Source organism: Lactuca serriola, chromosome 4 (assembly GCF_051521515.1).
Source record: "Lactuca serriola cultivar US96UC23 chromosome 4, Lser_US96UC23_V15, whole genome shotgun sequence".
Lineage (NCBI taxonomy): Eukaryota > Viridiplantae > Streptophyta > Magnoliopsida > Asterales > Asteraceae > Lactuca > Lactuca serriola.
Window position 1 is genome coordinate 366,041,353 of NC_136411.1, and position 60,575 is coordinate 366,101,927.

At 34.2% G+C, this 60,575-nt stretch overlaps 6 protein-coding genes, 1 long non-coding RNA gene and 1 pseudogene across 9 annotated transcripts; 6 read left to right on the forward strand and 2 right to left on the reverse strand.

The window, feature by feature from the left end:
* The first annotated feature begins 14,414 nt into the window (after positions 1–14,414).
* On the forward strand, positions 14,415–16,124 carry LOC145100757 (uncharacterized). The gene is made up of 5 exons (XR_013705238.1): positions 14,415–14,705; positions 14,793–14,842; positions 14,955–15,098; positions 15,525–15,596; positions 15,672–16,124. It is a non-coding gene; the product is annotated as an uncharacterized LOC145100757 (long non-coding RNA).
* Positions 16,125–17,296: 1,172 nt separating this feature from the next.
* Positions 17,297–18,714, forward strand: LOC145097679 (small ribosomal subunit protein eS19x-like). The gene is made up of 4 exons (XM_079035302.1): positions 17,297–17,455; positions 17,725–17,815; positions 17,903–18,086; positions 18,430–18,714. The coding sequence occupies exons 1-4, from the start codon at positions 17,372–17,374 to the stop codon at positions 18,503–18,505; spliced, it is 435 nt and encodes a 144-aa protein (XP_078891428.1). The 5' UTR covers positions 17,297–17,371; the 3' UTR covers positions 18,506–18,714.
* Positions 18,715–25,172: 6,458 nt separating this feature from the next.
* Positions 25,173–26,641, forward strand: LOC145097680 (small ribosomal subunit protein eS19x-like). Its single transcript, XM_079035303.1, has 4 exons — positions 25,173–25,330; positions 25,600–25,690; positions 25,775–25,958; positions 26,482–26,641. Exons 1-4 carry the CDS (start codon positions 25,247–25,249, stop codon positions 26,555–26,557), a joined length of 435 nt encoding a protein of 144 aa, XP_078891429.1. The 5' UTR covers positions 25,173–25,246; the 3' UTR covers positions 26,558–26,641.
* A 3,853-nt stretch (positions 26,642–30,494) lies between these two features.
* Positions 30,495–31,556, forward strand: LOC145100758 (small ribosomal subunit protein eS19x-like). Its single transcript, XM_079037902.1, has 4 exons — positions 30,495–30,608; positions 30,970–31,060; positions 31,148–31,329; positions 31,447–31,556. The coding sequence occupies exons 1-4, from the start codon at positions 30,525–30,527 to the stop codon at positions 31,522–31,524; spliced, it is 435 nt and encodes a 144-aa protein (XP_078894028.1). The 5' UTR covers positions 30,495–30,524; the 3' UTR covers positions 31,525–31,556.
* A 167-nt stretch (positions 31,557–31,723) lies between these two features.
* Positions 31,724–33,732, reverse strand: LOC145100759 (uncharacterized). The gene is made up of 5 exons (XM_079037903.1): positions 33,605–33,732; positions 33,470–33,521; positions 33,196–33,269; positions 32,865–32,954; positions 31,724–31,915 (listed from the first exon to the last, which is right to left on the reverse strand). The coding sequence occupies exons 1-5, from the start codon at positions 33,718–33,720 to the stop codon at positions 31,867–31,869; spliced, it is 381 nt and encodes a 126-aa protein (XP_078894029.1). The 5' UTR covers positions 33,721–33,732; the 3' UTR covers positions 31,724–31,866.
* Positions 33,733–39,032: 5,300 nt separating this feature from the next.
* LOC145097681 (small ribosomal subunit protein eS19x-like) lies at positions 39,033–40,630 on the forward strand. The gene is made up of 4 exons (XM_079035304.1): positions 39,033–39,191; positions 39,461–39,551; positions 39,639–39,822; positions 40,346–40,630. Exons 1-4 carry the CDS (start codon positions 39,108–39,110, stop codon positions 40,419–40,421), a joined length of 435 nt encoding a protein of 144 aa, XP_078891430.1. The 5' UTR covers positions 39,033–39,107; the 3' UTR covers positions 40,422–40,630.
* Positions 40,631–43,587: 2,957 nt separating this feature from the next.
* Positions 43,588–44,652, forward strand: LOC145100760 (small ribosomal subunit protein eS19x-like; annotated as a pseudogene). The gene is made up of 4 exons (XR_013705239.1): positions 43,588–43,689; positions 44,051–44,140; positions 44,225–44,408; positions 44,533–44,652. The product of XR_013705239.1 is annotated as a small ribosomal subunit protein eS19x-like (transcript).
* Positions 44,653–45,796: 1,144 nt separating this feature from the next.
* On the reverse strand, positions 45,797–52,517 carry LOC145097682 (uncharacterized). 2 transcript variants are annotated; one of them, XM_079035305.1, is made up of 9 exons: positions 52,321–52,517; positions 50,813–50,864; positions 48,171–48,244; positions 47,883–47,984; positions 47,601–47,732; positions 47,439–47,490; positions 47,165–47,238; positions 46,834–46,923; positions 45,797–46,032 (listed from the first exon to the last, which is right to left on the reverse strand). In XM_079035305.1, the coding sequence occupies exons 1-9, from the start codon at positions 52,449–52,451 to the stop codon at positions 45,984–45,986; spliced, it is 756 nt and encodes a 251-aa protein (XP_078891431.1). In that variant the 5' UTR covers positions 52,452–52,517; the 3' UTR covers positions 45,797–45,983. The 2 variants fall into 2 exon arrangements, with proteins under 2 accessions (XP_078891431.1, XP_078891432.1); XM_079035306.1 differs by lacking the exons at positions 48,171–48,244; positions 50,813–50,864.
* Positions 52,518–60,575: the final 8,058 nt, after the last annotated feature.

Sequence of the window (60,575 nt, forward strand, 5' to 3'; positions counted from 1 at the left end):
GCAGGACAGGTATGTGGCGATTAGGAATGCCGGGAGTGGATACGGGGTTATGAGCCGGAGAGGACTTCAAGGAAGAAGTCTAGTTTAAGTGGGGGAGAGTTGTAACACCCCGAATTTAGAAGGTCAAGAATGGAAAGGAAAAACCCCAAGTCAAGGAGGTCTACTCGTCGAGTTCAGGGAGGAACTCGACGAGTAGGAGCGAGTTCCGTGTCGTGGATTAAGTGGCCAACTCGGTGAGTCAGGGGACTGACTCGACGAGTCTTTCCTGGGTTAGGAAACCCTAATTTCGGGACTTGGTGCCCTATTTAAGCATCATATTCTCATTCCCTCAGCCTCATCTTCAACCTCCAAACCCCAAACCCCCACCCACGAAACCCTAGTGCACCTTGTGAGTGTTTGAGCCACCTTTGTGTGATTTGTGTACTCTTGAAGAGGAAAAAGGAGAATAAGGAAGTCGGAGGTTCAAGAAGGAGGAAGTAGATCCAGAAGATACACTCCAGTGGCTGCATTTCTTGGTAATCAAGTCTTCATCTTGGCTTTTGATTTAATAGATCTCTTTGTTGTCCCTTTTATGAAGATTTTGGTCCATGAATGGGTGCTTGTGGGATTTGGACGTCCCCAAGCAAGATCCTTTCAAATCTGAGAGTATTGTGGATAGTTAAGGCATAAAGGTGGAAGCTTTATGCCATTAGAACTCCCTATGCAAAGTATAAGAGGTTGTTATGGTCTTTTGAGCAAAAAGGGCCATGCATGGATGTAAAGGCAGTAGCTTTCCATGTTATTCCGACCCTAGAAGGTTAGATTTGGGTCCTGGACACTTTGTGCTCGACTGAAATCGTCTGAATAGATGTGGGCATAGAGTGACTCGGCGAGTCACTCATAGGACTTGGCGAGTCAGGCCGTTTCCTTGCCCAAAACCCTTCTGCTAGCAGGTATGAGTTGGGTTAGTAAGGGACTCAGTCAGTCTGGGTTCATAGTGGACCTGAAGATCATCGTACTTGATGAGTTCATGGAGGAACTCGCGCGAGTCCAAGGCAATATCCTTAATTTATGAAGGTGGAGTCGACGAGTTCAAAGGAGAACTCGACGAGTCAAATGAAGAAAGGTCCCAAAGTGTTGAAGGCGTACTCGACGAGTTCAAGAAGAACTCGACGAGTAGGATCGAAGTCCAGAAGTAACCTGTGAATTGTGGGACTGGACGAGTTGATGAGTCAAGTCGGCGAGTTGAAGTCAACTCGGAGTGTTGACTTTAACCATTAACTTTGACCAAGCTTGAACCGGTTTTACTTTTGAGGGTATTGTGGTCTAAGTGTTATTTTAGGTATTAATAGTTCGGGGAGCCGAAGGATCAACAGTTTAGGAGTCGCCTGATATCAGTCATAAGTGTTCAGCTAGTCTTCAGCAGTGCAAGGTGAGTCTCCTCACTGTTTGTATGGGTCTAAGGCACCAATGCCAACCCAATATGTTTATGTTTATGTATAGTAGGAAGACCTGGGGGTTAGCCCTAGGCACTCATTGTTTAGGTTTCGGGTTTCGACCTGATGTCGGGTGAGGCCCGAGGAAGGTTAGAATGCTAGAGGTCTTTGTGATTCTTGCATGAGTAGGTATGATAGGTTTAGGACCGGGGGTCCGATGTCAGGGTAATCCCGTAGTATGTTAGATGATAGTATGTCTCCAGGACGGGGGTCCGATGTTGGGGCAATCCCGAGGAAGATTCTTATGTTGTAGGTTAGATTATACATGTTGTCTCTGTTATATTTGTTTGTGCCTGGTAGGGAGGTGAGTGTGGGCGAGGTTTTGTATCTCATCACTAGCTGAGTATATATGGGGTTCCATATCTCACATTAGCAGAGTAGGGACGAGGCCCGTGATAGGAAGGGAGTGACTGTGGGCGGGGGCCCGTATCTCACTATTAACAGGAGTATGGATGGGGTTCCACAACTTCAGTAGCAGGACAGGGGTGAGGCCTTAATTAGGCGAGGCCTTAGATCAGGGAGCAGTTAAAGAGTGTCTATTTATTAGTATGCTATTTGATTGTATGCATGTGTGTAGCGGGCGAGGCCCGGAGGCAGGCGGGGCCTAAGGGAGACAGATCTATTTACCGAGCGGGGCTCGATGCCAGGTGGGACCTGATGCCAGGCGGGGCCTGATGCTGGGCGGGGACCGATGTCGGGCAAGGCCCGATGCAGCAGGCGGGGGCCCAGTACGTGGTTATGTGTTCTTGGTTATGCGTGTGGTATGTGGTAGGTTGGGGAACTCACTAAGCTTCATGCTTACGGTTTTCAGTTTTGGTTTCAGGTACTTCCGGCAGTGGAGGGAATAGCTCAGGGTGATCGCATGGCACACACACAAAAGGAGTTTTAGCCTGGGATGTTTACTCTGATAAAACGAACAAGTGTTTTGAAATGATACCCTGTTGTGATATATAATCCTTTAGTTGTGGTTGAAATGACTTAATATTGATGGTTTTATTAATGTTTTAAAAAAAAATTGGTCATGATTTTTGGGATGTTACAGTGATCAGGTTGGCCACGTGAAGGCCAACTATCCGTTGCTCGTCGCCAAGCCGGCGCAGGCTCCCACGCCAGCTACACTGAGGATCTCTGACGGGAGCCGGGGTAGAGTAGAGCCCCCGAGGGCTCGGGGACGTGCATTCCAGCTCACGACCGAGGAGGCAGGACAACACCAGATGTGGTGGCAGGTATGTTTTGATCCTTTATCTTGTTGATTATGTTTATTTTATGCTCATACATAGGTACATTCTTAGTGGACTCTTTGCCTGCTCTGGTATTGTTTGACTCGGGGGCGAGTCGATCATTTGTCTCTCGATCGTTTAGTATGGGGTTCGATTTGCCCTTAGGAGATCTAGAGTGTTTGTTGCGAGTCTCCATCGCCAACGAACATGGGATTTCTGCTTCTTGAGTCTATTAGGGTTGCGTTATGGAGATCTCCGGGGTATCCTTCCCGATCGACTTGATTCCGATTCCCATGGGGGACATTTGTGTGATAGTAGGTATGAACTGGCTGAGTCGTTTCGAAGCCATGATCGACTACGAGGGTCAGCATGTGGTAGTTCGAACCACAAGTGGGGGAGAACTGGTTGTCTACAACGAGGGCACCAAGTTGGGTTTAGGGTTCTTTTCAGCCGCCAGGGCTCGACAGTATATTCAGCACATGTATGCGGGTTGTTTGGCATATGTGGTGGATACGCGGGTCAGGGATCAGGTCTCGGTTTTAGAGGTTCCATTCGTCAGAGAGTTTGTTGATGTGTTTTCGGAGGAGTTGCTCATAGTGCCTCCGGAGAGGCAGGTCGAGTTCAGGATCGACCTTGTGCCAGGTGTGACCCCTATCGCCAAGGCATCATACCGATTGGCACCACCTGAGATGAAGGAGCTGTCATCTCAGCTATAGAAGCTGCTAGGCAATCAATTTATTCGTCCGAGCAGTTCTCCGTGGGGAGCCCCGATTCTCTTTGTCAAGATAAAGGATGGTTCACACTGGATGTGCATCGATTACCGGGAGTTGAGCAAATTAACGGTAAAGAACCATTATCCACTTCCCCATATTCATGATCTCTTTGATCAGCTACAGGGAGCATCTTGGTTCTCCAAGATAGACTTGAGGTCCGGGTAGCATCAGGTTAGGGTAAGGGAGGAGGACGCGAAGAAGACCGTGTTCCGGACTTGTTATGGACATTACGATTTCGTGGTGATGCCATTTAGGCTAACCAACGCGCCAGCTGTATTTATAGACCAGATGTGACATCTCCAAATTCACGGTCAGAAAAGACCGATTTAATTTATGTTTTTAAAATAATTTTCAGAGTAATCCTTTGATTTAAAAAAGTTGCGGAATTTGTTCCCAAAACAAAATATGATAAATAAAATTTATCAAAGCATTCCTTAAAGAAATGTATTTTTATATATAACAAAACTCAGGATGTCATGTTCCGATACAGACCAAAAGCATAAACGTCACATTATAAGCCTTACAACAGTTATATACAACTACTAGCGTATAAACAAAATATCTTCACAAGTTGTCCAACTTATGCTCTCGCGCCACTACCTGTAATACAAAGAAACTGAGTGGGTCAAGCTTGGGAGCCTGGTGAGCATATAGGGTTTTCGACTCGACAACTCTATTTCTCGAGATCTTCAGGGCTTCGGGACTTGCTTTGGGTGTCGGGGTTGATACCGGAGTTTCGGGGGTATTTATCGCATAGTAGAAGAAAGAAAAGGGGGGGGGTGAAGAAGTGGAAATTAGCAAAAAGATCGGTAGACCTCGAGTTTTATTTATAGGGAGTGAACCCCCGATTTACGTTGGGCGTAACTTCAGGGTACGCGGGGCGTACTCCTTCGTCGACGTGTATGCGGGGCATACGCCTAGTACGCCGGGTGTACTGAGTGGATTGGATCGGATGCGTCACGACTTTGGACCCGAGACACTTGAGTGGTGGAGTAGGGCGACGTGCCCCAACCCACACCATGAACCATGAGTACGCTGGGCGTACTCTACATTTCCAAACTTCTAAAATCCGTATCTTTCACATACGAGCTCCGTTTTTGACGTTATTTGTATGCACACGTAGGTGAGATTATGCTCTACAACTCTCGTTTAGACTTCGTCGGCTAATTTTGACTTTAACTTTTATTATATTATTTTTAGTAGGCCGGGACAGGAAAACTCCGTTAGAAATTCATAACTCCTTCATTCAACGTCCGTTTTCGTATGTATTTTTACCATTGCATTAATATCGACGAGATATTCGATTTTCGTTTAGATTGTTTCGACTAGAAATCACTTGATCTCATATTCGAACTTTGGGCTGCATACTGCTAAGTCAAAACTTCGAAAAATCATAACTTCCTCATACGAAGTCAGATTTAGACGTTCTTCTTATGCACGCTCTCAGTTTAACATATTCTACGACTTTCGTTTAGATCACTAAGGCTAAATATCGTTCTATCGTAAACTCACTATTTACGTCATGCAGTGTCGTACCGGTTCTGTCGCAAAACTTCGACAGGTCATAACTTCTTCGTTATAACTCGGATTTCGACATTCTTTATATATCCGGAACCCTTGTCACGACCACTACAACTTCCTTCATAGATATTGGGCTTATCTAATATTTTATTATTACGCTTATATTTTTTTATTCTCAATTCATTTAAGCCACAAAATTAATCATAAAACACATAATATTCAAATAATACATTTCTATTATTTCGCAACGGCTTACAAAGGTTAACCTAGACTATTACATCATCATTAATGCCTAGCCTAGGAACACGAGCGTTACACCTGATGAATCTGGTATGCAGACTGATGCTCAATCACTCAGTCATTGTGTTTATAGACGACATCTTGGTGTATTCCAAGACAAGAAAGCGGCATGAGGAGCATCTCCATGAACTACTGGGAGTCTTGAGGCAAGAACGGATATATGCCAAGTTCTCAAAATGTGAGTTTTGGTTGCAAGAGGTTCAGTTCCCTCGACATCTCATTAACCAGGAGGGGATTTTGGTCGATCCGGCCAAGATCGAGGCGGTTATGCAGTGGGAGGTTCCAAAAATCTCCATCGGATATCAGGAGCTTCTTGGGATTGGCAAGGTACTACCGGAGATTCATACTGAATTTCTCCAAGATTTCAGCACACCTCACTTGTCTGACGAGGAATGGGGTGGATTTCTGGTGGGGCCCTGAGCAGCAGACTGCATTTAAGACTCTGCGACAGCGACTCTGCGAGGCGCCAATTTTGACACTCCTTGAGGGAGTTGAGGATTTCGTGGTATTTTGTGATACATCGATCACCAGATTGGGAGCAGTCCTCATGCAAAGAGGATAGGTGATAGTTTATGCTTCGCGACAGTTGAAGCCGCATGAGACGAGATATTCCACACACGATCTGGAGTTGGGAGCATTGGTATTCGCTCTCAAGATTTAGAGACATTATCTCTACGGGGTCCGTTGTACCATATACACAGACCACAAAGAGTTTGAGACATACCATGGATCAGCCGAACCTGAACATGAGGCAGTGTAGGTGGCTTAACATAGTTAGGGATTATGATTGCGAGATCCTTTACCATGCGGGTAAAGCGAATGTTGTGGCGGACGCCCTGAGCTGCAAGTCGACTGGATCTTCTGTTCCAGCGACATGTATGAGGATATAAGTAGATTCTACACTTGTGAGCTTGATCAGGGAAGCTCAGGCCGAGGGTGTACGATAGGAGAGCTGGAAGCTGGAGAGGTAGGGCAAGATCACCAAATTCATGCAGGATAGTCGGGGATTGTTGATCTGTTGTGGTCGGGTATTGGTTCTGATGTCTGGTGGGGTCAGACAGATAGTACCGGAGGAGTCTCATAAGTCTTATTTCTCTATTCACTCGGGGGCCACCATGATGTACCGAGATCTGAGACTGAGTTACTGGTGGCCGTGTATGAAGAGAGAGATCGCCTGGTACGTCGAGAGTTGCTTGACCGACAGGATGGCAACCCAAAAAGATTATGCTACCATCAATTTAAGAGTATACCAATTATAGTTATGGGCTTAGACACCTAATCCAACAGTCTCCCACTTGGATAAGTCTAATAACTATAGTTGGCAGTATAACTTCTAAAACTGATTAGCAAATTGTAGCTCTTAAAAGCCGATGTCAAACTCTGACCCACTCAGTTACGTGTCCTAAGATACGTGATCAAATATTCATCCGTTCTACAAGATATCATACATACATGAAACATGGATTATAATCAATCTCATTGTCCAAGTTTTGTTTCCCGATTTCTGATTTATGATGACTGAAATCAGACTGCCAATTGAACACATCAATTTAGTCCAGGCTTGGCTAAGCACTTTAGATGTCATCATCAAATCATCGAGGGACCCAAAGATATCGCTTTTCCCGTTAGGGAAAAAGGAACAGATAAACTTCGACTTATATTATTGCATTATTTACTCATCAAATCACTCACAACAATATGTTTTATAACACCATGTTACCGATGTGTTTACGTACTATCAATGCACAACTGACTTGTAAACAACAACTCATATATCTTCGTTTCAAGAATATAAGATACTATCATCTTATAATTACTCGTGATAAAATCCATGAAGTAATTCTATGAGCGTGGGTTTATCCAACACTTAAAATCCCCATTTTCTAAGTATTCATGAACATTGCAGCAAAAAAATTGCTATGTAAAAAACTCTTCAAACAATCTATAATCCAGTTCATGACAATCTTAATTCGCTACTTACTTCCAAAAGTACGAGCAACTGTGGAATTTAGAATAATCAAAATGAGACATCCCTAAATTTCACAGCCAGAAAAGACTGGTTTGTTTATGCTTTATTTTAAAATCAGAGTAATCGTTTAAAGAAAACGGTTGCGGAATTTGTTCCCAAAACAAGATATGATAAAAACTTATCAAAACATTTCTCAAAGAGAATGTATTTTCATTAAATAATAAAACCTTGGGATGTCATGTTCCGATACAAACACAAAAACATAAACAGAACATACATTCATTTACTCTAGTGATTTACATCTCCTTTAATCTCTCAGTGCAAAGCAGCTTCGTATCGATACATGTGATACAATTAAACTGAGTGGGTCAGGCTTGGGAGCCTGGTGAGCATATAGGGTTTTCAACCCACAATAATATAATTATTATATTTAATTATCAAATAATCAATCCAATTACCCACCCCCCCCCCCCTTTATCTCCATTTATTTCTTAAATATTTATCCTAAGAACCGATTACCCTTCTCCCATTCATTCCTAAGGATCGCCCTAAGGAATTGGCACAAAGTCTAGTGTTGACATGGTTCTTGGATCACCTCTAGTGAACACACAATTCACAATAATTAAAGGACACCTAGTTTAAGAACACCTAAAGAACATTTAGTTCCAATATTACCCAATGAACCTAATTATCTAAGGAACATAGAGTATGAAAGCTCTTAATTCAAACAACGTGACAATAAAGTATATCTCGATCCTGCAAAACCACTGATATTATTAACACATATTATATTTCGAAAACAACATATCCCATCCCGTCGATCCCCACATACTGACCCTATACAATGATCTTACGAGATCTAGCCTAAGGATTCGATATGAATAACAACTGACGAAGCTGCTTCGGAAATTCCCTAGCAGCAAACGAGGATCAATAAAGACATCAAATGAGGGGAATAGAACAAGTTTCACCACGAACCTTCGTTCGTAAAAGAAAGAACCACAAGACATTTTAAGTCAGGGGTAGTTATCTAGATAACAATGCCTAGGCGTGGTCTGATTATCATGAGGTATTATACCCCCAGACTCTACCTATCCCAGCAATATAACACCAGACATACCTAGCAGTTGTCTATTACCAACACACTTTATTAGGTAGTCTACGAAGTTCCCTTAATTACTTCGTGAAAGAAAACGCTGACATATGAAGCTCGGTCGATCACTTCATAAAAGAAATGTTGACTTCAAAGCTCTCTCAAAATAAAAGTATGGGGAAATACTAATAGAGTATTCCTGTATGCTCCCGTAACCGACACACAAAATTGTCGAAAGACTTTGTACAAGATAGTACTTCTTGCACATTATAGTACTCTGGTATGCGAAAGAATCATACCTGAGAACATAATAGTACCCTGGCACAAGCAGCACCCAAGACACAGAGCTTTGAAAAATACTTCGTGCATAAAATGTACTTTTTTACGTAGGACGTACTCCACCGATCATCAATCTCACCCCACACGTACTCTTAATAAGAGACTACCCAAATCCCAATCCTATTTGAACTAAACATCCCATTTAAGTCTTAACCCATCACCAGGCAAACCTACAATGTTTATAATCAATTTTTGATACTATCTTCATTTAGGAAACGCTAACTAGTGTATACTTAACACAAGGTTTTTAAGTAATAGTATCATATATACACATCTTAACACATATTGAACCATATCTGATTCGCACGTTGTATATTATCAAATATATCTAACACGTATTTCGGACAATGACAAATACTTCACATACATATGTATATTTCATATTATAATCAATACTCGTATTTAAAATCACGATTCCTAAAAGGGACTATACACATGATACCTCATCGAATGAATATGTAGTTCTAAAATACATAATCCGTACTCCCGGATCTTAAATTTTCCTCATTACCTAATCCATATTCCTGGACCTAAAACTAACCTCTTGATCTGATCCATACCCTTGGATCTAAAACTAACCTCCTGCTCTGATCCATACCCTTGGATCTAAAACTAGTTTATCTCTTTATCCTTTTATCTCATGGTCCAACCCACATTTTATCACCTACCAACAACCTCATCTACTCATGTTCTACCCAACATATTTTTAGATACAAAATACATATATAGTTTAACTCATTAAAACTTATATAATTCTCCATTCCACAGTCATCTCAAATAAACAACAATATATTATACACATAGCACGTATTTCATAACAAATACTTAATATTTATGTGTTAGAAGAAAGTGACCACACACTCACTTGATCAGAAGATGATCGGGCAGCACTACGGCTTGTAGAAATAGTATCCTTTCGGTGAAACTATGATCACTTCACACACCGGACTTCTCGCGGGTAGAGCTTCAGCTCGGAAACTCTTTTCTTCTCGGGATCTTCGGTGCTTCAGGACTTGCTTCGGGTCTCGGGGTTGATACCGGGCCTTCGGGATATATATATATTGCACGCAAATCGAGGTAAAACGGGAGAGAGAGAAGAGAAACTAGCAACCCTAAACGGCTGGCCCTTAAAATCTATTTATAGGGCAAAATTGACCCTTGCCACGTCGTGACAACATTTTTCCACGTCGTGGGCTTGGTCTTCACTGCATGCGTCATCGCAAGTTGCATCTGGGGGACTCCCGGAGGTGTCAGAGGACTTGCCACATCGTGGTCTCTGACAGTTTTGGGGTTTCGCGCCCCGAACTTCAGAAATTCATAACTTTCGCATACGAACTCCGTTTTCGACGTTCTTTATATTGACGCGAAGGTGAGATTATGCTCTACAACTCTCGTTTAGAATCCATTGGCTAATTTTGACTTTATTTTTAATATATTATAAATATATTACTTATATATTATCTTTAGTAGGCCGGGACAAGAAAACTCCGTTCGAAATTCATAACTCCTTCATCTGAACTCCGTTTCGTTCGTCTTTCCGTCGTTGCACTAATATCGATGAGATCTTCAATTCTCATTTAGATCACTAAGGATATATATCTATCTACCTTAAATTCACTATTTACGTCGCGCTGGGTCGTGCCGGTTCTGTCGCGAAACTTCGACAGGTCATAACTTCTTCGTTATAACTCGGATTTTGGCGTACTTTATATGCACGGAAAGCTTGTGACATATACTACAACTTTTTTAAGATTAATCCTTCTAAATAATCTTCCATCAAAAAGTCATTTTTTATGCTTATCGTCTCTAAAATGACTAGCCCAGATCTACGGGCGTTACACAAAATATTCTAGAAGTAAAACATGTAAAGTGAAACATAATAATAACCTAATTAACTATGATCTCAAACTATTGAATATAAATAAAACCCTTATTATTTAATCACTATATTAATTAAGACTTTATTCATTGTATAATGTTTCGAGTAATCAACTAAACACTTGAATCAAACATCAGTCATGCCATGTTATAAACATGCATATTACGTCTCTCTATGGTCATTCCTTTGTGAACAGGTCGACTGAACACTATTCCAATGATGCTTATTTCACAATTACAAATTCTTGTCACTACTAGAACGCGTTAGAGTTCAACCTTAATGCAATTATCTTCTGTAATGTCGAGGCTTCAAAGTTACAGAGACTTAGCCAACAATATTATAGAATGTTCTATTGGAACTATGTTACTAAAAACAATTCCATGGTAATAAAGTCTCAAATTTAAGGTACACTCCTTAAACACATTACTTGCATTAAAGTTTTAGACATCAGAGCTCATTCAACAAATTAGGCATAGACTCCAAACAACTCAGAGTCGGTAGAAAAGCTATGCCGACAAACGTTGATCCGAGTTGGAGTTCCAGGTTGGCAACATGGTTTTGTTGAAGGTATCACCCTGGAAGGGTGTAATACGCTTCCGAAAGAGGGGCAAGTTGGAGCATCGATATATTAGGCCATTTTTGGTAATTTCCAGGGTTGGAAGGGTGGCATACAAACTGGATTTGCTTGGGGAGCTCACTCAGATCCACAGCACCTTCCTTGTTTCGCAGCTTTGGAAGTGTGTGGATGATGACTCGGCGGTTGTCCCTTTGGAGGATGTTAAGGTTAATGATCGCTTGAATTATGTCACGAGACTAGTGGCGATATTGGATTGGAAGACGAAGAACTTGCGCAACAAGGTGGTGTCTTTGGTCAATGTTCAGTGGCAACATCGGAAGGGTTCCGAATGGATGTGGGAACTCGAGTCGGAGATGAGGGAGCATTACCCTGAGTTGTTTGTAGCAGCGAACTTCGAGGACGAAGTCTAGTTCAAGTGGGGGAGAATTGTAACATGTCGATGTTGAGGTATTACTAATTTCAACCCTAAGTATGAAGATTATTTGTATTTTAGCCCTTTTGTATATGGAAAGTGTTTCAAAGTGGCCCATAGTGGCATTTTTGTAATTATTAGGCGGAACACACGTACATTGGCTGTACGTGCCAGAACCTCAAACCCTAATTTTTAGGGTTTGGACCATATATAAGCATGATTAATTCACTAAGAATCATTCCCTCTCCAACCTCCAATCCTCATTTTGTCCATTGCAACCCTAATATCTTGTGTGTGTTCCTTTGAGCTTGAAAGTGTGTGTTTTGGTGTCTTTGAAGCAAAACGGAGAGTGAAGAACCAGCTTGGAAGATCAAGACCAATTACATCCAGAAACACCTCACCTCCAAGCTTCATTTTGAGGTATAAAGTTCTGAACTTGATGATCATACCTCTAGATCTTGTTAATGTTAATTAGCCCCATATTCTTGGTCCTTTTGGGTATTAGCTACCCTAGACAAAATGAGTTGTCATTTTGGACGCTTTAGGGTAGTTTGAGTGATAAAAATGTGATATTGGACCTTTTTTTCACTCCATGCAAGTGTTGAGGTGTGTTAATGGGTAAAGAAGTTAGGATTTTAGCTTTTGGGCACTTGCTAGCCATGTAACACCATAAAGTTGGAAACTTTATGGTGAAGGACATTAGTTTGGGGTCAAATCTAAGAATTATACGAAAGAGCTTAAAAGGAGTAAGCTCTTATTAGAAGGATTAAAGAAGGACTACGTAAGTTGGGCGTAGGGATTGATACACTAAGCGTACTAGCCCAACTTCATGTTTTTGGTCAAGGGCTGAGTATGCCCCACGTACAGGCTGAGTACGCCCAACGTACTCAGTTGTGTTGACCAAGTTTGACTTTTTGGATGTTGACCAAGTTTGACCTAAGGGTATTTTGGGTATTTTGAGTGATATTTGAGATTGGTCATTATTTGATGAATATGTGACCGGTTGAGCTGACATTCGGAGTTGTGTTTTGTTCAGAGATATTTTTCAGACTGAGATGTGAGTTTTCTCACTATACTTGTAAATCGAAGGCACCAATACCGACCCATTAGATTATGTATCCTGGTTGAGGATGTTGCTATGTTGGATTGAAATGTTAGAATTAAGTCCTGATATATAGGATATTGCTATGCAGTAGTGATATGCTATCTATTATATATATATATATATATATATATATATATATATATATATATATATATATATATGTCGACATGTTATGGTTTTGGGCTTGAGGCTTTACTTCTTTGTGTGTGAGCCAATATACCAAGGGGTATTCCGGTCCGATGACTGAGTGGACCCGAGGGTATTCTAGTCCGATGACTGAGTGGACTCGTTGTATATTGGCATTCCAGTCCGATGACTGATTGGGCCAGGGGTACTCAAGTCTGATGACTGACTGGACCCAACATGAAATGTTATATATGTTATGTTGTGTGGTGGTACTCTGGGGGAACTCACTAAGCTTTGGCTTACAATTTTAGTTTATTGCTTCAGATACTTTAGATGATCGCAGGAAAGCGAATGCTTAGTCGTGCACATTTTCCTATTTTTATGATATTGGATCTTGGGAAAACTCTGATTATGATTATACTTTAGAAACATTGGTTTTGTAAACACTTTATGCTTAAAATGTGTTGTTTTCGAAAACTTTAAATTACTATGATTTTTCGGATGTTACAGTTTCGTTGTGGAGCATGCAACTAATATTATTAATGAATATAATGATGGAATATATATACACACACACAAAATAGAGACCGTCCATTATACCTCTTCATGTTCGGGTGGGGAACTGGTTGGGGAATTGGACAGATACCGTCCACTATACCTCTTTATGTTCGGTTAGGCTATATAGAATGGAAGACAACACGATTCCCGCGAAGGTGCGCCACATCACCCAAAAAATCAAGTCACTTGCTTCTTACTAGGTATAGGAAATGGTATTCAATGGTCAAGTTGCTTGTGTGTGTGTGTGAGAGAGAGAGAGAGAAAGAAAGAAAGAAAGAAAGAAAGAAAAGGTTTTCCTCTCTCACTTTTGAAGGATCGTAGCCATAGTCACGAGAGGTCACACTTATCAAGATTGGGGGTGGTGTTTGGAGCCAACTTACACATGACTTGGCAAGCAAGTCACGTTACACGTCTTTTGTTATGCATTCCGTACAACCTAATGTTTCTATCCCTGTAACTAGTCCCCATCTCGAACCACTAGCATACCCTGAACCACCAGGCCTCTTTAGTCTTCCATGCTTATAGCTAAGGATGAGCATAGGTAGATACCCACCCCATTTCGTCGGAACCGAAACCGGTCTAGGCAATTATTAAATTTTTGGAACCAGCCCCGGAACCGGATAACCCAATTATGTCATTTTTGTAGTATCATTAATACAAAATAATTCTTATCCATTGAGGCAAAAAAGTAATTCATTTTAAAAGATAATCAAAGTTGTTAAATATAAATCATAAACCAAAGTTCATATTTTGACTATCAACATGTTAATATTATTTAAAATCAAATATTTTCAAAAGATATATCATCACTTATGTTCAAATTGTTTTACAATCATGTATTCACATTCACATTCACATCATATTATTTTTTTTTTGAAAAAAAACTACAAATATGATTTATTAGCATGTTACCTCCAAGAAGAAATTAGATAGTTCAACAAATGTCTTAGTCATCAAAGTTGTTATGACCAAATCATTTAAATATTAAGTATTTTTTAATTTTAATATTTCGGAACCTGGCATTGATCATTAAAGTTGCAAAACCTCTTCTTTCTTCACCGATATCCCCTTTCTCTCTACATGATCTGATGATAATGATGATAACGAGGGAGACTTAACTTCTTCTCCACGCAATGCCCAATTATTTATGGAAATGATTCATATTTTTATTTTTTTTTCGATTCCTTATATGATTTCACAGTTTATGTTTTTGATTTTGATAGTCGGTTAACAATTTTTGGTACCCTTGTCAATTTCTAATCTATTTGTCCTATTATTCTTATTCTATTTTCAGTTTCAAATGGAGGAGCTTTGTTTGGGGATTAAGTGCGTCTAATTTTTCCTCAAATGCACCTGAAGTACGTACTCAATATCTTTAAGGTTTTATGGTTTTGCTTCAATATTTAGGTATTTTTTAAATCAATTGATAATTTTTATGTATTAAGATAAACAAGAATGAGGAAACTGAACTCTAACGTCAACTCGGTTGAACAGGGTAATGATTTCGAATTTTTGCTCTTAAACCTTTGATCTTTAAGCCCTAAATAGATTTGTAATTCTATTTCGTTAGCCTGTAATCATGTGAAGAATGAAGTTTTTTTTACTAGGAACCATTTATAAATCTCAAAAAATCAGCAAAAATCGGATATGATAACATGAATGGAGGAGCTGGTGGCGAATTGTAGATGACGACGTTGGCTACGGGGTTATGGAAAACAATTCCTATGAATATGACATGTCTCCATCAAAAGGTTGAGTGGAGCAATGATTTCATTTGAAAGATCTTATTTATTTATTTCAATGTAATTTTCCATGTTTGTCTTATAAAACATCGATCATGCTATAATTCTCTCATTAAGTTTCTTTCTATTGATGGTTAAGTAGATAAGCTTATATAACTAAACATTTGTATCCTTTGAAGCGATTTATCATTCATAATTCTTTAATCCAATTTTAGTTTTATAATTCTTAAAAGGGCTTTTGCAAATTTTACATCAGGGCAAAAACTCAGAATTTTTGTAAAACTTGATAACCATGATAAGGGATTTCAAAATTTTTTCTGTGCTTTAATCCAAGGATGCACCATTAGCATATTATCTGATCAGGAGGTATTTTTTTATGTTTTCATTATTGGGGATTTCAAATTTTTGTAATTAAACTAACATGTGGATTTATAGGGAGGAGATCCGAAGGATCAATGCAAATGATTCAAATAGAAGATGTAAAATAAATTTTCAATCAGTGCTTAGGTAAAATTAGACATTTTACCTATATCACATTATTCTAATTGTTGAAATGTGACTAATGAATCAAATTCTAAGCAGAGAGAAGTTTTTCTTGATCAATGTGTATGCAAAAGACAAATCTATTATGCCTCCGAGGAGGTTCTCTGCTCCCACCAACTCAATGGCAAGCCATGTTTCTAAATTGACAGCAACATAACTCCAATTACAAGAAGACGCATTCCGCCACTTTTTGGCGACTTTCACTTTCAACCCGATTCACCGCCTACATGCCCTTTACGCCCAGTCATTCCGAAGAACACTTACCCCCCCGTCTTACCGCGGCTGCTGGCACGGAGTTAGCCGGGGCTTCTTCCTCGAGTCTTGTCATGATCGCGTACTCGACGAAAGAGCTTTACAAGCGGCATTGCCCTTCTTCACTCATGCGATATTGCTGGATCGGGCTTTCGCCCATTGTCCAAGATTCCCCACTGCTGCCCCCCGCGGGAGTCCGGGCAGTTTGAGATGTAAATCATTAAGCCAAAAGAAAATTCAAATATGGTAAGCTTTGTATTTATTTCCCTAACATAATAACCTACTTGAATTTTGTATTTACTTTTTTTTCTATAGACGGAGTGTAGGCAAGAAATAACAACATAATTTTCTTTATTTTTCTAATATATCACTGCTTTCATATTTTATTCTTACACCATTGTACTTCCACCTGATTATAGCATTTTACATTCAATATTTTTTTTTGAAATATTGTATACTTGTGTGTATCTATGTATTTATGGATATTTAAGTTTTATTTATGTGCATCAATGTTTGTATTTATGTGTATTTGTATGTATTGAGGCATAAATTTGATTATATGTTAATAATATATTTTTTAATTTCACAAGTTATGCCTTTGCATCATAATATTTTAATATAAGTTTTATGTTCCGTTGGCAGTTCTTTCCTTATAATGATTTTACAAAAATGTTGAGGCATAACTTATTATATATTTATTAATGTCTTCATTGGTGCAGGAAGATAGCGAGAAGAAAGGGAATGCAAATCAGTTTGGATTTAAGGAAAAACTTTTGACAAAGGTTTATGAAAGTGAAAACCAAATCAGGAGCTTCCAATGTCTAATTCGTCCAACCAAAGCTATCAAAGTGAACGAAAATGAAGAATAAGAGTAATTCAGGATTATATATATATATATATATATATATATATATATATATATATATATATATATATATATATATATATATATATATATATATATATATATATATATATATATAACAAAAAGATATTTTATCACCCAAACGATGACCTTTATATTTTTAGCCAAAAATAATAAACCAAAATGGGGTTATATTTTTATGCAAAACAATAACGTACTTATAGTATTGAATCAAATACCAACGTTCTTTAGTTATTCTCCCAAAAATTATCATATTTTTATTTTTATTTTAAAAAATAACTAATATAATTTGTTTTTTTAACCCAAAACATATAACTATTTTTAAAATATTTTTGCAAATCTACCACTAATATTACAATTTTTAAAATTTCAATTTTATTTACTGTAACACCATGCCTATTTTGTGTTTATATGGACATCAAAACATTTAACGGCTTATGGATGGGCCCAATACTTGTCTAAAGAGCTGCTGGTTCGACCACATACCCAATATGTCAAGATGGGCCAAAATGGACACACATAAATATTGATGATATAACTATGGAAGAAAACCTAGCCAATTGCTCTTCGTGCAGGTCTAAATCGCCTCAACGCAGCTACAATGGCGACAGCGAGAACTGTGAAGGATGTTTCCCCGCATGAATTCGTTAAGGGTTACGCCGCTCATCTCAAACGATCCGGCAAGGTAAAATCGACCACACTACTGATTTTAGGGTTTGTTGATCTAGAGTAACGGAGTGGCTTTTTATTTCCCCCACAAATGCATCAATCTCGAATTTTGTATGCTTAAAAATGAACTGAACTTTTGTATTTGGTGAACTTCGGCTCTAATTCTAGTGTTTTTTTAACTGTAATTGAATTTTGATTCTGTGTTTGGTGAAACATTACCCCTAATTTCTCTACTCTAATCTTTTCATGTACAATTGATCATCTTGGTAATTCTAATTTTCATAGATGGAGCTTCCAGAATGGACTGATATCGTGAAGACTGCGACTTTCAAGGAACTTGCTCCCTATGATCCAGATTGGTATTACATCAGAGCTGGTAAGTTCTTTCTATTTCTATTTTCACACAATTATCAGAGTGAAGAAACAGTTAAACAAACCCATATTTTACAATTCCAATTTGCAGCTTCAATTGCCAGGAAAATATACTTGAGAGGTGGTCTTGGTGTTGGAGCATTACAGAGGATCTATGGCGGACGTAAGAGAAATGGAAGCGCTCCACCACATTTCTGCAAAAGCAGTGGTGGAATTGCTCGCCATATCCTTCAACAATTGGAAACCATGAAAATCATCGATATGGATCCCAAGGGGTGAGTTTCAATTTTCTTTTATCTTTTAATCAATGCATTTTCTTGTTTCAAGAATCCATTTGTTGCTCTTGAATCTTGATCATATAAAGGCTTCATATATACATGTTGTTACTTAATTGTTACTTACTTAAGGGACTGTTTTTTAGACCTGTTAAGGTTAATGTGTTAAGCATCTGATCTGAACATAATGACTTAATGGATTAAGCACTTGTTACTTAATAACCCTTTACCTATTTGCATTTTTTTCTATTTCCTCCCAGCTTCAATACTGTGAAATTTGTTTTTTTGAAATGTAAGGGTAAAATGGTAAAATTGTTTGTTTATTTTTTTGGTTGTGTCACAGAGGAAGAAGGATCACATCTAATGGCCGAAGAGACCTTGATCAAGTTGCAGGGCGGATTGTGGTTGTTGCACCTTGAAGAATTCAAATCATTTTTGATGTTATGTAGCTTTATTATGAATCTTAACTTTAAAAAAATTTAAATCAAATTTTGTTTGAAGAAATCTTGTTTTCATTTTTGAGTTGTTTGTGTTTTGGTGGTATTTCTGAGAATTTGTGGATTTGGAACATGAGTACATGTAATCAATCACTTAACTACTTAAGCTCTAATCCTGATACTTGAATTAATACACTCCAATGAGAAATGATTTTGTAGGATTATTTGAAGAGTATGGAATTGAATACTCCTGATTTTTATATACATGTACCATGGTAGATGCCTTAATAGTCTTGTTCCACTCACTTAAAATGCATGAAATATTTATATATGTTTTTGTTTGGTGTTGCCATGTTATTTGTGTAGATGATCCAATAAGAAGAGATAAGATCAAAGTCATTGAAGATTATCCTTCTTAAAATGAAGGGTTTTTTTTGACATATGTCGATCTCTCATGATTTTTGACATTTGTTATTTTATTATATTTTTAGAATAAATAATATAACATGTCAATTTATAGATTTTTCAAATTTTAAATTAAAAAGTCACATAATATTTATATATTTATATACGTAAAGTATTTAATGTAATTAATAGTTTCTTCATTCCTTATTTTAAATTTTATTTAAAAAATACTTAACGTTTATATTTTAGTATTTAATATTTTGTTTAATCAACCTGTGTAATACACGGGTTTTGTACCTAGTTTGTAATATTTGTTACTAGCATCTTGCAATCCATAGATGATATATTGTATGTTGACTATAAACAAGTTAATCTTTATAAGTTGCTTGTTCTCCATTTCTTGCATCAATACGGGATTAATTGGGCACTTTGAGATTCATCGTAATGTTCTTCACCCTATTAGAATCCTTTTAAGGTTGCTTGTTTGTCTTCTCACAACGCCCTAATGAGGGTAATCTTTATAAGTTGCTTGTTCTCCATTTCTTGCATCAATACGGGATTAATTGGGCACTTTGAGATTCATCGTAATGTTCTTCACCCTATTAGAATCCTTTTAAGGTTGCTTGTTTGTCTTCTCACAACGCCCTAATGAGGGTAACCATGATATTTGACGATATCTAACGACAACATATGCTTAGAATAAAAAAATAGATGAAGAAAAAAAAAAGATTCTATATGATATGCCTCACAACGCCCTAATGAGAGTAACCGTAATATTTGACGATATTTAACGATAACATATGTTTACAATAAAAAATAGATGAAAGAAAAAAAAAAGATTCCATATGATATGTCTCACAACGCCCTAATAAGAGTAACAGTGATATTTGATGAAATTTAACGACAACATATGTTTAGAATAAAAAAATAGATGAAAAAAAAAATTCTATATAACATGTCTCACAACGCCCTAATGAGAGTAACCATGATATTTGACGATATTTTACGACAACATATGCTTAGAATAAAAAAATAGATGAAAGAAAAAAAAAAGATTTCATATGATATGTCTCAAAACGCCCTAATAAGAGTAACCGTGATATTTGACGATATTTAACGACAACATATGCTTAGAATAAAAAAAATAGATGAAAGAAAAAAAAAAGATTCTATATAATATGTCTCACAATGCCCTAATGAGAGTAACCGTGATATTTGACGATATTTAACGACAACATATGCGTTAGAATAAAGAAATAGATGAAAGAAAAAAAGATTCTATATATATATATATATATATATATGATATGTCCATGCAAAAGTTATCTATGATATAAATAGTGGGGTACAAAAGAAAACCACAACCACAAAGCGAGTGCCATATTATGAGGCAACACTTAATGTAAAATCTATAGATAGGCTTCTAATGAATGTGACTACCAACTTGTGAGATCATTTGAGTCTATTTATAGACATGATTGATAGATGATTATGACAAACTCATATTCTATGTGTGATTTCTCAACAACAAATATATCACTAACTCCACTACATATATTAACAAAGTAAACAAACAATTTAAAAAGCTCCCAAAAAAACAAGGATAGTATGTTAAGAGATATGAAGTTTTAATAAGCCGATAATCACACTTCCCCGATATGAATATATATTCTTGAGACAACAACTTAAAACGATTCTAAAAAGAGCTAGAATAACATATTGAGGGATATGAAAGTGTTAAATAACACGATACACATACTCTCCCTATAATGAAGATAACCTGATAACCAAAACACACATTCTTGAATGGGATCGTCTACAATAATACAATTGTAAGAGTGTGGTATCTTAGTAAGTATTTTAGGCATTATGGTTGTTCAGTATAAGATGATGAAGGTCCCGATAGTATCAATCTTATCATTTTTTAAAAATTTATATAGTAGTTAGTTAGATGTGAATAGACCCGTATCCTCACTTTCCATTGTTTCTACAGATCGTAACAATGTATATTTTCGATTATAGTATTATTAAACTGCTAGTTGGTTGATTTTATGTAATGTTATACAACAACTTGTTATATAGCAATGTATAGTAATTTATGTAAGACGTTTATTATTATAGTAGTTTATAACTCGTGGGAACCACGGTTATAAAATTAATTAGACTTTTATAGTAAAAAAATCAAAACTATTAATCATTTATTTTAAATAAATTACTAATTAAGAGATATTTTTATTAGTTATGTAAAATTATAATCGTTAATTCAAAAAAATATGTAAAATTAATTTTTATTATATATTAGACATTTTTTATTTGTGAATTAATGAAAACAATAATATAAAATTTAAAAATTTAAAATAGAGAATAAATTTATTGACAAATAGCATCACATCAATGAGGAGGTCTAATAAATTTTAAATGGAAAACTAATAGATTGACAAGTGGCAACACATTAATTAAGAGATCTAATATGGTGACACATGGCAAAATAGCTACTCTTTTATTAGTATAGGGAGATAAGACACTTGTGTATTGCTAAATAATGGACCGAAAATGTACATTCTAAGGAACAAGAAATTAAATTAGGAAGATTATTGTTGATTGATAAATAATGAACGAACAATACTAATACTATAAAACACCAAATTTGTTGAAGATATCTTCGCTGCCTAATTGGCATTCTTTACAATATTGTGGTTTTTCCTTATTTCATTGGAGGTATTCTTTTCCCTTTTATGCTAATAACCGACGACTCTTATGACCATTTTTTTGCAATGGATTAAAACCTAATGATGCTTAATGTGTATTCTTTGCACCATTAAGGCTTTTCTTATCCGAGCTTCTCTTTCTTCATGGTCGGAGATCATTATGAGTTGCTTGTTTGTATTTTTCTACGTTGATGTTCATATTAAGCGCATAGAGTAATGGGGAAAAGGATGACAAAACACCAATAATTAGAATCGATCAACCGACTTAAGGGAATGACATATTTATGTGTTGTAGGAAACATAATCAAATAGAGATCATAACGATTAACTTACAATTTAAAGGTTCCTAATAAAGACAATACAAAAACTAGACACAAACCTAAAGATATGATCTCCAAATATTTAAACATATATAGTCCCTAACGAGGCTTTACCGAGAAGAAATTATGGCTCCAATATGCATGTTTGAAGTTTACGTAGGAAACGAGCCAAACATCAATACTCACGAAGAAACAAGTTTCTTGAGAACAAGTATTGAGCCTTGTTTTGTGGGGTCGATGACAATTTTATTAATATAGTTCAAAGAAGAAATTTTAACGGCAAAAGTTTAGCGGAATTTGCTTTACTTCAGAATCAACATACATGCGAGTTTACTATTGCATTTCTTAATCAAATTCTCATGTAGATTATGGCAATATGGGCTTGGGTCTAATTCTTAAAAATTCTTGTGTTTTAGTTTGATGGTTATTTATTTTTAAATTATGGTCATTTATAATTTTAAAAACACTAGTAGTTACGACCTAGACTTCAAGATGTTTTCACTTTAGCAAAAGGGTATTTTGAACAATTAACTACATTTATAAAAGGAAAATTTCAGATTTTTAGGGATGATTAATTCTCATAATTTAAAAAAATCTGAATTTTTTAATTAATTCAATTTCAATTTTTACCGATTTTATTTTGTCAGAATATTTTTTGTTAGAATGATACTCTTTCAAAATTTTATTCTAATAGAATATTATTGAAGAAAAACAAAATTTTGAACCAAATGTTGAAAATTAACAAACATTCTGATATATTCGTATACATCCGAACTTAAATACAAATTCATACATATTCTTACAGACTAAAAGTCTCATACATTTTAATATAGTTATAAAATATTCTAAAAGAATACCAACAAAAATTAATAATATTCTTAGAAAATAACAATATTCTGCTAGAATACTCTCGTTCTCCATGTTTTCTTCATTTTTCACATCAATGACAGCCCCTTCAAAACCTAAATAAAAAAAACATAATCAACTTTATACTCCATTTGAGTACCAGACATACATACCGGTGATTAACAACATAAACTACAAACTTTCATATATCCAAAAGCATCCATTCACCAGCAAAAGCTTACAAAAAAAAAAGCAAAACACATCATTATAAAATTACAGAAGACAAAGGGAAGAACAAAGACAAAGAAGACGCCTTAGAAAGTGATAGTCAGCAAACAGAAATCAACAGAAATCGTGATGGACCCGAGTAATTACCTACATCCAAAATCGAAAGAGTAACTTTGAAGTCATCAGAGTCAAATTGTAGAGAGAAACACAAACCGACCTAAGCAGGGCAGGCGGTGGTGGAGAGCGATACCGTATAGGGTTGTGGTGGAGAGCGACGATGCATTAGGCGGTGGTGTAGAAGGGAGAAAGAGTAAAACAAAGAAGATGAAAGGTAATCGGTTTGGTGTAGAAAGTGGAACAATCGAGAATATAGAAGGAAGATTAAAGTAACCCCGATTGTAGAAGCTAACCTGATAAACAGTACCCGAGTTAGCTACTCTGCATAAGAGTCTTGTGCTGAATGTAAAATGGGTGAAAGGATTGACGACAATTGTAATTTTCAAGCGTAGGGTTTTTTGGGTTTGACTTTGATATCCCATATTTAAAGGGATGATAAATATATTAGTTATCTACCATATTTAAATATGTCAAGATTACTATAATACCCTTAAATGATTTATTTAATGATTTATTATTTCCTAAATTCTCATTGGTGCACACATGTACACAATAATTATCAAAAACATTTGAACCTCTCTCTCTCTCTCTTTTTCTCTCTATATATATACACACACACATACATACATATATATATATACATATATATATATATATATACATACATACACACACATACATATATATATATATATATATATATATATATATATATATATACATACATACATACACACACACACAAAATAAAGACCGTCCACTATACCTCTTCATGTTCGGTTGGGAAATTGGACAAACACCATCCACTATACCTCTTCATGTTCGGTTAGGCTATATAGAATGGAAGACAACACGATTTTCGTGAAGGTGCGCCACATCACCGAAAAAATCAAGTCATTTGCTTTTTACTAGGTATAGGAAATGGTATTCAATCGTCAAGTTGCTATGGAGTTAGAGAGAGATATGGTTTTCCTCTCTCGCTTCTGAAGGATCGTAGCCATAGTCACGAGAGGTCACACTTATCAAGGTTGGGGGTAGTGTTTGGAGCCACCTTACACATAACTTGGCAAGCAAGTCACGTTACACGTATTTTTGTTATGCATTCCGTACAACCTAATGTTTCTATCCGTGTAGCCGACCCCCATCTCGAACCATTAGCATACCCTGAACCCCAGGCCTCTTTAGTCTTCCATGCTTATAGCTAAGGATGAGCATAGGCAAGTACCCACCCAATTTCGTCAGAACCGAAATTGATCTAGACAATTATTAAATTTTTGGAACCAGCTCCGAAAACCTGGTAACCCAATTATGTCATTTTTGTAGTATCATTAATACAAAATAATTATTAGCCATTGAAGCAAAAAAGTAATTTATTTTAAAAGATAACCGAAGTTTTTAAATATAAATCATAAACCAAAGTTCATATTTTGACTATCAACATGTTGATGTTATTTAAAATCAAATATTTTCAAAAGAAATTATCATCACTTATGTTCAAATGGTTTTATAGTTATCTATTCACATTTACGTCAGACCATTTTTTTTGAAAAAAAATACAAATATGATTTATTAGCATGTTACCTCCAAGATACAATTAGATAGTTCCAACATATGTCTTAGCCATCAAAAAGTTGTTACGACCAATTCATTTAAGTATTAAGTATTTTTAAATTTTAATATTTTGGAACCTGTTATGGCTGTTACCCAATGTTATGGCTGTTACCCAATGGGTAACGGTTCCTAACAAATGAAAGCCAGTATCGGAACCGGTCGTCGGTGGTTCCAATTTTTAAGAACAAGAATCGAAACCAGTGACCTCGGTTTCAGTTCCAAAACCACCGATTTCTGAGCGGTTATGATTCCAAATACAGATACCTACTCTCTTGCTCAACCTTAATTATAGTTGAAGCCTTATATATTATAGAAAAGGTTATGGATGGGCCCAATACTTGTCTAAAGAGCTGCTGGTTCGACGACCACATACCCAATATGTCCAGATGGCCCAAAATCGACACAGATAAATATTGATGATATAACTATGGAAGAAAACCTAGCCAATTGCTCTTCGTGCAGGTCTAAATCGCCTCAACGCAGCTACAATGGCGACAGCGAGAACTGTGAAGGATGTTTCCCCGCATGAATTCGTTAAGGGTTACGCCGCTCATCTCAAACGATCCGGCAAGGTAAAATCGACCACACTACTGATTTTAGGGTTTGTTGATTTAGAGTAACGGAGTGGCTTTTTATTTCCCCCACAAATGCATCAATCTCGAATTTTGTATGCTTAAAAATGAACTGAACTTTTGTATTTGGTGAGCTTCGGCTCTAATTTTAGTGTTTTTTTAACTGTAATTGAATTTTGATTCTGTGTTTGGTGAAACATTACCCCTAATTTCTCTACTCTAATCTTTTCATGTACAATTGATCATCTTGATAATTCTAATTTTCATAGATGGAGCTTCCTGAATGGACTGATATCGTGAAGACTGCGACCTTCAAGGAACTTGCACCCTATGATCCAGATTGGTATTACATCAGAGCTGGTAAGTTCTTTCTATTTCCATTTTCCCACAATTATCAGAGTGAAGAGAAGAAACAAACCCATATTTTGTAATTCCAATTTGCAGCTTCAATTGCTAGGAAAATATACTTGAGAGGTGGTCTTGGTGTTGGAGCGTTGCAGAGGATCTATGGTGGACGTAAGAGAAATGGAAGCGCTCCACCACATTTCTGCAAAAGCAGTGGTGGAATTGCTCGCCATATCCTTCAACAATTGGAAACCATGAAAATCATCGATATGGATCCCAAGGGGTGAGTTTCAATTTTCTTTTATCTTTTAATCAATGCATTTTCTTGTTTCAAGAATCCATTTGTTGCTCTTGAATCTTGATCATATAAAGGCTTCATATATACATGTTGTTACTTGTTACTTACTTAAGGGACTGTTTTTTAGACCTGTTAAGGTTAATGTGTTAAGCACCTGATCTGAACATAATGACTTAATGGATTAAGCACTTGTTACTTAATAACCCTTTACCTATTTGCATTTCTTTCTATTTTCTCCCAACTTCAATATTGTGAAATTTGTATTTTGAAATGTAAGGGTAAAATGGTAATTTTAGTCTATTTCAGAGGCCAATGCAGTCTCAAAAAAGAGTTAGACATTATCTATGCAGCCATTTTAAATAAACAACCCTTAAGTCATATCTAAATAAAACTAAGTTCTTGTATTTTCTATTAAGTGATATCTAGATAGGATAAAATGTTTTCTAGATATGTAATGTTTGTGACAAATGATCAAAATTGTTTGTTTATTTTTTTGGTTGTGTCACAGAGGAAGAAGGATCACATCTAATGGCCGAAGAGACCTTGATCAAGTTGCAGGGCGGATTGTGGTTGTTGCACCTTGAAGAATTCAAATCATTTTTGATGTTATGTAGCTTTATTATGAATCTTAACTTAAAAAAATTTAAATCAAATTTTGTTTGAAGAAATCTTGTTTTCAATTTTGAGCTGTTTGTGTTTTGGTGGTATTTTTGAGAATTTGTGGATTTGGAACATGAGTACATGTAATCAATCACTTAACTACTTAAGCTCTAATCCTGATGCTTGAATTAATACACTCCAATGAGGAATGATTTTGTAGGATTATGTGAAGAGTATGGAATTGAATACTCCTGATTTTTATATACATGACCATGGTAGATGCCTTAATAGTTAATAGTCTTGTTCCACTCACTTAAAATGCATGAAATGTTTATATATGTTTTGGTTTGGTGTTGCCATGTTATTTGTTACTAGCATCTTGCAATTCATAGTTGATATATTGTATGTTGACAAAAACAAGTTAATCTTTATAAGTTGCTTGTTCTCCTTTTCTTGCACCAATATGGATTAATTGGACACTTGAGATTCATCGTAATGTTCTTCACCCTATTAGAAACAAACAACAACTTATCTAAGATATAAAAATAGTAGGGTACAAAAGAAAACCACAAAGTGAGTGCGATATTATGAGGCTCGCCAACCAAATCAAATTTGTCTCGCCTGCTTAACGTGATATTCTATAGGTTGTGATAATGTTATTTTTACGACAATACTTTATGTAAAATATATAGATAGGCTTCTAAGGCCAACTCCAATGGTAAAATATTAAAATGGTGAGTTTTAAACACTAAAATGTTGTAACCAATCCAACCACACACTAAAATGGTGTATTTTAGAGGCCAAACATTTTCTCCTTCATATTTGGTGTTTGAGTGTATCCCACACACTAAAATGATGTATTTTAGAGGTTGATTGGAGTGATAAAAAGAAAAACTAACACTAAAATGGTGTTTTTTAATGTTCCATTGGAGTTGGTTTAATGAATGTGACTATCAACTTGTGAGGTCATTTGAGTCTATTTACACACACATGATTGATAGAAGATTATGACAAACTCATATTCTATGTGTGATTTCTCAACAACATATATATATATATATATATATATATATATATATATATATATATATATATATATATATATATATATTAAGAAAGTAAACAACCAATTTGAAAAGCTCCCAAAAAAAGCAAGGATAACATCTTTGAGAGATATGGAGTTTTAATAAGCCGATAATCACACTTCCCCGATATAAATATATATTCTTTAGACAACAACTTAAAATGATTCCAAAAAGAACTAGAATAACATATTGAGGGATATGAAAGTGTTCAACAACACGATACACATACTCTCCCTATAATGAAGATAACCCGATAACCAAAACACACATTCTTGAATGGGATCATCTACAGTAATACCGTTGTAACAATCATCTGGAAGGCATTATGGGTGTTTAATATAAGATGATGAAGGTCCCGATAGTATCAATGTCGTATCATTTTTTAAAATTTGTATAGTAGTTAGTTAGATGTGGAGAGGCCCGTATCCTCACTTTCCCTCGTTTCTATAGATTGTACCAATGTATATTTTCAATTATAGTATTATTAAACTGCTACTTGGCCGATTTTATGTAATGTTATACAACATTTTGTTATATAGCAATGTATAGTAATTTATGTAAGACATTTATTATTATATAAGACACTTGTTTATTGCTAAATAATGGACCGAAAATGTACATACCAAGGAACAAGAAAATTACATTAGGAAGATTATTGTTGATTGATAAGTAATGAACGAACAATACTAATACTATAAAACACCAAATTTGCTGAAGATATCTTCGCTGCCTAATAGGCATTCTTTACAATATTGTGGTTTTTCCTTATTTCATTAGAGGTATTCTTTCCCTTTTATGCTAATAACCGATGACTCTTATGACCATTTTTTGCAATGGATTAAAACCTAATGATGCTTAATGTGTATTCTTTGCAGCATTAAGGCTTTTCTTATCCGAGCTTCTCTTTCTTCATGGTCGAAGATCATTATGAGTTGCTTGTTTGTATTTTTCTATGTTGACGTTCATATTAAGCGCATAGAGTAATGGGGAAAAGGGTGACAAAACACTAATAATCAGAATCGATCAATCAACTTAAGGGAATGATATATTTATGTGTTGTAGGAAACATAATCAAATAGAAATCATAACGATTAACCTACAATTTAAAGGTTCCTAATAAAGACAATACAAAAACTAGACACAAACTAAAGATATGATCTCCAAATATTTAAATAGATAGAGTCCCTAACGAGGCTTTACCGAGAAGAAATTATGGCTCCAATATGTATGTCTGAAGTTTACGTAGGGAACGAGCCAAACATCAATACTCACAAAGAAACAAGTTTCTTGAGAACAAGTATTGAGCCTTGTTTTGTGGGGTCGATGACAGTTTTATTAATATAGCTCGAAGAAGAAAATTTTAACCGCAAAAATTTAGCGGAATTTGCTTTATTTCAGAATCAACATACATGCGAGTTTACTATTGCGTTTCTTAATCAAATTCTCATGTAGATTATGGCAATATGGGCTTGGTCTAATTCTTAAAAATTCTTGTGTTTTAGTTTGATGGTTATTTATTTTTAAATTATGGTCATTTATAATTTTAAAAACACTGGTAGTTACGACCTAGACTTTCAAGATGTTTTCACTTTTTAACCCTCAAAATATGCTTTGAATGCCATTGAAATGTGTTTAATCTTCTTGAATAATCTATAACCTTGGTGTATGCCATCTCAAACTTAGCTTTATGGCATTCTCCCCAATCTTAGCTCATGACATTCTCATCGCGTATAACGTTTATTACCAATATGACTAAATATTTTTCGTAACTTGCATTTTTGGACATACTTCGGTTTGATTTGTTGTTTGAATGAGATCTCCTTGTGCCTAGATGCTCTCCAATTGTGTCTTTCTATTTCCCACCATTAGGAGAGCTTGTATCATTGGTATGTAGGTCCCTCAAGGACTTCCACATATATCTCCTAATTCGTGAAGCCCATCTCATTATCTCAACTCCAAATTAGTGAAGCCCATCTAATTATCTCAAGTTGGCCATTACATAACACAACATGGGCCGACCGTGCATGTGTCAAACCAATCACAAAACGTAGGTTCGGCTTCAAAAAACAACTCAGTAGGGGTGACAAACCATGCTATCGTTTTGTGTTTCTGTCTGACACGACACAACACGACAAATTTTTATGTAACACGAACACGATACGACACGATGTCGTGTTTTTTCTAACTAACAAGAAAACGAACGAATTAAAAAACGACAAACACGACACGACATGAAAAATATAACATATACTAAAAACTATTTTATTTAATGAATAATTTATCAAATATAACACGAAAAACACGATAAACACGAAAAAACGATAAAGAACTGCTAAATCGTGTCAATTTCATGTCGAATTTTGAAAACGAACACGACACGGCACGACATCGTGTTTTTTATAGTTAACACGAACACGACACGAGTACGAATTCAAATTTCAATTTCGTCCCAATTTCGTTTCGTTTCATGTATTTTTGTCGTATTGTGTCATAAATTGTCACCCCAAGTTTCAAAAGATTTTTTTTCATCTCTAAAATTGTGAACCTCCAACTAAATGGCTTATGGGCTGGCCCAATACTTGTCTAAACTCTAAATGCTCAATAAATCCACATGAGTATTGAATATAGAAGTATAGAACTTATCAGAACTACTGAAGAAAACCTAGGGGGTGTTTGGCTTAGTTTTTCACAGCCAAAAGTCCTTTTTGTAAAAGAAAAAAAACAAAAAGATGATTGGCAAACTAATAATTTTTGGAGTTTTAATACAAGAAAAAACAACTTTTGTTTGTAACTTTTTGGAAAAGTTCTTTTGAGCTTTTCCAAACACCCCCCTAGCGTAGGACTAAAACTCTTCAACGCAGCTACAATGGCGACGGCGAAAACTGTGAAGGATGTTTCTCCTCATGAATTCGTTAAGGGTTACGCCGCTCATCTCAAACGATCTGGCAAGGTAAAACATCGATCACATTGCTTGTTTTAGGGTTTGTTTATTTAGAGTCATGGAGCAGGATTCCTTTCAATTTCATCAATCTAGAACCTAACATGATAAAGCGTATTAACTTACTTCAGTTCTTTGATAAAGAATTGATCTTTTCCTCGGTAAACTCCGAGTCTAATTCCCATCATTTACTAGTTAGAGTGATTGTTCTATTCAGAGTTTCAAAGAAAGCTTGCACAATCACTCTTTTAAGCTTGATAAGGACTCTTGATTTTGTGTTTGATGAACTCTACCCCTAATTGCCAATTTTCGTTCATTCAAAGGTTAGGCCTTTTTAGTTAGTTTTTTGTTTTCACAACGTCTTATTTTATAGATGGAGCTTCCTGAATGGACTGATATAGTTAAGACTACGACCTTCAAGGAACTTGCACCCTATGATCCAGATTGGAATTACATCAGAGCTGGTAAGTTCTTTCTATTTCCATTTTCACACAGTTATCATAGTGAAGAAACAATTAAACAAACCCATATTTTATAATTCCAATTTGTAGCTTCAATTGCTAGGAAAATATACTTGAGAGGTGGTCTTGGTGTTGGAGCATTACAGAGGATCTATGGCGAACGTAAGAGAAATGGAAGCGCTCCACCACATTTCTGCAAAAGCAGTGGCGGAATTGCTCGCCACATTCTTCATCAATTGGAAACCATGAAAATCATTGATTTGGATCCCAAGGGGTGAGTTAACAATCAACATTGTTAATTTGTTATACTGGTTTTCTCTATTAAGTTGTTCTTTATGTATTAAGTTGTTTATATGTTAATTTATTGTTTTTGTTTTTGGTTGTGTTACGGAGGGAGAAGGATCACGTCTAATGGCAGACGAGACCTTGACCAAGTTGCTGGGCGGATTGTGGTTGTTGCTCCTTGAAGAATTTAAATCATTTTTGATGTTATGTAATTTTTTTTTAATCATTTTGGCAAAAAAAAAAAATTGATGTTAGTTTGTTTGTGGTTTGTGGATTTTACTTGGTTTTAAAAAATCTTAAGCTACAAAGCATCCAACATGTCAAAAGAAAGATAGGGAGGTGTTTTTTTTTTTTTTTTTTTTTTATTTTTATTTTTTTTCCTCCTTAGTTGGGTATGAAGGGGGCATTAATGGTTCAAAGGATAAAATTGACCAAACTGAAGTAACAAAAGTGTAAAAGTGTCCCATAATAGTGAAACCATAAAAGATACATTTAGAAGAAAGCAAATTCTTGCAATAATGTACTTATGCATTGGTATTAGCCATCAATAGTGGATCGCTTGTGAGCAAGTTTCATTAAAATATAAAAGATATCAAGAAACATAAAAAAAAAGATTTTAGCAAAAAACGAATAACAAATAATGTAATAATAAGATTGGCTTATCCAATAGGGAAAATGTCTTAAGAGACCATCCAAGTTTAAATTCGTTTGAAAAAAACCATTCAAGTATTAAATGTTCAAAAAATATCATCAAACTAAGACATATGTTCAAAAAACACCAACGACGTTCTGTTCAAAAAAACACCATCTCTATGGTTTGGGGTAACTTACATATTTAGTCCTTAACTTTTTTTTTTTAACTCGGACGGTCCCTTTAGTTTAAATTTGCTTCGACTTCGGACCCTGATCAAATTAAAAGACTAATATACCCTTATTACTTTCATTTAACATTATTTTTATTATATATTAACTATTTATACAATTTATGTTATTATTTTTTATAAATATATCAATTCCCTTTAGTTTAAATTTGCTTCGACTTCGAACCCTGGTCGAATTAAAAGACTAATATACCCTTACTACTTTCATTTAAAATTATTTTTATTATATATTAATTATTTATACAATTTATGTTATTATTTATTATAAATATATCAATTGTATAAATAATTAACAAGTAATAAAAATAAATGTTAAATGAAACCAAGAAGGGTATATTAGTCTTTTAACTCGATCATGGTCCGAAGGAAAAAAAATATAAATGCTAGGGATTGTCCGAGTAAGAAAAAAAAGTTAGGGGCTAAACATGTAAGTTACCCCAAACCATAAAGATGGTGTTTTTTGAACAGAATATGTACTTCGTTGGTGTTATTTTGTACATATATCTTAGTTTGATGATGTTTTTTGAACATGTAATACTTGAATGGTGTTTTTTGAACAAATTTGAAACTTCAATGGTCTTCTAAGTCATTATCCCTATCCAATATGGGTATACTACGTACATCCATAGGCAGCAACTTACCTGTTACTATTGTTGACAAGTACAAGGGAAATAGGCTGCTGAGGGGAGAGGTAGAACAACTGCTTCACTATGTATACACATGTAGCAATGCTGTTAAAGAGTTAAAATTTGACATAAGTAAATCAGAATATGTATTGTTATTATAAGAGTAGATGAATCTAGATATGTGTTTATATGCAATAATAAGTTGTATACACATCATTGATGAATCTTCAATTCAAAAGTGATGGAAAATAAATAGTATTAACATGTGAACATATCATTTGAAGAGAGTAAGTTATATGTTAAGTGACAAAAACAAGGTGAATAGTTGGTATAAATGCTTAATTACCTCCCACAACATACAAGTGAAAGTATCCAAAAGAAAGCACTTATCCAACTTGATTCCTTATATGCCACCCACACCTGAAAAGAAGCAAATCAAATATATTTGTTATTCATTAACGTTGAAAACTGCAACGTATTTATATTTCCAAAGTGACACTATTAAACTATATCCAAGATGAAACTACTTATTGAAACATATAGTCGTTTAAAATAGCAAAAAAATTGTTAAAAGTTTATCAACAAAATTTTGTGTATCATGAATTGAGATGGAGACCTACTGATAAAGCCACAACATGGAAATAGAAGTCAATCACTACTGCTATCATACACCTTCAAGCATTTACTATTATCAACTTTACATTCCATGAATTAAAGTATTACTTTTAAAGAAATAAAAAGAGAAGAAAATTTACGTTGAGACATGGATTGGAGATCCATAAACAACAAATGTATAAATAAAAGTTCCAAGCATCAAGAAGCCTAATGAAGAAATGATTACTCTTGCAGTTACAACAAAAGGTCTCCTCATGTGTTCTAAGGCATCCCTAAGCCAAAATATAAAGTTTAAGAAATTGTTTAATGTGATTTCAAACTCAACTACATATCATCATATTTATAACAAGAAGATATAACAAGTAAAGGATGATTGAAAGAAAAAATTTAGTTTTCATTATACAAATGAAGTTGAAAGATTCTTACCTTTTTTGATGTCTCACTAACAAAAAATATAATGGATCCTTTGAAGATTCTTCATGTGACAACTTGAAGAACCGCAAAGCGATGTAACCACATGTAACAAGACTGTACAAGGAATGAAATTGGAAAATTTTCAATGAGACTAACAATATCTTCCTTACATTTTTGGAGGATATACAAAATATGGAGTATGCTATGCCAAGAAAGTAACGCAAAGCAAATTCCACTGTTTTCAAGTGAATTGAAACGACTTCTAACATGTTACACTGCTACTTAATAAAAAGAAAAGATTACCTTCCGACAATAATTTCTATCGATATTAAAACAATTGCCTTGATCAAACTTGATTCCTTGTAGACAATCCAAGCCTAAGAATACAAGGTAGCGTATTGGTAGTGTTTGGTGAAACCATAGAAATAAGTTAGTAACTTATCGTACGTAAGGTAGCTTTTAATTGATAAGCTACTTTCAAATGGAGCTTTAAATTACATGTACATGGTGTAAGTATGTGATTCTTTAACTCATATTGCAATGGTTAATTTTCAAGGTCCACACTGTAAACTTTATAAATGATATTTCTTACCCCTATAAACGCAAAATTTATGTAAAAGTTTACGAGTGCCGCTACAAGCCACCTGCAATTAATTTGACAATTAAACTAATTAAAGAGAAAACAATAAAGTAGATAAGAAATAACATTTACGATGTTCTAATACCCTTGGATGCAAATAAAAAACAATGTTGAAATACATTTTGTTATTTCTTATATTTAGCCCATTTAGCCCATTAAAGAAATAGGGAACCGCGATTTTCCTTATATGTAACATGTTTGTTGTTAAAAAAATGGGAAGAACCCTAACTTTATAAATGAAAATTTATTTTCAAAAAGATAAAATACGAATTGTGTATACGGGAGAAAACAATTTGGGTAGACCTGGATGGATTTATTTTTGAGTAAATTACACGAATGGTCCCTATGGTTTAGGGTAATTTGCACGTTTGGTCCCTAACTTATTTTTTAACTAGGAAGATCCCTACTGTTTGCTTTTGTTACGCGCTTGGTCCCTGTATTACTTAAAAAGACTATTTTTGTCATTGATTTTTTTAATTTATTTAAATAAACATACTTCCAATCACACCTCCTCACCTTACCTTATATAACCCACTATTTTTCCCTATTTAAATAATAGTCTTTTTAGTTAAGACAGAGACCAAATGCGTAACAAAAACAAAAAATAGGGACCAAACGTGTAACAAAAACAAATAGTAGGGACCTTCCAAATTAAAAAAATAAGTTATGGATTAAACTCGCAAATTACCCCAAACCATAGGGACCATTCGTGTAATTTACTCTTTACTTTTACACAGAAAGCAACAACGTAATTCTCAACCCATTTTTTTTACTCTCACTTTCACCTTTCCAATCTTGCAACACATAAATGATAAATCTATCTGTCTCATCTCTCCCAACATACATAATTGATTTAATTCTTAAATTAAAAATTTACTAATTTAAAATTTAAAATTTAAAATAAAAAACATTTTTCAATTCCATACCGCGGAATGCGAATTACCCTGTTCCATTCCACCCTTATAATTTTATATAAACACTTATATATTAGTATTTAAATGGATCCTTCATACTACATTGACCAATTATATAAATACATACATACATCCATCCAAATCGGTTGATCCACTGAATTATTATCAATCCAGTTTATTTTAAAATTATAGTGATGAACACAAGACCAATCCAAAACCCTGGTTTTTTAAACTACAATTGATAAAGAAACTAATTAATGGACATGATTTGAGAGTGTATGATATTACAATGGGGTAACATGTACCATATAATCACACAATTTTTAGCAAAAGGGTATTTTGGACAATTAACTACATTTATAAAAGGAAAATTTTGGATTTTTAGGGATGATTAATTCTCCTAATTAAAAAAATCTGAATTTTTTAATTAATTCAATTTCAATTTTTACCGATTTTATTCTGTCAGAATATTTTTTGTTAGAATGATACTCTTTCAGAATTTTATTCTAATAGAATATTATTGAAGAAAAACAAAATTTTTGAACCAAATGTTGAAAATTAACAAACATTCTGATATATTCTTATATATCCGGATTTAAATTCAAATTCATACATATTCTTATAGACTAAAAGTCTTATACATTTTAATATAGTTATAAAATATTATAAAAGAATATCAACAAAAATTAATAACATTCTTAAAAAATAACAACATTCTGCTAGAATACTCTCGTTCACCATGTTTTCTTCATTTTCCACATCAATGGCAGCCCCTTCAAAACCTAAATTAAAAAAAACATAATCAACTTTAAAATAGTATAACTTTCAGTATATTCTAACAGAATAAAACTATAATTCTAACAGAATGTGTTAGACATTAAAGTCTTTTAATTTATTCTAACAGAATGTAATCGAGTCACTTGATCAAGTATTTCCCGAATCACCTGATCCAAATTATAATTATCGACTTAATCTAATTACAATGACTACATTGTAGCTAACATAGAGGACAGTACTTTGGAAAAAGGCCAGCTTATTACAAGCTATAATGTGGTAAATATGACAGTTCAAAGATCACAAATGTTTATGAACAAAGAGTGCTAAAAATACAGCTGTAACATCGCATGTTCGAAGGACTATAACTCAACCAATATTAATCAAATTTAAATGACTTCTGAACCTAACTTGTAGCTAACACAAAGGAGAATGTGCATAAACAAATTTCATATCATTCCAAGCTAGTATGAGAGAGATATGATAGTTCAAATATTACAAAAAAAAATTGGCTGAAATATTTGATTCAAGCATTTTAACAAACATTTGGCGGGCAAAATCAGATGCACAAATCTTTATACTCCATTTGAGTACCAGACATACATACCAGTGATTAACAACATAAACTACAAACCTTCACATATCCAAAAACAACCATTCACGAGCAAAAGCTTACAAAAAAAAAGCAAAACACATCATTATAAAATTACAGAAGACAAAGGGAAGAACAAAGACAGAGAAGACACCTTAGAAAGTGATAGTCAGCAAACGGAAATCAACAGAAACCGTGATGGACCCGAGTAATTACCTACATCCAAAATCGAAAGAGTAATTTTGAAGTCATCAGAGTCGAATTGTAGAGAGAAACACAAACCGACCTAAGCAGGGCAGGCGGTGGTGGAGAGCGATACCGTATAGGGCTGTGGTGGAGAGCGACGACGCATTAGGCGGTGGTGTAGAAGGGAGAAAGAGTAAAACAAAGAAGATGAAAGGTAATCGGTTTGGTGCAGAAAGTGGAACAATCTAGAATATAGAAAGAAGATTAAAGTAACCCCGATTGTAGAAGCTAACCTGATAAATAGTACCCGAGTTACCTACTCTGCATAAGAGTCTTGTGCTGAATGTAAAATGGGTGAAGGGATTGACAACAATTGTAATTTTCAAGCGTAGGGTTTTTTGGGTTTGACTTTGATATCCCATATATAAAGGGATGATAAATATATTAGTTATCTACCATATTTAAATATGTCAAGATTACTATAATACCCTTAAATGATTTATTTAATGATTTATTATTTCCTAAATTCTCATTGGTGCACACATGCACACAATAATTGTCAAAAACATTTGAACCTATCTATCTATCTCTCTCTCTCTCTCTCTCTCTCTATATATATATATATATATATACATACACACACACAAACACACACACACACACATACATATATATATATATATATATATATATATATATATATACACATACACACACACAAAATAAAGACCGTCCACTATACCTCTTCATGTTCGGTTGGGAAATTGGACAAACACTATCCACTATACCTCTTCATGTTCGGTTAGGCTATATAGAATGGAAGACAACACGATTCCCGTGAAGGTGCGCCACATCACCGAAAAAATCAAGTCACTTGCTTTTTACTAGGTATAGGAAATGGTATTCAATGGTCAAGTTGCTATTGAGTTAGAGAGAGATAAGGTTTTCCATTCTCACTTATGAAGGATCGTAGCCATAGTCACGAGAGGTCACACTTATCAAGGTTGGGGGTAGTGTTTGGAGCCAACTTACACATAACTTGGCAAGCAAGTCACGTTACACGTATTTTTGTTATGCATTCCGTACAACCTAATGTTTCTATCCGTGTAGCCGACCCCCATCTCGAACCATTAACATACCCTGAACCCTAGGCCTCTTTAGTCTTCCATGCTTATAGCTAAGGATGAGCATAGGCAGGTACCCACCCAATTTGTCAGAACCGAAATTGATCTAGACAATTATTAAATTTTTGGAACCTGCCCCGAAAACCTGGTAACCCAATTATGTCATTTTTGTAGTATCATTAATACAAAATAATTATTAGCCATTGAAGCAAAAAAGTAATTTATTTTAAAAGATAACCGAAGTTTTTAAATATAAATCATAAACCAAAGTTCATATTTTGACTATCAACATGTTGATGTTATTTAAAATCAAATATTTTCAAAAGAAATTATCATCACTTATGTTCAAATGGTTTTATAGTTATCTATTCACATTTACGTCAGACCATTTTTTTTGAAAAAAAAAAATACAAATATGATTTATTAGCATGTTACCTCCAAGATACAATTAGATAGTTCCAACATATGTCTTAGTCATCAAAAAGTTGCTACGACCAATTCATTTAAGTATTAAATATTTTTAAGTTCTAATATTTTGGAACCTGTTATGGCTGTTACCCAATGGGTAACAGTTCCTAACACATGAAAACCAGAATCGGAACCGGTCCTCGGTTGTTCCAATTTTTAAGAACAAGAACCAAAACCAGTGACCTCGGCTTCAATTCCGAAACCAATGATTTCTAAGCGGTTATGATTCCAAAAACAGATACCTACTCTCTATGCCCACCCTTAATTATAGTTACAGCCTTATATATTATAGAAAAGGTTATGACTTATGATTCAATGATACATGCCTATTTTGTGTTTATATGGACATCAAAACATTTAACGGCTTATGGATGGGCCCAATACTTGTCTAAAGAGCTGCTGGTTCGACCACATACCCAATATGTCAAGATGGGCCAAAATGGACACACATAAATATTGATGATATAACTATGGAAGAAAACCTAGCCAATTGCTCTTCGTGCAGGTCTAAATCGCCTCAACGCAGCTACAATGGCGACAGCGAGAACTGTGAAGGATGTTTCCCCGCATGAATTCGTTAAGGGTTACGCCGCTCATCTCAAACGATCCGGCAAGGTAAAATCGACCACACTACTGATTTTAGGGTTTGTTGATCTAGAGTAACGGAGTGGCTTTTTATTTCCCCCACAAATGCATCAATCTCGAATTTTGTATGCTTAAAAATGAACTGAACTTTTGTATTTGGTGAACTTCGGCTCTAATTCTAGTGTTTTTTTAACTGTAATTGAATTTTGATTCTGTGTTTGGTGAAACATTACCCCTAATTTCTCTACTCTAATCTTTTCATGTACAATTGATCATCTTGGTAACTCTAATTTTCATAGATGGAGCTTCCAGAATGGACTGATATCGTGAAGACTGCGACTTTCAAGGAACTTGCTCCCTATGATCCAGATTGGTATTACATCAGAGCTGGTAAGTTCTTTCTATTTCTATTTTCACACAATTATCAGAGTGAAGAAACAGTTAAACAAACCCATATTTTACAATTCCAATTTGCAGCTTCAATTGCCAGGAAAATATACTTGAGAGGTGGTCTTGGTGTTGGAGCATTACAGAGGATCTATGGCGGACGTAAGAGAAATGGAAGCGCTCCACCACATTTCTGCAAAAGCAGTGGTGGAATTGCTCGCCATATCCTTCAACAATTGGAAACCATGAAAATCATCGATATGGATCCCAAGGGGTGAGTTTCAATTTTCTTTTATCTTTTAATCAATGCATTTTCTTGTTTCAAGAATCCATTTGTTGCTCTTGAATCTTGATCATATAAAGGCTTCATATATACATGTTGTTACTTGTTACTTACTTAAGGGACTGTTTTTTAGACCTGTTAAGGTTAATGTGTTAAGCACCTGATCTGAACATAATGACTTAATGGATTAAGCACTTGTTACTTAATAACCCTTTACCTATTTGCATTTCTTTCTATTTTCTCCCAACTTCAATATTGTGAAATTTGTATTTTGAAATGTAAGGGTAAAATGGTTATTTTAGTCTATTTCAGAGGCCAATGCAGTCTAGAAAAAGAGTTAGACATTATCTATGCAGCCACTTTAAATAAACAACCCTTAAGTCATATCTAAATAAAACTAAGTTCTTGTATTTTCTATTAAGTGATATCTAGATAGGATAAAATGTTTTCTAGATATGTAATGTTTGTGACAAATAATCAAAATTGTTTGTTTATTTTTTTGGTTGTGTTACAGAGGAAGAAGGATCACATCTAATGGTCGACGAGACCTTGATCAAGTTGCAGGGCGGATTGTGGTTGTTGCACCTTGAAGAATTCAAATCATTTTTGATGTTATGTAGCTTTATTATGAATCTTAACTTTAAAAAAATTTAAATCAAATTTTGTTTGAAGAAATCTTGTTTTCAATTTTGAGTTGTTTGTGTTTTGGTGGTATTTCTGAGAATTTGTGGATTTGGAACATGAGTACATGTAATCAATCACTTAACTACTTAAGCTCTAATCCTGATACTTGAATTAATACACTCCAATGAGGAATGATTGTGTAGGATTATGTGAAGAGTATGGAATTGAATACTCCTGATTTTTATATACATGTACCATGGTAGATGCCTTAATAGTCTTGTTCCACTCACTTAAAATGCATGAAATGTTTATGTATGTTTTTGTTTGGTGTTGGCATGTTATTTGTGTAGATGATCCAATAAGAAGAGATAAGATCAAAGTCATTGAAGATTATTTGTAATATTTGTTACTAGCATCTTGCAATTCATAGATGATATATTGTATGTTGACTATAAACAAATAACATGGCAACACCAAACAAAAACATATATAAACATTTCATGCCATTTTAAGCGAGTGGAACAAGACTATTAAGGCATCTACCATGGCCCATGTATATAAAAATCAGGAGTATTCAAGTTAATCTTTATAAGTTGCTTGTTCTCCTTTTCTTGCACCAATATGGATTAATTGGACACTTGAGACTCATCGTAATGTTCTTCACCCTGTTGGAATCATTTTAAGGTTGCTTGTTTGTCTTCTCACCACGCCCTAATCAGAGTAACTATGATACATTTGATGATATTTAACGACACCATATGCTTAGAAACAAAAAAAAAAAAAAAACAATTGATGAAGAAAAAGAAAAGATTCTGTATGATATGAGTGCGATATTATGATGCTCGTTAACCAATTCAAATTTGTCTCGTCTGCTTAACGCGGTATTCTTAATTTTTGCAACTCTACTTTATGTCAAAGCTATAGGTCGTGATATTGTTATTTTTACGGTAATACTTTATGTAAAATCTATAGATAGGCTTCTAACGAATGTGACTATCAACTTGTGAGGTCATTTGAGTCTATTTATAGACATGATTGATAGAAGATTATGACAAACTCATATTCTATGTGTGATTTCTCAACAACAAATATATCATAAGAAAGTAAACAAACAATTTAAAAAGCTCCCAAAAAGCAAGGATAACATCTTGAGAGATATGAAGTTTTAATAAGCCGATAATCACACTTCCCCGATATAAATATATATTCTTTAGACACCAACTTAAAATGATTCCAAAAAGAACTAGAATAACATATTGAGGGATATGAAAGTGTTAAATAACACGATACACATACTCTCCCTATAATGAAGATAACCCGATAATCAAAACACACATTCTTGAATGGGATCATCTACAGTAATACCGTTGTAACAATCATCTGGAAGGCATTATGGGTGTTCAATATAAGATGATGAAGGTCCTGATAGTATCAATGTCGTATCATTTTTTAAAATTTATATAGTAGTTAGTTAGATGTGGAGAGGCCCGTATCCTCACTTTCCATCGTTTCTGTAGATTGTACCAATGTATATTTTCAATTATAGTATTATTAAACTGCTACTTGGCTGATTTTATGTAATGTTATACAACATTTTGTTATATAGCAATGTATAGTAATTTATGTAAGACATTTATTATTAAATAAGACACTTGTTTATTGCTAAATAATGGACCGAAAATGTACATACAAAGGAACAAGAAAATTACATTAGGAAGATTATTGTTGATTGATAAATAACGAATGAACTACTATAAAACACCAAATTTGTTGAAGATATCTTCGCTGCCTAATATGCATTCTTTACAATATTGTGGTTTTTCCTTATTTCATTGGAGGTATTCTTTTCCCTTTTAAGCTAATAACCGATGACTCTTATGACCATTTTTTGCAATGGATTAAAACCTAATGATGCTTAATGTGTATTCTTTGCACCATTAAGGCTTTTCTTATCCGAGCTTCTCTTTCTTCATGGTCGAAGATCATTATGAGTTGCTTGTTCATATTTTTCTATGTTGACGTTCATATTAAGCGCATAGAGTAATGGGGAAAAGGGTGACAAAGCACTAATAATCAGAATCGATCAATCAACTTAAGGGAATGACATATTTATGTGTTGTAGGAGAGATCATACCGATTGACCTACAATTTAAAGGTCCCTAATAAAGACAATACAAAAACTAGACACAAACTAAAGATATGATCTCCAAATATTTAAATAGATAGAGTCCCTAACGAGGCTTTACCGAGAAGAAATTATGGCTCCAATATGTATGTCTGAAGTTTACGTAGGGAACAAGCCAATCAGGGCCGGTCCAAACATATATGGGGCTCGGGGCGAAAAGAAAAAAAAGGTCCCCTCAAATACAAATATAATAAAGATTCAGAAAAATATCATTACTCTTCAATATAGACGTTTTCAATTAGAAATAAAATGCAAACTAAATTGTTTATATTTTGAGCTAAATTGAGTTTCAACCAACTTTAGGCCCTAAAAATCATTTAAGTAATATATATATAGCCCACAAATTTTGGGCCCCCTGGAGTCGTGGGCCCTAGGCGGTCGCCCAAGTTGCCCTCCGTCTGGACCGGCCCTGAAGCCAATCAATACTCACAAAGAAACAAGTTTCTCGAGAACAAGTATTGAACCTTGTTTTGTGGGGTTGATGACTGTTTTATAAACATAGCTTGCAAAGAACAAATTTTAACCGCAAAAGTTTAGCGGAATTTGCTTTATTTCAGAATCAACATACATGTGAATTTACTATTGCATTTCTTAATCAAATTCTCATGTAGATTATGGCAATATGGGTTTGGGTCTAATTCTTAAAAATTCTTGTGTTTTAGTTTGATGGTTATTTATTTTTAAATTATGGCCATTTATAATTTTAAAAACACTAGTAGTTACGACCTAGACTTTCAAGATGTTTTCACTTGAAAGAACCTTATTTACTTTTTTCATCTTTAAAATTGTGAACCTCCAACTAAATGGCTTATGGGCTGACCCAATACTTGTCTAAACTCTAAATGCTCAATAAATCCACATGGGCTGAAAATTAAAAGAAGTAAGTATTGAATATAGAAGTATAGAACATTAGAACTACTAAAGAAAACGTAGCGAAGGACCTAAAGCTCTTCAACGCAGCTACAATGGCGACAGCGAGAACTGTAAAGGATGTTTCCCCGCATGAATTCGTTAAGGGTTACGCCGTTCATCTCAAACGATCTGGCAAGGTAAAACATCGATCACATTGCTTGTTTTAGGGTTTGTTTATTTAGAGTAATGGAGCAGGATTCCTTTCAATTTCATCAATCTAGAACCTAACATGATAAAGGGTATTAACTTACTTCAGTTCTTTGATAAAGAATTGATCTTTTCCTCGGTAAACTCCGAGTCTAATTCCCATCATTTACTAGTTAGAGTGATTGTTCTATTCAGAGTTTCAAAGAAAGCCTGTACAATCACTCTTTTACGCTTGATAAGGACTCTTGATTTTGTGTTTGATGAACTCTACCCCTAATTGCCAATTTTTGTTCATTCAAAGGTTAGGCCTTTTTAGTTAGTTTTTTGTTTTCACAACGTCTTATTTTATAGATGGAGCTTCCTGAATGGACTGATATAGTTAAGACTGGACCTTCAAGGAACTTGCACCCTATGATCCAGATTGGTATTACATCAGAGCTGGTAAGTTCTTTCTATTTCCATTTTCACGCAATTATCTGAGCGAAGAGAAGAAACAAACCCATATTTTATAATTCCAATTTGCAGCTTCATTTGCTAGGAAAATATACTTGAGAGGTGGTCTTGGTGTTGGAGCATTACAGAGGATCTATGGCGGACGGAAGAGAAATGGAAGCGCTCCACCACATTTCTGCAAAAGCAGTGGTGGAATTGCACGCCACATTCTTCAACAATTGGAAACCATGAAAATCATCGATTTGGACCCCAAAGGGTGAGTTAACAATTAACAATTAACATTGTTAATTTGTTATACTGGTTTTCTCTATTAAGTTGTTCTTTCTGTATTAAGTTGTCTATATGTTAATTTATTGTTTTTGTTTTTGGTTGTGTTACAGAGGGAGAAGGATCACGTCTAATGGCAGACGAGACCTTGACCAAGTTGCTGGGCGGATTGTGGTTGTTGCTCCTTGAAGAATTTAAATCATTTTTGATGTTATGTAATTTTTTTTAATCATTTTGGCAAAAAAAAAAATTGATGTTAGTTTGTTTGTGGTTTGTGGATTTTACTTGGTTTTAAAAAATCTTAAGCTACAAAGCATCCAACATAGGGATGAGATTTAGAACCGGAAAACCGGACCGGAACCGGAATCGTTAGAACCGGAATATATAGAACCGGGTCCGGTTCGGGGTTTAAAAATTGGCTTTATCCGGGTTCCGGGTAATCCGGGTTTGGGTCCATTGGGTCCGAGTAAATTGGGTCTAAAATCCGGAACCGGTTTTTGGAACCGGAACCACTTTTAGGGCCGGAACCGGTTTTTGTGATACGTTTACAAGATGCATATCTTATTCGTTTCAACTCCAATTAACATACGGTTTTTTCCAACATGTAGTTTAGAGTTTGTACATGATTCTAGACTATAAATTTGTCATTTTTAGTTTTATATTCATTGACTTACAGTCCTCAAAAGTCGAGATATCAAAGCTGAAAGTTTTTAGTTTTTTAGTTTTTTTTTGTATTCGGTGAAAGTTTTAAAACATGCATATCTAATTCGTTTGAAGTCGGATTGACATGTGGTTTTTTCCAACTTCTAGTTTACAGTTTGTACATGAGTTTAGACTATAATTTTGTCATTTTTGGTTTAACATTCAATGATTTACAGTCCTTCGAAGTCGGGATATCAAAACTGAAAATTTTCAACTTTTCAGCTATTTGTTTTTGTACTTTGTATTATGTGAAAATACTAACACAAGCATATCTCATTTGTTTAAAGTCGGATTGACATGCGAGTTTTTCCAGAGTGTATTTTAGTGTTTGTACATGATTTTAGACTCTAATTTTGTTAATTGTGGTTTTGTATTCAATAAGTTACAGCCCTCCAAAGTCGGGATATCAATATGAAAATTTTCAAAGTTCAACCCACTAAGTAGTAAGTAATTACCAAAAAATTTCGGTTTTTTCGGGTTTTCCGGTTCTAAACCCACTTTATCCGGTTCCAATCTACCCACTTTGATGTTTCCGGGTTTTCCGGTTCTAGACCCACTTTACCCGGAACGATACCCGGAACCGAACCGGAACCGGTTCCTATATACCGGTCCGGTTTCCGGTTCTATAAAATCCCGTTAACCGGTTCCGGGTTTTCCTAATCCAACATGTCAAAATAAAGATAGGGAGGAGTTATTATTATTATTTTTTATTTTTTTCCTCCTTAGTTGGGTATGAACGGGGCATTAATGGTTCAAAGGATAAAACTGTCCAAACTGAAGTAACAAAAGTGTAAAAGGGTCCGATAATAGTGAAATCATAAAAGATACATTTAGAAGAAAGCAAATTCTTGCAATAATGTACTTATGCATTGGTATTAGCCATCAATAATGGATCGCTTGTAAGCAAGTTTCTGTAAAATATAAAAGATATCAAGAAACATAAAAAAAAGATTTTAACAAAAAACGAATAACCAATAATGTAATAATAACATTGGTTTATCCAGTACGAAAAATGTCTTAAGAGACCATCGAAGTTTCAAATTCGTTCGAAAAAACCATTCAAGTATTAAATGTTCAAAAAATACCATCAAACTAAGATATATGTTCAAAAAACATCAACGAGGTACATGTTCTGTTCAAAAAACATCATCTCTATGGTTTGGGGTAATTTACATATTTAGTCCCTATTTTTTTTTCTTAACTCGGACGGTCCCTTTAGTTTAAATTTGCTTCGACTTCGGACTCTAATCGAGTTAAAAGACTAATATACCCTTATTACTTTCATTTAACATTATTTTTATTATATATTAATTATTTATACAATTTATGTTATTATTTATTATAAATATATCAATTGTATAAATAATTAACAAGTAATAAAAATAAATGTTAAATGAAACCAATAAGGGTATATTAGTCTTTTAACTCGATCATGGTCTGAAGGAAAAAAATATAAATGTTAGGGACTGTCCGAGTAAGAAAAAAAAGTTAGGGGCTAAACATGTATGTTACCCCAAACCATAAAGATGGTGTTTTTTGAACAGAATATGTACTTTGTTGGTGTTTTTTGTACATATGTCTTAGTTTGATGGTGTTTTTTGAACATGTAATACTTGAATGGTGTTTTTTGAACAAATTTGAAACTTCAATGGTCTTCTAAGTCATTATCCCTATCCAATATGGGTATACTACATCCATAGGCAGCAACTTACCTGTTACTATTGTTGACAAGTACAAGGGAAACAGGCTGCTCAGGGGAGAGGTAGAACAACTGCTTCACTATGTATACACATGTAGCAATGCTGTTAAAGAGTTCAAATTTGACATAAGTAAATCAGAACATGTATTGTTATTATAAGAGTAGATGAATCTAGATATGTGTTTATATGCAATAATAAGTTGTATACACATCATTGATGAATCTTCAATTCAAAAGTGATGGAAAATAAATAGTATTAACATGTGAACATATCATTTGAAGAGAGTAAGTTATATGTTAAGTGACAAAAACAAGGTGAATAGTTGGTATAAATGCTTAATTACCTCCCACAACATACAAGTGAAAGTATCCAAAAGAAAGCACTTATCCAACTTGATTCCTTATATGCCACCCACACCTGAAAAGAAGCAAATCAAATATATTTGTTATTCATTAATGTTGAAAACTGCAACGTATTTATATTTCCAAAGTGACACTACTAAACTATATCCAAGATGAAACTACTTATTGAAACATATAGTCGTTTAAAATAGCAAAAAAATTGTTAAAAGTTTATCAACAAAATTTTGTGTATCATGAATTGAGATGGAGACATACCGATAAAGCCACAACATGGAAATAGAAGTCAATCACTACTGCTATCATACACCTACAAGCATTTACTATTATCAACTTTACATTCCATGAATTAAAAGCAGAATTTAATGACCTTCTAATTTGATATTACTTTTAAAGAAATAAAAAGAGAATGAAATTTACGTTGAGACACGGATTGGAGATCCATAAACAACAAATGTATAAATAAAAGTTCCAAGGATCAAGAACCCTAATGAAGAAATGATTACTCTTGCAGTTACAACAGAAGGTCCCCTCATGTGTTCCAAGGCATCCCTAAGCCAAATATATAAAGTTAAGAAATTGTTTAATGTGATTTAAATTCAACTACATGTCATCATATTTATAACAAGATAGAAAGTAAAGGATGATTGAAAGCAAAAAAGTTTAGTTTTCAAAATACAAATGAAGTTGAAAGATTCTTACTTTTTTTGATGTCTCACTAACACAAAATATAATGGATCCTTTGAAGATTCTTCACGTGACAATTTGAAGAACTGCAAAGCGATGTATCCACATGTAACAACACTGTACAAGGAATGAAATCGGAAAATTTTCAATGAGACTAACAAGATCTTCCTTAAATTTTTGAAGGATATACAAAATATGGAGTATGCTATGCCAAGAAAGTAACGCAAAGCAAATTCCACTGTTTTCAAGTGAATTGAAATGACTTCTAACATGTTACACTGCTACTTAAAAAGAAAAGATTACCTTCCGACAATAATTGCTATCGATATTAAAATAACTGCCTTGATCAAACTTGATTCCTTGTAGACAATCCAAGCCTAAGAATACAAGTATTATATAACCACAATGGTAAGTAGAGGTGTCAAAATTTGACCCGACACGAAAGAAACGGGTTTGGGTAAGATATTTCAACCCATTTAAATAAACGGGTTGACACGACACGATACGAAAATTAAATGGGTAAGGTTAGGGTTGAGAATTTTAACTCGAAAATGACCCGTTTATTTATATGCTAGTATTTTGAATTAATTAAATAAACTAGAAAGATACAAAGTCAAAACCATAAGTAAAAGAAAGCCTTCGAATTGAATTGTTTTTTAATGTTGAAATGACGTAGCCGTCTAGATCTAGACTTCATTTCAATTTTTCCATTCTCTCCCAAACTACCCAGTCTCTTTCACCACTCTCGCATCCTCATGACCTTTGTGATCCGCCTCCCCAACTTCCACTCTTTTAATTTTGTCATCTGAACTTGCTATGACTTTATCTATTCTGCCTCCAAACTATTAGCTTTTCCTTTCTGCCTACCTAACTCGTACTCTTTCAACATGCTCAATCTTTTAACTTCACATGACATGACATATTTCGAGGTATAGCCCTAACCCGAAACCCGACACGAACTCGACACGAAAATAAATGGGTTGACACGACACGAAACGTTAATTAAATGGGTCAGGTTAGGGTCAAGCACTTTCAATCCGTTTAGTGTTTCGACACGACACGAACCCGACACGAACCCGACACGATTGCCACCTCTAATGGTAAGCATCAAATGCTTACTTATTATTCCTTAACATAGAAAAGGTAAAGGTACCGAGTTGTGAATTAACTTATTTTTTGAACTTATTGTCAGTGGTGGCCTTGGGGTGTGCAAACGGTGCAGTCGAACGGGGCCTCCAATTTTAAGAGGCCTCTAACCTTAGGATAAATCTATACTTATGATATTAGTATTTTTATAAAATACAATTTTATGTATTATCATTATAGAAAATTAGCCTTGTTGGTTATATATATATATATATATATATATATATATATATATATATATATACACACGAAGTATCATCTATTTGCAATCTTGAAGTCATTTTACTTATGAAAAAAATGAAAGAAAATAAAAAAATCAAATCTAATCATAAATTCTAAAATTTATCACCAATTTATGAAAAACATCGACATCCAAAGAAAAATACAAATATGTTAGAGTCTCATTTTAAAATCTTTGTTAATTATAAGCTAGGAAAGTAGAATTGAATGTGTAAAAACAATAGTGACTCGAGCTCCTGAAATAGTAATATATATATATATATATATATATATATATATATATATATACTTGATGAAGAAACATATATAAAGATCAAAAGTGAAGCTACTTGACTGGTAGAGTATAAACTTGAAAAATTTGACCTTATAGTCGATATGGTTGTATGGTATCATATATTGACTAAAATAAATAACCTTAGCAAATAACTACAATATAAAACTATGTGTATTGCTGAGACAATACATATTGTGGGCACAATTATTGAGTTTTTTTTAAAGACTACTGAGAGAATGAGTTTGAGAATCCTTTGGATTGTTTGAGAGCTATAACTTATGATTTAGGAATTGATTCGCTATTTGTTGAGAAAAATAATAAATGACGAATTAGAAAAAAAAACATTTTGACGAGAGTGACGTTGGGTCATCAAAACCGATAAATGAATTTTCATCCCATGAGTCATTCTTGATTCAATATATTGTGTACATAGTTGACCAAGCTATTGGTTCATTGGAGGGAAGTTAAAGTCACTGATTATTAGTGAGTCAAAAGAAAGTTGCAAAAGTTTTGAAAAAAGGTTGAAAAGTTGTTATATCCCAGACATCAATATTGATGATTTATTCAACGAATTGGATTTGTTACAAAAACCTTTATCACTTGAATATAATACAGTTAACGGAATACTAAATTTCTTAAAAATGATAAACACTTATCCATTTTCTTGCCTAGCATACAAAATATTGTTGATTGTTCTCATTATAGTTGCATCAATGAAAAAAACCTTTTAAAACTAAAGCTTTTAAAATCTTTTTTGTGTTCTACTATGTCTCGAGAGAGATTAAACGTTGTGGATTTAATTTCAATTGAGAACGAATTTCTTGATAATATGTAGTATGAAAGTGTAATAAATGAATTTGCTTATAAAAATGTTAGAAGATCGATGTTTAAAAAATAGTAATCCGTTGATTTTTTATCTTTTTTTTTTCTTTTGAAAAATTGTTTGTCACAGTTACAACTTATAACTAATGAGTGAAAACATGATCTTGTGGTAGTGTATTTTACGAGATGTTTTTTTTATCAACTTTAACTAATTAACTTAATAATATTTTGCAAAGTGAAAATTATGGGGCTCACTTTGTTTTTTGCACAAGGTAGCTTATTGTTAGTGTTTGGTGAAACCATAGAAGTAAGTTAGTAACTTATCGTAAGTAAGGTAGCTTTTAATTGATAAGCTACTTTCAAATGGAGCTTTAAATTACATGTACATGGTGTAAGTATGTGATTCTTTAACTCATATTGTTTCAAGGTCCACACTGTAAACTTTATAAATGATATTTCTTACCCCTATAAACGCAAAATTTATGTAAAAGTTTACGAGTGCCGCTACAAGCCACCTACAATCAATTTGACAATTAAACTAATTAAAGAGAAAACAATAAAGTAGATAAGAAATAACATTTACGATGTTCTAATACCCTTGGATGCAAATAAAAAAACAATGTTGAAATACATTTTGTTATTTCTTATATTTAGCCCATTTAGCCCATTAAAGAAATATGGGAACCCTGATTTTCTTTATATGTAACATGTTTGTTGTTAAAAAAATGGGAAGAACCATAACTTTATAAATGAAAATTTATTTTCAAAAAGATAAAATACGAATTGTGTATATGGGAGAAAACAATTTGGGTAGACCTGGATGGATTTATTTTTGAGTAAATTACACGAATGGTCCCTATGGTTTAGGGTAATTTGCACGTTTGGTCCCTAACTTATTTTTTAACTCGGAAGATCCCTACTGTTTGCTTTTGTTACGCGCTTGGTCCCTGTATTACTTAAAAAGACTATTTTTGTCATTGATTTTTTTAATTTATTTAAATAAACATACTTCCAATCACACCCCCTCACCTTATCTTATATAACCCACTATTTTTTCCTATTTAAATAATAGTCTTTTTAGTTAAGACAGAGACCAAATGCGTAACAAAAACAAAAAATAGGGACCAAACGTGTAACAAAAACAAATAATAGGGACCTTCCAAGTTATAAAAATAAGTTAGGGATCAAACTCGCAAATTACCCCAAACCATAGGGACCATTCGTGTAATTTACTCTTAACTTTTACAAGAAAGCAAGCATAATTCTCAACCCATTTTTTTACTCTCACTTTCACCTTTCCAATCTTGCAACACATAAATGATAAATCTATCCATCTCATCTCTCCCAACATACATAATTGATTTATTTTTTAAATTAAAAGTTTACTAATTTAAAATTTAAAATTTAAAATAAAAAACATTTTTCAATTCCATACCGCGGATTACCCTGTTCCATTCCACCCTTATAATTTTATATAAACACTTATATATTATATATATTAGTATTTAAATGGATCCTTCATACTAAGTTGACCAATTACATAAATACATCCATCCATCCATCCAGATCTGGATGATCCACTGAATTATTATCAATCCAATTTATTTTAAAATTATATTGATGAACACAAGACCAATCCAAAACCCAGGTTTTTTAAACTACAATTGATAAAGACAATTGGTTTTTAAAAAAATATTCCCAAAAATCTGGACTCTAATTCCAGACCAGAGTATCATGTTATGCACATATAAAAACAATTCAATTCGATTTCTCGAGAAATTTGGCTGACTAAATATTGGTTTATAACTACCAATAAAAAGATAAAGATGCAATAAACAGTTTAACAAGATCCAAATCAAAATTTCATTTGAAAACGCATGCTAAACTGAAATAAACCACCGACGATGTCTACTGATAATTTTGAGAAAAAAAAAAAAATTCTGTAATTTAAGCTTTTGAAGTTGAACTTACTTATCCCGTAGGTCGATACAAGAAGCGAGGCCATCCATGGCAGTTGCCCATAAAAGCGTAGCAAACATCACACAAGCTAATATGCTAAACAGTGTCTTCATTGCGACTACCATCCATGCCGACACCGCCATTATCGTTTGTGTGTGTTTGGGTGATGGGGCCACTCTATGCTGAAAATGATGCCTTTATTTTGTAGAGTGTACAATAGATGGTGTTTGTTATACTATACTACTAATTCACAACCCAATCCAAGATAATTATTCATTAAAAAATTAATTTCTATTTTTTATCCAACTAAATTCAAATTTTAACTCTTATTAACATCCCAACTAAAACCAATTTTTATTTAGTAAATAAAATTTATAATTCCTTTTTAGTTAATGATATGCACAATTATTTAAAATACTAGGTATAAAACCTATAGGAACCACGGATAAAATAAAATGTATTTTTCAACCGTATTTATTCTTAAAAGAAAAAATTCTCAGCTTTCATCTATATATATATATATATATATATATATATATATATATATATATATATATATATATATATATATATTAAAGATATGAAGCTTAGGAATAGTAAACTTGACATTTTTTTGGCAGAAATGGTTCCTGCATTTTGTTCCTCATTTTTTACCTATTTTGACATTTTTGGTTTTTATAATCAATATTTTTACATTTTTTAGAAACATTTTAATATTTAAAGTTTTGCCACAAAACTTTAACGTTTTGACAACTTTAATCCCTTTTCTAAAAAATTGCCAATTCCTACCTCTTTAATTCTTCAACCGTTTTGAAACTTCTGATCCTTGCAGTCAAAACTTTTATATTTTTTCATAAAAACATGAAAAAAACGGTCCAGGGCAAACTCCGGGCTTTTCATCATTGCACTTTCTACGTCTGTCATATTTATCAATTCGGAAACAATATTGAAAGCTTCTGGCCCCCGCATAGCGGGGGTAACCTTTCTAGTTTCTAATTAAAATTGTCCTGAACCTATACCACATAATCACACAAATTTTGCTGAAGTTGAGATAAAAACACTTTTCTAAAAAAAAAAACTAAGAAAATTGACTATGTACATTAGTGCACCACTCTAAAATTTCCTTCCGATAAAGTTTTGGATGCTTGTTAGGATAATAATACATAATAAACAATCAACAAATTTTCGAATATATATATATATATATATATATATATATATATATATATATATATATATATATATATATAGGGTGAGGTTCAATAGAGAACCATAATTAACCAAGGAACCAAAGAACCAATCTTTTTTTTCAACTTTTAGAACTTATTTTTTATAAAAAAAAACCTAAAAATACAGAAATTCATAACTTTTTATCCTTTTTCCAATGATATAAAATTCAAATTTTTTTTTTTTACGTCAAATTCACAATGTGAATCTTTGAAAATTCACAATGTGAATTCGGATTCACACGGTGAATCCGAAAAATATTTTTCACATTCACAATGTTAATATATGAATTTAGATATTTTTAGATTTTTTTTCGATAACAAATAAGCTTTAGAAATTGAAAAAAGATTTGGTTGCTTGAAGAACCAATAATTATGGTTCTCTATTGAACTTTTCCATATATATATATATATATATATATATATATATATATATATATATATATAGGCTTATGTTATTTTGTTTCTACTAACTATTGTGTGCCAGAATGCACAGATCTGGACCATCGGATGGAATAGAATCAAAGGTCATGATCTGAGGGTCTATGATATTACAATAGGGTAACATGTACCATATAATCACACAAATTTTAACATAAGAACATTTTAGTCAATTGAGACATTTAAAAAAGGAAAAATCAAGATTTATGGGATAATTAATGTTTTTGATTTAAAAAATCTGATTTTTTTTCAAATTAATTCAATTTCAAACGTAATTTGTAAACATAAACCGATTTTATTCTATCAGAATGTTATTTTGTTAGAATGATATTCTGTAATTCTGTCAGAATGGTATACAACTATGAACATAATATTATAAGCACATATTATCAAGACGAATAATTTTTAATGAATACAAATTTTATATAAGATGAAGTTTAATAGTTTAGAATAAGTAATTGCATTCATTCTTAAAGAATACAACTATGAACACAAACAACATTCATTCTTGAAATCTCTTGCAAAAAAAATATCGACATTCTTGAAAGAATCCTCATTCATTTTCTTGTTTCGTTTCTAGATGTCTTGTGTATGCTTGATGTAACGACGTGAAAATTTAAAACAAATTTTCATTTTTAAAATGCATACTCTTCATAACATATCCAGGATCCTCTTAACTCTTTCTCTGGTGTGTACAATTAAGCCGGTGTCGTCCCGCGATCTAGAAAAGAAAACCTGAAACACATAACACATAACACGGTAAGCACGAAGCTTAGTGAGTTCCCCAAAATACCACATACAACACATATTAGCCACTCGAGGCTATAACTCTGTTTGAACCTTTGGTCAATGTGTCTCAGTGGGACCCTCCAGTCCCATAACTCTGTGGACCCTCTGGTCCCAACTCTGTGGACCTTCCGGTCCTAACTCTATAAACTCTGTAACATACATAACATAAATGACATGGAAATAATGCAGTGTATCACATCATATGAATAACATACAAAATACTCTGTCACATAACTCTAATTACCACTTTAGGTAAAGTATAGTGAGAAGACTCACCTCGGATGAAGAACAACTCCTATAAACACTGCTGCTACGCACCGGCCTCTAAGTCTGTGCCAAACCCACAATAATCTCAATTAGGAGCTAAGTCCAACCTCTCACTTATTGGGTCTAAAGATAGACCACCTACCAGCCCACTAATGCCCTAAACCACTGGGCCCACCAAGGCCCAATAATAAATGGGTCCACACACGACCCCATTCCCAAACAAAAAGGCAAGCCCAACCCAAGGGCCCCAAAGCACATATATACACTTCTCTGGTCCAAGACTCTATTGCATGAAGCCCAAACTCCAGGCCCAACACTCAAGGCCCAAAACATAACTCAAAAGCCCACAGAAGGAGTTACGCGGGGCGTACCTCCTTGGTACGCTCAGCGTACTCAAGCGCGCCTAAAACTCATCGGGGACCTCAACCTACTACGCCACACGTTCTGAGACTTACGACCAGCGTAAGTCCCAGACTTATCCTTCCTCTATTTTTGGTCTGAACAGGTTAAGTCATGGGTTCATATCACAGATCTAGGCTCTAGTCATAAAGTCGAAACCTTTAAGCCTTTGCATGGCTATAAAGGTCACCAACCACTTCCAACATATAACATTTTTCCCCATTAAGTCCTAATCTCATGCATGACTTAGCCTCAACGTCCAAGATTGGATTTTTATGAACCCACAACACATAATACACTGAAATAAGGCAGATTCTAGCTTATGGAGACCATTTGCTAAAAAAGTCTCCATCTTGGGACCAAAAAACCCTAAAAATTGGTCCAAGAAGCACACAACCATAATAAAAAGGAAAGTTATGAGCTTTTTACCTCCAAGTGAAGCTTCTCCCTCTATAGAACTCAGATCCAAGCTTGCACTCCAACTTCTAGCCTTCACAAGAATCTCCTCTTCTTCTTTACTAACACATAAAGGCACTTTTAGCTCCAAAAACACTCACATCAACTTAGAACGAAGGTTGGCTCTCTTTTAGGGTTTCACTCACTTAAATGGTGGCTGAGGATAAGGCCATAGCCTTCTTTATATATGTAACACCCCAAATTTCAAGACTAAAAATTTCTTTTATAAAACATTACTTAAAACACATTTATCAATCCATAACATAATCAGAGTATTAATTCCAAAACATATTTTCATTATCAGAGTAAAACATTCCCAGGCTGTCTAGTCTATGGTGTGTGCCATGCGATCACCCCGAGCTCTTCCTTCCGCTACCTGAAGTACCTGAAACCAAAACTGAAAACCGTAAGCATGAAGCTTAGTGAGTTCCCCAACCTACCTGTCACACCCCCAAAACCGATAAACGACGGAAACGTTCTAGGGTGGAGGACGTCATGTACATTATCATAACAATGCAAAGTAGTAAACAAGCAACAACATCATCCATTGCATTAATAATATAATTTCATACAAGTGTGTTCTGTCAAGTTATATAGACACCAAAAATAATATACATCAAAATAAAAGAGGAGTCTTGAACGAGCTCCTTCTTCTCAAAACCCGGCACATGTACCTGTCTACTGGTGACCTGAGAATACAAGTTATTTTGAAAGCGAGTATCAGCTTTAAAGCTGGTGAGATCATACGTATATTAGTGTATGTGTTCGTATGAAAGCATTTGTAAGATGTAATGTGTAAGTTTTGTGAAGTTTGTATTTGTTTGAACTCTCCTAGAAAACCCTATGTTTTCTACTAAAGTAGCCTTCTACCAAGGCATCTAGTGTCTGTGTGTGTCTCATGTAAGAGTGTGTATTTTCCCAATTCCGACTATCATTAACCAAAAATATAGTTTTTACATTACTGGCATCGTGTGCATGTTCACGAAGTGAATGTAATGGGGAAAATATTATAGTACTGTAGTGTTGTATTAAGTAACTACTGATGTACTAAATACCTTAAACAATTGTAAATTTTAAGGTAACATGTGATCGGCCTGTATCTTGCTACTGACTCAATAGTAAAACGACAATGTAAGATGCCGTAGAAATGACGTTTGGCACCCGTAGACTTGCAAGTTCCACTGTAGCGAGCAACAAGGTGTAGGATAGTCAATCCAGTATAGATCTATACACAAACTCATACGCTCCCCAATTAAGGAGATTCTGATACAAAAACAGTCATGGCAGGTAGTGCCATGCCCTATTTAATGGCTCACATAACTATGTTAATGTATATGTGTGCTAGCTGTATTGTGAGTTCTTTCTCTGTGTAGCCTGTATGTTTGTTTCTCATCATAGTGTCTATCGTTTGTTTCTCGTCATAGTGTTAACATGTTTGTATACCCTTGCTACCCAAGGGCATTGTATCCTTTGACTCATGTATGAATTGACTCATTGTAGGTTTCATTGTTCTAGTAATAGTATTAGTATCTTCCTAAACTACTCCTATAGTAGTTTACTAGCAATGTATGATCATGTTTGTGTACCCTTGCTACCAAAACCGTGAACACCTTTATCTTGGTGTTCTTGGGACTTTTCTTTGATATAAACATGTATAGCAAGCTTTAAATGAGAAACTTGGCCTAAAGAATCCTCTTCTGAGGAGTTCGCTAAACTGTCTGGGAAGTTCCAGTATCTTAGTTGGAGTTAGACGATAAGGTGATTTGGCTACTGGGGTAGCCCTTGTAACTAAGTCGATTCTGAACTCGAATTGACGTTGTGGTGGTAATCCCGGTAGTTCTTCTGGAAAGGTGTTGGGAAAGTCGCGTACTTTTGGGATGTTCTGAATGTCTTTTATTTCTTGGCTCGTATCGACGATGTGTGCAAGGAATGTGTGATATTCCCTTCGTAAGCGCTTTTGAGCTTAAATACACGAAATGATGCGAAGGTTCGTACTTGATTTGTCTTTGTAAATAATAAGAGTTTCTTTGATAGGGAGGTTAAGATGAACTGCTTTATCAAAGCACCTGATGTTGGCTCGATGTAGACTTAACCAACTCCTACTGATTATGATGTCAAAACCTTGGGGGTGATTAGATGTCATGAAGATCTAAAAGAAAGTATGACTACTCATGAATTAGGGAAAAGGATAGGTATTTCTAAGTTTATTCTCATGGAAGCATGATCACTCTCAATCTTGGGCAGTCTCCGTCCTGAAGTTCATAGTAGAACCCATACCAGGTTCATCAATCACAGTCTCGGGTATACGAGTCGTATATAATCAAGATTGAAACTGTGGGTCTTTAGATTGAACTTGACGTACTACACGAGTGGTACTTCGTGGAGGTTTGTTGAGGTTTCTTTGGAAAGGGTAAGAAACATGAGGTACTCTACGCATGAGTACTTCAGAGTTCTGAAGTGATAGTTTCGTTAGAAAGATGATTTCGGAGAAAGAGATTTACGCACGAAACTGGTATTGTGCGGATCAAATAGACTCTGATCGTATGATGAAATCGGAATCACGTGGAAATAAGGCACTAAATTTGATCATAACGGTGTTACAGACAAAACACAATAGTGCAAATTTTTAACAGAGTTATAGTACTTTAGAGTAACTACAGGAATACTGCTGCGAACAAAGTATACTACAAAAGGCAAGTATACGCAGCACGAGGGTCCCTTAACTGACGGGATCTCGCAAAAGATAAGACTCGAGTTGCACTAGTTTTAAACATGTTTTAAGAACATACATAATACTGACGATTGGAAGTGAATACAAGCAAAAGTACAAGGAAATCTTGTACTCAAACTTATTATTTCAGTTCAAATGTTTATATTCTGTATGTTTTTAATATCGAAAACTGTGTTAACCAATAATTCAAATTGCAGAGTTAGCTTTCAGACTAATCATAGATTTCCTGATAAAGTGTTATAATCTATGTTATATTTCATAATTTAAGAATAATTCATACTAATCATCAATTAGGATTAATACTAATAGAATATGAATACGAATACGAATACAAATACGAAAGTATAGTTAGAAACAGAGTGAATACGAAAGTACAGTTAGAAACAGAGTGAATATGAAAGTACGGTTAGAAACAGAGCGAATAGGAAAGTACAGTTAGAAACAGAGCGAATACGAAAGTATAGTTAGGAATAGAATACGAATACGAATACGAATACGAATACGAAAGCACGCCTTTGGATACATTCGATTGTAGGAAAACTAGGATATCAGAATACCTAACTATACGACAAGTATGATAGATATTTGTACATTACATTTGGATTCAATAACTAAACTTTACTTTTAGGAAAATAAGGGTTTTTCCTAGGATAACTGAACTGTTCTTAACTACCGTGTAACTAATGGACAACTAAACTTTACTTTTAAGGAAAATAAGGGTTTTTCCTGGGATAACAAACTCAACTATACTTATAAGAAAATATGGGATTTTCTTGGATAACAAACTTTTTCGGAAAACCAAAGGAAACTTGTACATTTTCAGAAAACAAACCTCTTATGAACTCACCAGCTTTATGCTGATTTTCAAACTGCTTGTATTCTTAGGTCCACATTAGACAGGTACCCAACGATCCTTTTGGCGAAGACGGAGTACGTAGAAGACACGTCTTTACTTTTGTTCATATGATATATATATATATATATGCATAACACATGTAACTCTTTGTTTTCAGACAATGTAAATGAATCTATGTAATGTAAAGTTTTGTGTTTACTATGCTTACTATGTACATTGGTTGCGATATTCATGACGTCCTCCGCCCCAGAACGTTTCCGCCTTTGGTTTTGGGGTGTGATAGCCGGTTACGCCCAACGTAACTTTAGTACGCCCAACGTACTTCATGGAGTCCGCGTATAAGCGAATGAGTACGCGCAGCGTACTCTTCAGTAGACCCAACGTACTCCTTGGCAACATTTTCCAGTAAGGGGCTTCTCTTGACAATTTGGAGAAGAGGAAGGGTTAAATAGATATACCTAAATTCCCGGATGTTACAATTGACCTCTAAGCCACTTCAAAATATGTTAGCATTCTATGAGATTGACATTTTGTGAGATTGACATTCTATCAGGATTGTATTGCATGAGAATGATTTTATACAAGGAGCCTTTCCCATTAGGTCTTCAAGCCATTCTTCAAGCCATTTCTATCACAAATTCATTGCCAAATATTTTGTAGTGATACACTTGTAACAACTGCACATTAAACATATAACTAATTAACTACAATTCTATCATAATACAACAATAATATTCTCACAGAATAAACTATTCTTGCAAAATGATTTTGAATATTCTTAAAGAATCTGTATTATCAAGAATATACCCAACGAACAAAACATTTGAAATATAAACGCAAGAAAAGATCATGTTAACACAAAGATGTATTTTGAATGAATAACTACGAAGATGTATTTTATATCAGATGTGCATACACATATACGATTGATATAAAAATTCAGTCTCACATTCTAGTATAACCTGCTTCTGAGACAATCTCCCAGACCTTTAAACTGGAAAATGAAGAGGGGGAATCAAGGTCAAAAATTTGAACTTAATAGCAGCTTATAGTAAAATGAAATAAACAAAAATATTATAAAAGGTAAACAAGGTCTTAGGAA

Excerpts from the sequence above, each read along its gene's own strand:
- LOC145097679 (XM_079035302.1), top strand. The coding sequence starts at position 17,372 with ATGGCGACAGCGAGAACTGTGAAGGATGTTTCCCCGCATGAATTCGTT. Across the intron at positions 17,456-17,724 it reads ATCTCAAACGATCCGGCAAG|ATGGAGCTTCCAGAATGGAC; the intron begins GTAAAATCGACC and ends TAATTTTCATAG. Across the intron at positions 17,816-17,902 it reads TTGGTATTACATCAGAGCTG|CTTCAATTGCCAGGAAAATA; the intron begins GTAAGTTCTTTC and ends TCCAATTTGCAG.
- LOC145097680 (XM_079035303.1), top strand. The coding sequence starts at position 25,247 with ATGGCGACAGCGAGAACTGTGAAGGATGTTTCCCCGCATGAATTCGTT. Across the intron at positions 25,691-25,774 it reads TTGGTATTACATCAGAGCTG|CTTCAATTGCTAGGAAAATA; the intron begins GTAAGTTCTTTC and ends TCCAATTTGCAG. Across the intron at positions 25,959-26,481 it reads ATCGATATGGATCCCAAGGG|AGGAAGAAGGATCACATCTA; the intron begins GTGAGTTTCAAT and ends GTTGTGTCACAG.
- LOC145100758 (XM_079037902.1), top strand. The coding sequence starts at position 30,525 with ATGGCGACGGCGAAAACTGTGAAGGATGTTTCTCCTCATGAATTCGTT. Across the intron at positions 30,609-30,969 it reads ATCTCAAACGATCTGGCAAG|ATGGAGCTTCCTGAATGGAC; the intron begins GTAAAACATCGA and ends CTTATTTTATAG. Across the intron at positions 31,330-31,446 it reads TCATTGATTTGGATCCCAAG|GGAGGGAGAAGGATCACGTC; the intron begins GGGTGAGTTAAC and ends TGGTTGTGTTAC.
- LOC145100759 (XM_079037903.1), bottom strand. The coding sequence starts at position 33,720 with ATGAGGAGACCTTTTGTTGTAACTGCAAGAGTAATCATTTCTTCATTA. Across the intron at positions 33,522-33,604 it reads TCTCCAATCCATGTCTCAAC|GTGTATGATAGCAGTAGTGA; the intron begins GTAAATTTTCTT and ends AAATGCTTGAAG. Across the intron at positions 31,916-32,864 it reads CTTGTCAACAATAGTAACAG|AAACTTGCTCACAAGCGATC; the intron begins GTAAGTTGCTGC and ends TATATTTTAATG.
- LOC145097681 (XM_079035304.1), top strand. The coding sequence starts at position 39,108 with ATGGCGACAGCGAGAACTGTGAAGGATGTTTCCCCGCATGAATTCGTT. Across the intron at positions 39,192-39,460 it reads ATCTCAAACGATCCGGCAAG|ATGGAGCTTCCAGAATGGAC; the intron begins GTAAAATCGACC and ends TAATTTTCATAG. Across the intron at positions 39,823-40,345 it reads ATCGATATGGATCCCAAGGG|AGGAAGAAGGATCACATCTA; the intron begins GTGAGTTTCAAT and ends GTTGTGTTACAG.
- LOC145097682 (XM_079035305.1), bottom strand. The coding sequence starts at position 52,451 with ATGGCGGTGTCGGCATGGATGGTAGTCGCAATGAAGACACTGTTTAGC. Across the intron at positions 48,245-50,812 it reads TAAATTTTGCGTTTATAGGG|GCTTGGATTGTCTACAAGGA; the intron begins GTAAGAAATATC and ends TTGTATTCTTAG. Across the intron at positions 46,033-46,833 it reads CTTGTCAACAATAGTAACAG|AAACTTGCTTACAAGCGATC; the intron begins GTAAGTTGCTGC and ends TATATTTTACAG.